The sequence below is a fragment of the Sitophilus oryzae genome, unplaced genomic scaffold (assembly GCF_002938485.1).
Source record: "Sitophilus oryzae breed Bouriz unplaced genomic scaffold, Soryzae_2.0 scaffold_1436_pilon_pilon, whole genome shotgun sequence".
Taxonomy (NCBI): Eukaryota; Metazoa; Arthropoda; class Insecta; order Coleoptera; family Curculionidae; genus Sitophilus; species Sitophilus oryzae.
In genome coordinates this window covers 4,864,443-4,927,401 of record NW_022146100.1, presented here as the reverse complement: position 1 = coordinate 4,927,401, position 62,959 = coordinate 4,864,443, and the positions used below count along the sequence as shown (strand labels likewise).

The following is a 62,959-nucleotide window of genomic DNA, read 5'->3' as shown; positions in this document are numbered from 1 at the left end:
TTACCTATCTCTTCAAGTTTCCGTAGAAAATGCATTTTCTTGTAATTTAGAACTCATTTATCAATATGTCCATGGAATACTGACATTTTAGATTATTTTTAAAGATGTACCAAATTTTTAAAGAGTACAGATACTAATGTTGTCGATATAGTTCCTTTATTTCATTAAAAAATAATAAAAAAACTGTTTAAATATTTGTTAAAAAGGACCAGTTAATATGATTCCAGTATTCAAACTACATTAATTGACTGTTTGCGTTGATTAATAATAATTGCTCCAAATACTGAAAAACTGAATTGTGTATGTGTATTAGACAGTGTGGTAAAAAGTAAGTAATACCTTAAGAATGATATTTAATTTTTTGACAAATGCTTATTTATAACAACAGAGACGTCCATTTTCATAACTTATTATTATATTGATTTCTGATTCAAATCCACATTTATTTAGAATAAGTCATTAACGAACACAATTAAGTATATAGTTAATTAGTATTTGGGCGGAAATACTGGTGGTATATTTAATTAATGGTATACTCTTTTATAAAGATTTAAATAGTTTTCTTTTTGCATACAAATGGGCTAGTAATATTATCGTTTTACTAAAAACGTACCTTACTATCCTGTACATTTTGTACATTTGTTGTTTTAAAAACAATCTAAAATGTCAATATTCCATGGATATATTGATAAATGAGGTCTAAATTATAAGAAAATGCATTTTCTAAGAAAAATGGAAGGAATAGGAAAGAAGTAGTCTAATACAATTTGATAGACAATTAAATTGTGCATCTGATTCTCATAAAATATACAGAGTGTTCTATTTAAAGTAAATAAGTTATTGCCGTTTAGGTAGTAATTATTTAAAATAAATGTTTAGACACTCTGTATAAGGTAGTATAATTTTTATTATTGCAACACAATAACTGATCAATAAATAAACTTCAGTAAATATTTAGTATTAAAAACTTTGATATCCTCGGAGAAATGAAGCCTTAAAATTTATACTGCAGTTTCGCAAAATTGAAAATATTTCAAAAACGGTAAGGTTTAAGTGTAATAAACCTTAATCATATTTACTTTTATTTTAATCGTAGAAACTAAAAATGCAATAATATACAGGGTGTTCCATTGAAAAAAGTACAACTCTGATATTTTTTATTTATTTGGGACACTCTGTATCTTGTAAAAATATTTTTAAATTGTAGCTCTAATAGTCCTTCAACGAACCCAAAACTTACAATTTGTAAAAATCTAATCGTTTAGCTACAATACTCCGTGTCGTATGTGATGAACAACCCTGTATAAACAGATTTAAAAGGCATACCTTGTATGTAATTTTATATCGAGAAACTATGGTTAGGCTCGTTGAATTTGACACTTTATGTCAGTTTAATAATATATTTTCGTACTTCTATGCTTAGGCGTAAAAGTGCTTTACTTTTATGCCTAGGCGTTAAAATGACTTTTTTATATTGTCAATCACGTCGCTAGAACTAACACTTTTGTGGCGTTTGAAAAAAAGTATTTTATACCACAAAAATACCGCCTAGTAAGATGACGTCACTAAAGCTTACCTATGAAAAATTAGGCCTTCATATTTCCGTTGGTGATGTTTTATCCAAAGCAATGACAGCCATTGTAACCCAACCAGTTGAATTATTTTCTTGTGTATACTATTGTTGTAAAGAAGTAATTACTCCTAATATTTTTCCTGACATTTCGGGAATTTATACAACTTTTCAGTGCTGCAGATTCATTTCTTGACGGTCGCGGTGTACCGAAGCCTTGCAACGTTGCCACCTATACTATCCACTTTCTGCATATTGTTAATAAGCTGACACTAATTTGAATTTTCTACACAACAAAATTGGAAGATTAATTTTATTTATATCACCGTTCATTTCTAATAATTCTAGAAAAAATGCAGACTTAAAAAAAACATTTTACTTACACTAGTACTATACGATCGAGAAAAAAACGGCGTGAAGAACGGCTGGGAATTAGAATCGATGAGAATTTTGTCGAGGTCAAGCCCTAGACGTCATTTACTTGTACCGTGCTCTTTTCTTCAATTTTTAATAGCGCTTACTGCTAGTTGGCCTTAAAGGTGCGTTCACACCGGCTGCGCCGCTCCGCGCAAAACATTTTTTAACATGTACTTTTGAAGTGTATTTTTTTAGCGCGCACAAAAATATATGTTAAAAAAATGATTTGCGCGGCGCATCGGGTGCGAACGCACCTTAAGAAGCTGTAATTTACTACTATACTGAGGAAACATAATTTTTTAATAGTGTAGTTTAAAATTCGAGAAAAAATGATTCCTGAAAATAGATTTGTGGAAACGTTCTATCCTTTTTAGTCTTTTTAGAATTAGAATTAATTTTTGACAAGTTTAATGTTAATTTTCAGTAAATGACGTCGAGAGATTGAACTCGCCAAAATTATTATCGTCATTCCCCAGACGTCTTTGACGCAGTTTTTTTTCGATCACACGGTACTTTTTTGTTATTATAAAAAATAAGGTACAGCTGGTTCCAAAAAAAAATGACTACGACTCTTTACACATTTTTTTCGAATATTTGGGCAGTGTATATTTATGTGTCAAGTATTTTGACATTTTAAGGTTATTGTGACATTGTATAAAACAACTTTGCTTTTGATAAAGTGGCAAATAAATTTTTCAGAACGTCAGCATGGCATGAGTAGAGAAATGGGGGACTGGTATGATAGAATATACTGCCCGAAATAATAAAAATATGTTTTAAATCGTATTCAATTTTATTGGAACCAGCTGTACCTGTAAAACCTCTCGAATGCTGTGAAGGTTTGAGAGTTGTTTTTAAGATAAATATACATTTTGTACATGTGGCAACACAGAAATTAGTTACTTATTTTTTAGAATAAAAAAATGTACTATTTTTTCATTTTAAAAAATAAGGAACTTAGCAATTTTCAATTTAATTTAAAAATGGCAAATAAAAAAATATTTGTCCAGATTTACCGTGCCTTCAAATACATACTTGGATTTATTCATAAGACATTCTGTATATTTTTTATATGGAATTGGAAAGTGAAAAGGTTACTTGGTGCTTTGAAAATATTGATAAAAATCTCTGAAAATATTTTTTAAACAATAATAATTTAAAAAAAAAATAGAGAAAACAGCTTATAAGAAAAACAAATCAAAAATTTAACAATAATAATTGTTTATTAATCTACAATTTCAACTCACTATAAAACGATATAATGTTTTTCAAAAATACATATACATATTTTTATTTCACTGAAAAAAATTAGGTATACAATATTATAAAGGCACTATTAAATCTACGGTATTAGATCTGTAAGTGGTTTTTCGGTTTGCTTTTAACAAGTAGTTCGTATGTACCATACAATAAAAAAACGGCGTAAGAGATGGCTTGGAAATGAAAATCGCTGTCGTTTTATATGTAAAATTATATGTGGAATGCCATCGATTGTCATTTCCAAGTCAATTTTACACCGTCTTTATTCGATCATACGGTAACGTCTTATTCAATTGTTTGTATAGGGATAGTTATTAATTCTAAACCAACCTATCACAATACAAGGCATTTCACACATTTCTTCATTAAAAGTATTATAGAATTTAATGTTTTGCCAATTTAATTTCTTAAAATCAAAGTCTATCCAAAGAGTCAGGAAAGATATAGACAGGCAACATTCAAAAAATGACAGACAATAATGTACGTGTTAATTAAGATGACATATAATAATTGTAGCCAGTTTTGCGCTGCGGGTAAATACCCAACGGGTAGATAAATAAAATCTGGGTATATACCTCGTATACTAGCCCTGGTCACCATCTGCGTGGTCAGCATTTTAATGTTATGACAAACAGAGAGAAAATAAAAAGCGGCACAGTGTTGCCGGTTTTTACGTTTGTAGGAAAATGTGTATAAAAAAATTATAAATTCAAAACTTTCACGTATATTCCTGAAATCAATATAATACATCTAAGCTAAATAACATTTAGCTATAACCTATTACAGCTGTATGTAGTAAAATGAGTAACTAATTGTGAAAAATAAAGTTCGAACATAATACATAAACGCCTACTTGTGCTGTTTGAAATTTTGATGCAAAATCCGGCAATACCGCATAGAAGAAATGTACCAACCCAACGTACATTATACTTATACAGGTTGTTAATTCGACAGTTACTTATAGGGGAACAGAATGGCAACACTGCCTATTGAGAACGCATGCATTATTGATTTTTCTGCCGGCTCGTCCCTCGTCCCGTCGCGTCGTCTATCGACGAGCGGGCCGAGGTTGCCATATTTCAACAGTAAAGCTCTTGCCGCGAGTAACAACCTGTATACTTTGATTTTCCAGTAAGCTGTTATGGAACCTCTCATTGGACAGACTTTACACTTATAGGAAATAGCATTGTATCCATGGGAAAAAGTTATCGTAAAAATATATCAAAAACTGTTGGAATTAGGTATATACAAGTCTATAAAGTTTAGTACTTCTATTTTTGACGTCGTATAAAATAAAAAGAACAAAAATGTAAATATATATTCGAAATAGACAACTTTTTATAGATTTTTGATTTTTTTAATTTAATTAAAGTAAAATCTTTTTTTAGAGACCTCAATATAACTTTGTAAAAATATTATCAATAATAAAAAATGTATAATTTCTGCGCTGCAGTTATCATTCTTGACCATAAAATTAAAATTTTTCAAAAACTTAAATATAAAACAATATACACAAAATTTGTTTAGAATTTTATGTAAAATCTAAAAAAAACGTATAATATACGGATGGTTCTATTTAAAATGTGTAAAATTTGCACCAAACAAAAAATTGCAAAAACTCCTTGCATATGCATAACCTTGTATATAAATTGTTGTATATAAATAAATTAGATCCTAAAATACTTTTAATGACGGGTCTTGTGTATAAGCGAAACATAACGAATATTCACCCTGAAGTACAGTTGTCAAGCGAATCGATTATACCTAAATATATATAAAAACTCCAGTATTGCTATAACTAATACGAATAACTCACTCGACTGGTTCTGTACTAGGAAAGATAAAACAAATTTAAATACACGTAACACCTACCGCTCTATATATAATTACTACTATATTTATATACGATATACAAAATAAACAAAATCGTTTAGTACTTAAAATGCGATGTAATAGAATGTAAAGCCTTTTTAGAACAATATATAAGTTTATACAGAGTGATCTAATCGAAAAAGTACCACTCAAGGTTTTCTGTTTGAGATTTTTCATACAAGTTTTTCTACGTCTACACTCTACACCGAGTTTTTTTCCGACTGTTGGTAGTTTTGACTCGCCCTGTATGTACTATATAGGACATAGGGTACTTTAGTAGAATTTGATAAATATACACAATGAGAAAAAAATATATAGGACTCACTATAGACTCTATACAGGGTGTCCCACTTAAGATGGATACAGGCCAATATCTTGGTTGTTTGTTGAGCGATCTTTTTCATTTTTGGCAGAAGGTTGTATGGCTATAAGACGTACATTTTGCTCAGGGTAAGAAATGCGATACCTCATAGACGTACGTTTTAAAGGGGTTTGATATTTTTCGAGTCAAGAGTAAACTACCCTTAGGACAGTATTTATTTCAAATCTGATAAATTATATTCAATCCTCCTTACCTAAGATACTTAAGCTCTAATTTTGATAGATATTGATACAGGGTGTGTCATTAAAATAAGACGTTTTTATTTTTATTATTTTTTTAAGTACTTACGACGCCACGGGATAAACAACTGGTTTATTATCAATAACCAATTATAACCATTTATCAATTAATAATCGTTTTTTTTTATTGTGGTTTGGTCGAAGATGTTGACTTTTAGTTCGTTATAGTTTTATAAATCTTTGTTTAGAGCATATTTTTCAAAGTTAATAGTGATTGTTTTAAATATCTAACTATTTGGATTTTTTAAATTATTCCTCAATAAAACGAATAAAAATCATATTTCAGATTCCATGAAAACTGGGTTTTTAAATTATTTTGTAACTGATTTTATTCATTTGTATTAGCAAACTTAAAAAACAATTTTTTAAAGTAAACAAAATAAATTGAAAAAATATAGTTTTTTTGTATAGTATCTTAATTATTATGGAAGCTATCTGAAAACTTAAATCGATTATTAATTGATAATTGGTTATTGATAATAAATCTGTTGTTTATCCAGTGGCGTCGTAAGTACTTAAAAAATAATAATAAAAATAAAAATGTCGTATTTTAATGACGCACCCTGTATCAATATTTATCAAAATTAGAACTTAAGTATCTTAGGTAAGGAGGATTCAATATAATTTATCAAATTTGAAATAAATACTGTCCTAAAAGTAGTTTACACTTGACTCGAAAAATATCAAACCCCATTAAAACGTACGTCTATGAGGTATCGCATTTCTTACCCTGGGCAAAATGTACGTCTTATAGCCATACAGCCTCCTGCCAAAAATAAAAAAGATCCCTCAACAAAAATCAAGATATTGGCTTGTATCCATCTTAAGTGGGACACCCTGTATATGATTAGCGTAACCAACACGATACAAGCTTATATTAACTCAGTAAGTAATAAAATTAATGCTATAATCGCCTGTATATTTTGTAAAAAAAGATTGAAGCAAAAATCTCCAATATCAAACCTAATATGGCACATTTTGGAACCAGTGGACCACCCTGTATATATAGATAATAAAAATATTAGCAACAGTACACATTATACAGGACTGTACAACTAAAAGGTAGCAACCATTGTTGATTTTTTTAATAAAAAGAAAATTATCAATGATGGACATTTCAGTTGGACAACACTGTATAAATGTTTTAAGTTTTAGTTAGATTGCTTTTGTAATCAGAAAAATAAACTACAACAGAGCAGTCACAAAAGCATTAGACAGTACTCATATTGCTCTTAAAGTTATAACTAGCACCAGAACTGTCTGATACAACAATATAGCTTGTAAAATAGCTAATATATTCTGTAAAAAGGTTTGTTCGTACAAGTCTTTTTATTTTCTAGTTTTACAACCACTAAAAAACTGTCTCGGTTACAAATTTTCAGTCTCCAATATTAAGACAAGATTTTTCTTAACTAAATGCACTTGGGAATGATTTTTTTTTAATAAAAATATCGAAAAATAAAAGAATAATAAAGGTTGTGAGGTGTAAAAATTAAATGTGATGAAAAAATATAGAAAAAACATTCTTTGAATATATAATACAACAGTAAGATAATAATAGATCATGGATGGTTATAATTTAAGGTGAGACATAAAACGTGTTTAAAACTTTTAATTAAAAAAAATAATAATTTGAAAGGCAAGTTTGAAGCTGGCTTAATTACTGTAGGCAAGTACAAAAATTCAACATTATCCACAATCTATTATCTCTATAGATATATAAAAAAAAACACTAGATATTTAAAGCTTCTAAAAAGTAGTTCACATAAACCGAACTTTTTTGATCTTACAAAATGCTTTAAGTACAACATATTTTACGAGGGGTAAACCGCAGAGGGAAAAGTGTACACCGTAATTCCTTTTACTCAAATAATTCCTCAGAATTCCTCGTAATTCCTTCGGAATTCCTTAGAATTCCTGGTCTTCGAGGTCAAGGTCAATCATTCAAGGTCTTCCTTGGTATTCCTTGGTACGAACTCGGTAACTCTTTCAGTCTGAACCAGCGTTGCCACCTCGGTTTCGCAGTTCCGCTATGAATTTTCTGGTGATTTTTATAAATGTCTAATGTCTCTATAAGTACTAGATCTAACAATAAAAAGTACTATTACGAGATTTACGTTTTTTTAGTTAAATTTTAGTACCAATAGGGGATCATGAGGTAAAAATACTGGAAATATGTCGGCACTTACTTATTAAAATTAATTTTTCTCGGGATTTTTTGAAAATGAGAGGTACCTAGTTATACTCGTATCTATAGGAAAGGAAATTAATAAAACTTCAGTTGCACGTCATAATACGATCACCAGTAAATTCCATAAGATTACGCATGGTATCATTGATGAAGTGCACCTAAAGTTGTATTAATTTTCCTATAGTATATACCTAGGTATTATTCCGAGGAAATGAAAAAATCAACTTTACACTTTCTGGAGTACTGAATAAAAAAATCTTATGAGGATTTCTTTAAAATGGCGAAATCAGGGAACGTTATAACTAGATCTCTCGGGGGTGGTTCGGCCGTACTATTGGAAAATATTTTAGATATATAATCGAGGGTACAATATTAAATTAAAAGAATATCTAACCTGTAGATATTTGATATTGGGAAATTTTGGAAGCGAAAAGAAAAACGGATAGTAAAAAAAGTCGCCTGCAAAACGTTTTTCTTTAAATTTAGTTACTATCTATTATAGTATTCATGGTTTGCTAATGTTCGTTAATTTTATAAAGTTGCTTTGTAATTCCTCTTAATTCCTGTGGAATTCCTCTAAATTTCTAAGGAATTCCTTGGAATTCATTGGAATTCTTACGGAAATAATTGGAATTCCTAGTAATTCCTATGGAATTCCTTGGAATTCCTCGTAATTCCTTGGAATTCCTGTAGAATTCCTTCATAGTGTACACCATAATTCCTCTGCGGTTTACCCCTCGATATTTTATAAAGCATTTCCAAAAAAAATATTGAGAAAAATAATAAAAATAATTTTAAAACGCCCTATATATTGGGCTAACTTGATTATTATATTTATTCCACTGAACTCAATATAAAAATATTTCTCTGATGTTGCAATTTTTTTTTGAATGTCAAGGTATAGTGACGAAAATTTTGCAGTAGTCCAAATGCATCACACTATTTTCAAAAACAATTTTAAATATAAAAAATAAATAAATTACATTCTTTACCAGTATAATCCAAAGACTGTCTTAGAAACTATAAAGCATGGGTCATCAGTAATAAAAATAAGATTAGGTTTTCAGTTTTTTTTTTTTTATGTATGTACAATGGCAAGTACAGCGAAATTGGATGATATTGGAAAAAAACTAACCTAATTTTAAGGTACTATGTATGTACAGTTATCTTTATAATAACGTTGATGATGTATATCTGACGTATTCGAAAAAAAACACAAAAGAATTCAAATAATTGGTCCCCCTGTATTATGTAACTATTGCACAACCAAAATGATTTTTGTATTATACATCAATCACTATTTTTTTATGCTTAACTTACATTTAATAAAAATAGATAATAAATAAGTGGTATTTCTATGAGTATTAGAAAGACTACCTAGGTCGATAAAAATAAATCTACCAAAACAGTATTAATACAAAAATCGTTTTAGAGAATGTAGTATATGTTACAGTAAAAGTTGGAAATCAGTTATTGTTAACAATTACTAGTAAAAGCTCACATTCAATGATTTGCTAGGACTACGTTAGTAAAAGTTAAACAGCTATTTTTGAAACCAACTTTTACTAGTGAATTACCGTCGTTGCCACATGTTGTAAAATATAAAGATAAATAAGGATAAGTTGAATAATAGGCAATATAAGGGTAACATTAAATTGAGCTAAACGTTGACAACGTTGACAGACATCTGGCGTAAATTCGCTTTGTTTTTTGTGGTTATGTATAATTGTTGTTTTGTTATCCTTGTAAAAAGTGATGTGCAGTATTTTCCCTATGGAGGAACTTTTCTGTGAAAAATTAAGGCAAACTAGGCACTCGCAAGAATGTAAAAGTGCTTGTTTTTTATTTTTGCAATATAATGAAGTTATAGCAAAAGTTAAGCGTACAAGAGAAAAAGATATTAAGGAACCTAGTGACTATGAATTTATTAAACGTTTTGATATGCTCGAAGTAGCGGATTTTTTTGTATACTTTATTTTGTCCACAATGAAAAACTTTATTAAAAAAAAACCTTGTACACAATAAGTAATCTTATATTTATCAATGTTTTTTTTAATTGTTTTGTAGGCTTTAAAATGTTTACTATGTTTTCCCTTTTAATATTTAGAAGGTTATTTTCTATATTTTTTAATAAATATACTAAAGAAGTAAATTGTAATTTTAAGATATGTGGACAGCTTGAATATTGGTGATCCAATATTCTTAAACATTTTATTTGTTCTAACTTCCACCAACATTTTTCCACACCACACTCGCCCTGTACAATAGAATAACTTTTACTGGCAACCTTTAGTAAATGTTACTTTCACTATAGTGAATGTTAGAAATTACTAGGAAAAGTCGACAAATCTCTTTAAAATACCACATTCACTGGTCCAATGCGTTTAAATTGTTAGCATTTCCTAGTGAATGTTAACAATCACTGACTTTCACTGTAACATATACATAATATGATATGTTTTAGTATTGCCTTGATTAATGTTTTTACCAATACCAAAATATACCGGTTGTATTGTGACAACTAACTTTTGATCCCGGTATGTAAAGTTGGGGATTTTCAGAGTTAAATGTTGGCTAACTGGACGTAGTTGGCCGGTAACATTCCCACCTGACCTGTGCGCTGCACTTGGCCTGTCATCCAACCCCTGTCAATGCTACTGACGTTGATGATCAGATCGCCGTCAATGAAGCTGACCTCGTCCTCGTCTTGTGCTTCGTAGTCGTACATAGCCCTAAGTATGACAATTATTAAATGTTAATGTTATCGTAAGATGCCAAAAAAGCTATTTGGCATTACTTGAGTATTTTAATAGATATTTACGATACAAGTGAGTTAACAGCATCATTAAGATACGCGTGTGAAAGTTGCACGAGTGCGTAGCACGAGTATAACCACACAAGTATCTTAATGGAGTTAACTCGCGTGTATTGTACAATATTTTATCTACGTCTAACTATAAAAACACACAATGAATTCAGTGGCGGCTCGTCAGGTGCAGTAGGTGAAGGGGCACTTCACCGAAAAAAATACTGAAATTAAAGAAAAAACTTTACTGGATTTAGTTTAATATATTTACATGTATCTAAATAAAAAAATGGTAATTTTTTATAATTTATTTTTTTTCTGGGCGGACCTCTGCATAATAGGTCCAGCGCTTCGTTAATTCCTGCCGAAAAAGTAGCATTATCAGCCCGCACGCGCCTACGTTTCCACGAAGCCACAAGGGAAGTAAAAATATTTCTGAGCCGAGCGGCTGCACGGTTTCCATGGTAACGTGACGTCAGCCTAGCGGCAGCATGTGAATTCCCCGCCCCGAATTTTTTTATTGGCGACCGATGTGAATATGTGAATGAGTTTTTGGGCAGTTCGCTTCGTCTTCATTTATGCTAATATTCGGCTACTTCGGCGAGTAATTAACCGTGTAAAGACTGTAAAGTTGTTGTTGATTATTTATTGTTGTTTGTTATAGGTTTTTGTTGATTTAACTTGTTAATTTTTGCTGTTTGTTTTGTTGTTGTGTTTTAAACCTGTTTTGTGTGTGTGTGTATGTGTTGAAAAATGAACCCAATCAATGACTTGGTGTGCAATTTATTGGAAACTCCCTTCAGACGGTGGACAGATGAAGATAAGAGGGATGTTTTATCCAACTGAATCTTTATCCATAAATAGCAAAAAAGAAATAAGAAAAAGTGGTAAATCTTATAATGTTACATTTAAGTTTTCCTGGTTTTCTGCTTTTAATTGGCTATGTAGCTAATATTGTTTAGTAAACATTAATGTAATAATTGAATAATAATTGAATGATTCCTCGGTTGTAACCAACAATTTTTTCAATATCGAAATTTCAGAGAAAAAACCGAGAAAAAAACGTTATACCTATGAAAATTACAACCTTATTTCACTGAATTCTCTATTTTGAAAAAAATGTCGGGTACAACGTTTTTCGGGGAAGCCCTTCAATAATTACATTATTCGCCATAAAGTTGGATCCATATGGACGGTTTTTTTGGTATTAGAGTTTAAAAAAACTTTTTGTGGCAATCAATTCTGCTTAAAAAACAACTTAAAATGCCCCAAGTCAAAGGTGAAACAAAATTTTGTTAGTCACCTTTTACACCTTTTTACAATTATTATTTTAATAATAATTTAACCAATTTTTAAAAATTTCTTTTAAATATTTTGTATTTGACAGCCTCCAGATGTTAGCTGTCAACTTTGACTTCGTGCATTTTAAGTTGTTTTCAAAGCAGAAGTGATTGCCACAAAAAGATTTTTTAAAACTCTAATATAAAAAAAAACGTCCATATGGATCCAACTTTACGGGGGACACTGTATATAATGTTTATTATATTTAATTTAAATTTAATTATATTTTCACTGGAATGCAAAATAATGTGTTTATCGAAAACTGGTTGTATCTTGTATCTCTTTTTACTTAATATTATAGGTATTAGTGTATAAATAATAAAAAAAAATGTTGACAAAATGGTGAACGCAGCAAAAATTTTTCAAATAATATTTTAAAAAATGTTGACAAAATGGTGAATGCGCCAAAAAAACTTTCGCCTGTGGCGCAATTTAAAAAATTAACTCCACCTAATTTTATACCCACGAGCCACCACTGAATGAATTATAAAAATTCTTGTATTTAAGTATATACCTATCCTAAAAATCAATTACCTTAATACCTTTGTTCAAATAACACCATGCATGGCAATGTCAATATGACAGTAAATAATATGGATGTCACTAGTTTAAAAAATTAGCGATTCGGAAAGTATTCCTTCTGACATTGAAGAAGAGGCATTCAGGGCCATTTCTGGATTGCTTCCAGCAAGATCAAAACAGAAGTATGAATATACATACTCTAAGTATGAAAAATGGTGCACCGAAAAAAAGTACACAACTATAGAAATGAAAAGGTCCTCATAACATAATTTTCCAATTTATCCGCTACTTATAAGTCTTCGTCTGTTTGGGCTTTCTATTCAATGATATGTACTATGATATCTATTAAAATGAATATATATTCTTCATCAAGCATTTACTTGAAAGATTGTTCAAACTGTATCATTAACATTTATAATAAATAAGTTTTCATGTTATTATAATTATTATCAATAGAACAGTTTATTTGTATTTAGTGCAAAATAAATGTTTTACAAAATATTTTTTCTCTTTGATAGTCATCTAAACAAGGAGTGCGGTAATGAAAATGCGTGAGTTAAGAAGCTCTTAACTCACTCAAAATGCGTGAGTTAAGAGCTTCTTAACTCACTGACGTAGATAAAGATATATAATTTCTTCTTCGTTTTATTAGATTTTTAAGTTTCTTACGTTTATAAGAGCTTCTTGCGGTATTTTACAACAAATCGTAAAACAAGAAAAGAGACAAGTAAAGTCCAGCTACTTTTGGGATTTTTTCTGTGCCAATGTGACAATTTTTGGAAAAAAATTAATGACTGTTTTAAAAAAATACATACAGGGGTCAGCTGGATATAGCCATCATTTATTGTTATTTCACAGGACACTGTGACGTAGATTTTTTATGCGACAATGCGGTAACAAAAATATAAAATTAATGTTTTAATAAAAAAATAATTTTAAATTTTTAATTTAATTAAAAATTTAATTAATGTTTATAAACAACCCAGGAATTTAATAAGACATATGTTTATGCAATTTAATAAACAAGGAAATTTTTATATATTTATATATCATTCAACTTGCAGCTGCAGGCTCTATGACCTTGAACCTTGTTATTAAAATTAATATAATCTTTGTTCCGCAAAATTCGTATATTATTTTACCAACCAAAATTCCTAATAAAATTAATAAATAGTTATTTATTCACGCAAACTTTCTAATTTTAAATATTCAATTATTTTATTACTTTATTTATTATTCACTAAACTGCTATAAAAATAATATACTATAAAAAACACGTTTTAAAAACTATAATTGAAATAAATTTCAATAAATGTCGCTGGGTAATATTTAATAATAATTTTATTTCATTAAATTATTAATTCGAATAGGAATATATTATCAAATCTGCACTAGTTTATAACGTATGATCGAAAAAAATGGCGTCCAGTTGATCTTCATTTCATAGCCATCGTTGACGCCGTTTTTTCTTCGATCATACGGTATAGGGTTTCCGGAACCGGGAACTTCGGTATCGCGCCTCTTAGGAACCGGGATTTCCCGTTTTTTTCGGTACTGGCTAATTTTTCTTCAATGGTGGTGCAGTTCATCAATCAGAAAGCAAGGGATGGTTTTTCAAAGTAAAATGGATAAAAAATTAAGATTTTTAATGAAAATAATATCAAATTATTGAGTAATCAGTCATGAAAAAATTAGCACGAACACAAGTAAAGAAAAATGTATAAGTAACTTAAATTTCACATTAAACAGCATAAACCAACTTAAATGAATTTGAGACAAAAGCCCTAATTAACTAACTAGAATTAAAAATGCAAATATCTATTAAAACATAACATAATAAATATTATAGGAACTTCAAAAGAGAAAAGAAGCAAGAACAATAAGAAATAGCATCATTACTTATTTAGGAGAGTTTGATTTTGATCGCTAGAAAGTATCAAAGAACTTTCTTACGTAACAAAAAAATAATTTTTTAATTATTGTTACCGAGACCCGGTCCTGTCATGGCCAAAAAGATCTGAACCCTAATTGGGAGTATTAATTAGAGTTTCCAGAATTCTACTAAAATATTTTCGTTCAACGATTATGGAGTTCGTTAATTAGAGCTCGAACTCACTGACGACCAGGCCGCAACGACCTGGTAGTCGGCTGGCCGGATGTATTGCGTACATAGCTGCGGCCAGATGAACGACCAGTTTCGGCAGGGATGTCAGATCTAACGATTTTTTACGTTTTACCAATAAGAAAATTTTGTTTTCGGAAATGTTAAAATATCCGAGTTAACTAAAAAGCGAAGTTCCTATTCGTGAGCTAATTAAATGTTCTTATATTAAATAAAGTAATGTATTTCTTCAAAGCCATACCGAGCGAAAATCACAAAAGAACTACGATATGCGGAGACAAAACTGAATAGAATATTTTTTAAGCAAATTGGCCCGTCTCACAGTGCTTCGTCCCATGGACAAAAATCAAAAAATAAGTTAAAATTTACTAATATCTGAATATATAATTTTATACTTATAGCAATGTTCAACCATCCTGTATATTATTTTTCATAAACAGCGTTTTTGTTAGCAAATATTTTCACTAAAAATAAATTTTGCGATCATTATCTCATCAGTGTTAAACAAGGTATGTACTTTAAATTTATTTCTAAACAAGTTCGTGATTGTTTAGTTTTTATTTATTTTTAAGATGATTCTTAAATGGGTATAAAAATTTTACGTTTTCAAACTTCAAAAGGCATTTAAAAAACATATCAAAACATATCGTATTTATTGAATATTTTTGTTGCCATATTCATATACTTTTAATTTTTGTATAGTTCACCTGCGTCTGCTTGCGACGAACTTTATTTTATAATACTTTTCAGATGGAGTAAAATTGATAAGCAATGCCGATCTGGCTAATACTTGGCTTGATCATAAGGACAAGAACTCAAAATTATTTGTATTTCAAAAAATATGTTCTTATTAGATATTGATGAACCTTCCAGTCAAATGAGACACCACTTTTGAAAACGTCGCATAAAAAGTGTCCATCTTTCAATTTATTATAAAATCTCATACCCAAGAAAAGGAAAAATAATATATGGATATGGTCTATTAAAGAGGTAACTATTAACATCCGAACCCCTCATACCGACAAAATGAACAGTAACAACGCGAAAAAGTAACATATTAGAAAATGATGTACAGAAATATCTTATATGTGAGGATACTTCATCTACCTGTGATTTGGATACTATAAATTTGGAAAATTCTGTCAGCAGTGATTCTCCTGAATCAGAGTAGTTACGATCTATGCATTTTGTTGTCCTAATGTAAATTTATAGTATCTTAATTTTTTTTTAATTAAATATAACATTAATGTTTCTTTTTAATTAAAGAAAAACATTTTTATCTTATATTAGGCTTATATTGTAGGAATCATGTTCTAATGTTATTCCAATTCTTTTTTATCATAGGAATTTATTTAATACTTACTCCGTTATCATACTATAACTTATTATTTGCTTAGATGGAACACAGCTCCAACATTATTATTATTTAGAAGATTTTTTTTTCATAAACGTGGGACTAAGAACATCATCATTTAGTACAATGAGAGTACTCATCATTTTTGTCAAATAAACCTAGTTTGAATAAATTGCTAACAATAAAAGAGAAGTTTTGGATTTTTGTCCTCTAGAGCCATATGTTCGAAGCACTGTGCGTCTGGCCGTCAAAGATTGTTGCATCAGAAATAAAAATAATAAATAAACACACATTATATCAATAGACAAAAATAGTATTGTTCCTAAGAAGTATACAGATAAAAATCGTGTCCCTAATTCGTGCTACGAAAATTGTTTTTTATGACGATGTGCAAACGAGTCAAATTTCCTGTGCGCAAAAATAAACTCGCGTAAAATAACAATAAACAGCGTAATAGAGAGATATGGCTAAACCGAATAGCCTGCATGGACGTTAATAAGGCCAGGTATTATTTCCTTTACGTGAGGTGGTATTAACTCTCTTCATTTATAGTTATCGGATCGGAAAGAATTCTGATCGCGTCGCGTCCGCTATTTAAACTTAACCTGACTTTGAATTTAAAACTTTGAAATTGTTTTGTTTACTAGGTATTTTAAAACTAAAAGGCTAAAGTGCTTATTTCCAGTGCTTTATTGTTCAACGTCTGCCAATGGGTTTAGGGCAACAAGCAACAAATTCTCTTAGAAGGGCTAAGTCGTCATCTGCTGTAAACCTAAGACTCTTTATAGTTCCTTTAGTATTGGAAGAGGTGGAATCCATATTTTGGGCCATATTTATTTAATTAAAACTAATCCCAGCTACTTAAATATCAAATTACCTAATAAAACTAAAGCAATAATTCAAAACAATTCAAACATAACCTAAAATAAAAGACCTCGCCGGCCGGCTCCGGTTGTCAAATACCCGCACATGCCCATTTAAGCAATTTTTAAACGCTATCAGAGGTTATTTAGAAAGAGCGCTTGGTGTAATTGATCCGCAAATTACGTCAGGCGGTAACGTTATTAGCGGGTGTTGCGTTAAAAATTGACTCGCGCATATCGTAACCATGATAAGGTACGCGTAAATACTGGATAACGCTATTCGGTTTTCCGATATCTCTCTAATAACTGTACCGGTCAGGCGCTGTGCACAATTTTAGAGGCCATAAATGGGCGTGCTATGTGCGCAAACTAGTAACCTAACTAGTGCCCGATTCCGAAAATTGAAACCACGAAAAACAATAAAGAAAAAACAAAGATTATAATCTGTATAATCTGTGACGTTAGTGTGCGCTATATCATTTGATTCAATGGTTTCAGAGGTAGCAGCGGCCTGGCCGGTGCGACCTGGCCGTCAGTGTGTTCGAGCTCTTAGCAAACAAGGAATGGTTCTCAAGAGTAAAACCGATAAAAAAATTCCAAATGAAAATAATATCAAATTATTAAGCCATGAGAAAGTAAACATGAAGACAAATAATGAATACAAGCGAAAAAAACACATAGGTAGCATAAAATCTCGAAACCAACTTAACTAAATTAGAAAAAAAACTTAACATTTTCAATTAAAATAACAACTCAAAATAAACTTAATTTTATTCGTTATTATCTAAAACTCACCTGTAAACTCTCCCCATACCCAGCGTACCGTAATTGTGGTTTACAGGATCCATATCGTGCACAGACCCCACCTGCCTATTTGGCGGCTGATCTATGACACTTCCCCCCACCTCGGAATTGTAAATCAACGTTTGCGAGTTCCGAGACGAGTACGGACTCTGGAACTGAGTCCCTGAAGGAGCTTGTGGGTCGTAATCAGCTATTTTTCCGATGTTGGGGTGCTGTACGGGCGCCTGGATGGTGGGTACTACGGCAGGTATCGTGTTGTTGGTGACTATGGTGGTCTTGGCCACGTTCCTCGCGACCGGTACCTCTTCGGAGTTGCCGTTCTCGTTCAACTGTCGCCTCTGTTCCATTTCCGCTTTGCGCTGGAGTTCACCGTGGTAGGCTACATTACTGAAAGGAAAAATAAAACCTTCTAGTCTAAGAGCTGGCAACGTTTTCGAGAAAGTATTGTAAGACGTCTGGCTCTTTGATATATCTTTTACTATGCTCTCTGGAACAGCATGCGGCCTGTCTGGCTGCCGATACCCGTTGCGTTCACTACTGCGCATCGGAAGAAGATCCTATATATTTTTTTTAATTTAGTCCTATAAATTCTAGTATTGAATATAAATCGAACATGTCTCCATAGCGCAGTGCGTAGAGTTTCCGACCACGAACCGATGAGTCAGAGTTCGAATCCGGGTCGGGGCAAAGACTTTTTTATTTTATTTTTGTTTATATTCTGATAGTAAAGTATTAAATAATTCTGGTGATTCAAAAAAAACAAATATTTATTATTAAATATTATATTTCTCCGAAACGAGGTATTTTAAGACAAATGTATACAAACTCTTTTACCTATTCTTATCGGTAGAATATGCTGCCAAAGTTCCTGTTCGATTTTCTGTTGGTAAAGTAATATTTGTAATAATAATAATAATAATGTCGCAGGACTCATTGGCAGGAAATAAAAATGCCATATTCAAAAACCCTTAAAAACGATTGAAGAAGAATCCAAATTTTATATATTTCCAAGTAAATATATCTTCAAATAAATGACGGAGCCGCTTTATTAATAAAGAACATAGAAAAATAAATTTATTTATGTTCATAATCAATAATAAAATATTTTTTTTAAGTAATTAGTTAAAATTGCTTTATTTACAGTTTGTTATTGTTTATTCATGATTCAAATCAAAATGTTTAATAAAAAATTTCATCTCATAATTTTCTAACACTATTGGATATTATCCCCTGGGGAGTTATATGTATAAATAAGTGTTATTTCATTGTAATTAAATACTAAATGCCTATTTTACATTATGTCACATATAAAAGCGAACTGCACGGTTCAAAGCAGACTTTTCACTCTCTGTACTTTGTCGAGAACGTTTGTAACAATAAAATCGTTTTTTTAAAAACAACTCTGTTAATTCAGTATTTCAATCTTTTTTGCAAAATAATAGCGCACAACCTAAAACTATTTTCATAGATATACAGGATGATTTAAAAATATCTTTATACTAAAGATACACTTTGTTAAACGGAATGAAATAAAATCTCCAGTCTAAAAAAAATTATGTCATGGAACATAACAATATTCATATGAAGTCAAAAATTCTGTATCATTGTAATTGAGGTGAAAATGATACTCTGAATAGAATGATATATCATATGTCAACTTTTGACATTTTCGCTTAAAGAAAAAAATCATATTTTAATTTTCAATCTAGAGTGGCATGGCTGTTTTAAAAACACTAATTTTTAACCAAGGAGCCTTGGAAAAATAGATTTCATCGTCTAATATTTTTCGAGTCTTATCCTGGCCAGTTAAAAGATACCCCAATTCGTATTTTTAATATCTCATTTTCAAATGAAACAAGGGTGGCTCTTTAGCATATTTCGAAAAAGAATTTTTTTACGAATAAGTTGGTATCACACATTTGGCATTTCAAGTCAAATTGTCGTTATGAACTGTATGTGACAATATCAAATAAACCATATGGAAAAATGTCAAAAGCTGACATATGATATGTCATTCTATTCGGAGTGTCATTTTCTATTGAATAAAGTAGAAATTTACCGAGGGTGTCATTTAAAAACCACAAGTTGTAGTCATTACCGGTGAAAAAGGAAGTGACTAAAAACAATTGAATACATCAATCAATCCTAATTTATGCCATATACTAACATACTAAATCTCCAAAGGATAGTTCGATTCCTATCTTCCTGCACTGTCAGTTTTTTTACGTTTTCTAGGGACCGAGTTGAAGTTCGCGCTAAAGATTTTAGACGGTGACAGTTATTTCTGCGTTTGACGGACGAGCGCACAGTGAGGCGGAAGATAAATCTAGCGGGACAAAACCGTTTGGTTAGAAATAAGCCAAAAAATGTGTACTGATAAGAATAAATAGTAGACATTCCAATTGATATAAAAATGCATGAATATTCTTTGTATTTCAATACATTTTTATCAATCAAATTTGGTCGTTTTCTGCTCAGCAAGGCAGAGATCATACGAAAACAAAATATTTACAAGTGCTTATACATTTTATTCCAAAGCCAAATTATGTTGAAGATTGCCAAAGGTATGTACTTTTCTACTGTACATATATTATTTGTTAAAATCCTTCGTACCTTTGTTCTGCAGATATCAAACTTTCACTTTTTTCAAATATCGATATATATTGAATGATGTAGATCTTTTGAATTACCAAAATAGTTACCAACACAGGTAGTCACAGTCACAGGAAGTTCAAGCTTACCAGGTGAATACCCAAAAGTTTAATTTCAATAGGATAGTATAAAAACAAAACAAAGACTCGTTAAAGGGTTAATTGCGAAGAGCATTCAAAAGAAAAATTGGGTTTTGCAAGTACTATGAGCTTTAGGGCTAGTGGGAGTAAGGATGCTGCTGTAATTGTTGAAACCTTAACTCCATGAAAAGGCACTAAGTTTAAAAAATTAATAGCTGCCCATACACGGAAAGGCTCGGCTATCGGACTTGGTATTGAGGCCGGGCTTTCACCCAAATTACTATAGTGGAAATATATTCGCGGACTTTGCCTTTCACGCAAACCTATGGTATTTTAGGTTAAAGGCCCGGATCCAAGGCCAAGGCTGAAGGCAGTAGGCCAGTTAATCTGGAGGTTGAGGTGGAAAAAATAATTAGTAACCAACCGATCTCAACGGGAATGTGTAGATAATGATGTCCTATTTAACCCCTCAAAAGTCCCATTCAGTCCCAGTGGGGGAAGTTAGAAAAAAACCGCCGTCATCTTGGATTTTTTCGTTTTTTTTTTCAAATATCTCCGTTTGCATAACTTTTTTCGAAAAATCTAAAGATCTGTTTTTTGTAGAGAATTAAATTTAGAATATTTTACTTTCAATCATTTTTTTCCTAAAATAAATAGTAACAGAGATAGAGTAATTTTTTACTATACGTTTCATAAATTTTCCAGTTTTTTAAACCAATCAACTATAAATTTTGCATTAAATATAATTTCGCATTAATATAGATAAAACAAGTATAAATTTATGCATTAAAACAATTAAAAATAACGTTTAAATATTATTTATTAAATAAAATTATTGTTAAAAAAAATATTATTAAAGTTTTAAATAAAATCTGCAATGACGTCATCCTGAGCGTCATTTTCCTTCTCAACTAAAATACAAAAGTTTGTGCAACTGATTCTCGTAGCACTGACCACACTTTGAAAAACATTTAAGACCCAGTTGTCTACAAGAGCAATTTTTAGAGCACTGACTCTCTTTGCAATTACAAAAAAATTAATTTTAGTAGGTTAGGAAGCGCCACATCTTCTGTTGATTGATTAGGTGTCAGATTGCCTTTTCGATCTTTCTTCCATCCATATTGTAAAGGATTTAGATTGGTAACAAGTTAGCTTGTTACCAATCTATTCTTGAATCTAAAAAATACAACTTATAACTTTTCCTATAATAGATATATCTTTACAGTTGCCTGAAAGTATGTCCTGAGTCAGGACATACTTTCAGGTAACTGTCGTGAGTAAATGTAGTTTAGCAATGTTCTCAGTTGGAGACAAATTAGCTAAATTAAAGATAGTTTTAAGGGCTTGTCTTGATGTAATCCTATTGTAGAGTGTATCTCAGATGGTTAATATGTTTAATATAGCTTGGGCAGTTTGTTTAGCTTTAAAAGATAATTTAATCTTGACTAATTAAAATATCTTTTAAAGCTATATCACTGCCCAAGCTATATTAAACATATTATCCATCTGAGATACACTCTATAGGTACCGGTCGGTGGTGTAGAGGGACAGCTCCCGTCTATCAATCTAAAGCTTGTGGATTCGAATCCTACAGCCGGTAGTTCATCAGTCGACTATTTTTAATAACATAAAAATAGTTTGGGTACCTAGGTCGACTCAACCTTAAATGAGTACTTGGGATTCACAATCCTGAGGTAATAATAGGCGGTTACAACGTAGTGCTAGCCACATTACCTTCCTTGTATACCGAACGGCTCTAGCATGGCAAGCTGTACCTTGCTACTCCCAAGGCGTTAAACGGTATATACGGGATCTATTATTATATTATTACTATTATTAGATACACTCTATACAATAGGATTACATCAAGGCAAGCCCTTAAGACTGCCTTTAATTTAGCTAATTTGCCTCCAACTAAGAACTCTGCAAAACTCCATTTACTCAGGACATACTTTCAGGTAACTAATAATATCTATGAAATATTATAAGTTGTATTTTTTAGATTTAAGAATGGGATTTGTAATAAGTTAGATCCTTTACAATATGGATGGAAGAAAGATCAAAAAGGCAATCTAACACCTATTCAATCAACAGAAGATGTGGCGCCTCCTGACCTAACTAAAATATTTTTTTTGCAATTGCAAAGAGTGTCAGTGCTCTAAAAATTCTTCTAGAAAACTGGGTCTTAAATGTTCTTCAAAGTGTGGTCAGTGCTACGGAATCAGTTGCACAAACTTTTGTATTTTAGTTGAGGACGAAAATGACGCTCAGGATGACGCCACAGCAGGTTTTATTTAACAACTTTAATTTAATAATAATTTTTTTAACGATAATTTTACTTAATAAGTAATATTTAAACGTTATTTTTAATTGTTTTAATGCTTAAATTTATACTTGGTTTATCTATATTAACACTATACTGTTAACGCAAAAATAATAGCTGATTGGTTTAAAAAAACTGGAAAATTGATAAAACGTATAGTAAAAAATTGCTCTATCTCAATTACTATTTATTTTAGAAAGAAAATGATTGAAGGTAAAATATTGTAAATTTAATTCTCTACATATCTTTAGTTTTTTCCAAAAAAGTTATGCAAACGGAGATATTTGAAAAAAACGAAAAAATCCAAGATGGCGGCTGTTTTTTCAAACTTCCCCCAATGGGACCGAATGGGACTTTTGAGGGGTTAAATAGGAGATCATTATCTACACAATCCCGTTGAGATCGGTTGGTTACTAATTTTTTCCACCTTTATATAAATACTCAGCTATGTTTACTGGCCTACAGGGTCTTACCGTGTATGGGCAGCTAATGAATGACACCAATAGTCAGTTTGGCAATTTTCCTCAAGACAAAAACATCCAAATGATATTCTAGTTAAATAAAGCATGACGATATGCAAAAGTTTTTTTTTACTTTCTGATAATTTATAATAAAACTAAATGATTATTACTAGTTTTAATAAAAGTTTAAAAAATTGTCTTAGATACTGACTATATATGAATTTACAATTACCGAGTGTTAAAATTAAAATATCTACCTTATTTATTATTTTCAAAACAAAATATACAGGGTGTCACAAGATTACAAAGTAATTAAAAAATAACTGCTAAAGAGTTTTTTGTAAGTATTTTACCTGATATCATAATTTTATGTATTTGGCAATAGTTTACAGTACGGTTTTTGTGTGTCATGTATGAATAATATCATAGTTTTATTATCTTGTATTTATTTATTTATTAATAAATAAATAAATTTACCACATGTTTGGTATATATTACACCATTTGCTACTTTCTTAGATTTTAAGTCCCAAACATCGCTCCTAAGATTTTTTCCCGCTAGAATAACCATCCGCCGCACTGTGGAGCGCTGGTACCTGCGTGACGTAAGCATCCACGGCCACTACGACAGCGACGATTTGACGCGATCGAACAGTCCTTTAGAATATATACAGTCCTTGCTAAATCTCGTTCTAATAAAAAAAGTTATAGAGGTGAGCCACTTTTGAGATGCACCCAGTATTGCAAGAAATACGATTTTTTTTTTAATTTTTAACACCCTGTAGATCAGAAAGGAAGTACTTCAAACCCCATGCTCATATAAACTTGTTTTCTTAAAAAAAACAAGGAAACACACTAATTTTTTTTATTTTTATTTAAACTCCTCATGAAACTTATATCATTTTTGGAACAATAGGTCACCCTGTATAGTAATAAAAATAAATAATATAAAAAAACAATACATAACAATTCAATAGCCAAATAATGTTTAAATAGTATTTTTTTATCTTGGTATGACAAAAATTCAAGAAAAAAATCATTTTTGAAGCTGTCTTTTATGAAAATCTTTTAGTAAAATATGAACAAGCTTTTTTAAATCACTAGGTACTTCTAGTAACTGAAACATCACATAGAATTTTGTTTAAATGTTAGAAACTAAATACTTCTTTGTGTAAAATGAAAGCATAAAATCAAACAAGGCCTATATTATATTAAAACTAATAATCTTCTAATGTTTAGCAAATACTGGAACAACACTTACCTTATAATTTTTGTGTTTTGTCTGATTCTCAAGATTTCAGGATCGTCGGCCACCTGAGTGAACTTTCCTTTAGCTTTCTCAAAGTCTGCATGATACTTAACATTAGATTGTAATTTAGTATTTTCTGCTATTCTTCTCAATTCGGGAGTTTCGGCCATTGTAGTAGCCTTCGCTTTAGGTACATGCCTACAAGAATATTTGGTGTAAAGAAAAAATATTATAAATTACAAATAAAGTAACTTACGCTTCACAATAAGGTTCTTTATTAAAACCTTTATAGTTACGCATGTTAAGTGCCATTCCACAGTCCTTGCATTTGAAGCACAGCTTGTGCCATACCTAGTTTTAAAGAATTTTATTTAAATAACAATTTTATACAGTTGACACTGTATTTATTTGTTTCTATTTGTGCCAGTCTTAAAATTAATTTGTTTAAATCCTTACTAATCCCCAATATGTTTGTAATTTAGAGTTTATGTCATAGGTAAAGAATTTAAGTAAACTATATATGCATGAACCTCTTAAATTAGTTAACAAGCCATTTCCAAAAATAACTAAACTAAAACACAAAAACCACAAATTAAGTTTGATACATATGAGTCATATAGTGGTAGCCTTACTCTAAATATTTAGCCTTGATTAATTTAACGTGAACTCACATATATGAGGGTAGAAGGAAAGTAATTAAAGACACAGCAGGAGAATGATATTCTATACGGTTATAATAAAAATAATGAACTAATAAATTTTATTAAATCGACGACTTAAAGTGTAGAAAAAATAAAAAGCTACCTTGTCCAAACATTTCTGTTCCTCCGTGGGGTACACTGTCTTTTCACACCGAGCGCAACGTTTATTCATTTCGTAGAAAGTTTGCTACACTTTAAATTTATAAAATATGTATTTTATACACTAAATATAAATGATTTTTTTTCTAGAATTAAATGAAACACGAACAGCCCAACCCGCTTGCCACTTTTTTGTCGTATGAACAAGTGTCAATATTAACTGTCACCTGTCACAACTGTCATTTAATAAAGAAGAGCGGATCATATAAAAGTTTTGGCCAAATGTCATGATGTCAAATGGCCAGTATTATATGGTATCATTACTAATTACTATACACAATATGATCATTATAAAGACAAACGTGGGTTACTAAAATAATTCAAAGCAGTGTTGTCGCAGTGGTACATTTGTACCAAATTTGATACTTTCAATTCTATTTGGTACAGTGGTACTACATTTTCAAATCCAGGATGATTCGGTACAATAATTATTTCCCACGCGCACCGAAAATGAAAAGATATTTAATAATTATCGTCGTTGATATAGCATTAAACACGCTTACCGATACCATTCGGAGACAATCCGCATTAATTAACGACGTATTATAAACGTTGTAATGTCTATAGGGTTGCCTATATTAAATAACCCGAAGAAAAAACTTAAAATTTGCTGTTTCTAACATGCTTCTATACTTGCGTTTCTTTTTAATAAAATTTAAGTTTTCCAAGTATCGTGTGTAGTATTAGAATTACTTACATTTCTTCAACCTATACATACTTATAATTGGGTTTTCTGAATATCTATTTCATGTTTTTCGTCTCGATATGTGTCGTTCTCCAGGAAGTTTTTTTATGTAGAAATTTATGAAGAAATTCACAACGACCAAACCGGTTAAAGTCATTTGCAGATGTATTTTGTTGTGCTTTAAAAAATTGTACCAAAGTGGTACATTTTTAGTTTATAATGTGGTACGCGCTAAAAGTTGGGTGCGGCAACCCTGATTCAAAGATCTGTTAAAGATTAAAAAAGGACAACATTTTAGATCTAGCAGCCTAAATCTATTTAAATACACATATATTATCTTCACCTTCTCAATTACAAGAAACTAATTATATTTTGTTTCTTTTTATTCTTATCTGATCTATTTTACAGGAGCATTCTTTAATGTTTTCGATACAAAGGATCCTTTCCCAATTATAGTTAGAGGAGTATTCTTGTAGCACGCTTCCAAATTATTGTTAGTGTGCAAATCTACAGCAACTGTCTCAAAGATTTTCTTTTTTGGGTTCATTATTGAATCAGGCTGCCTTGTATAACCTTCACAATGGACTATATCTCCTAAAATATATTGTTACATTAAATATAAAAAGCACTAAACTATAGCGAACCTGGTTGAGCATTTTGGGGTGGTATAAGCACTTCTACACCTTGCTCATTGCTAGCACACATTACCATAGCTTCAGAAGTAATTCCGCGCATCTATTAAATCATACTAATTAGTAAAATTTTAGTTAACATTGGTGAATATAAAATTCTTACTTTGACAGGTTTTAAATTACACAATAACAAAACAATTCGATTTTGTAATTCATCCATGGGCACATGTTTTACTAATCCCGAACAAACTGTACGTGGTTTTTCTTCACCGCAGTTAATTTTTAAAACATACAAAGAATCAGCATCAGGATGTCTCTGAACGTCTTCCACTTTGCCAATCCTTAAATCGAGACGTCCTATATCTACAGGCAGCTCTTTTTGAGCCTCTCTTTGAGGTTTAGATTCTTTAACCTTTTTATCTTTTTTAGTTTTTACTTCCGACTTTAATTCTTCTTGAGATTGAACAGGGTCTGTTTCTTGTGTTCTTACAGCAGATACTTTCTGTTGGCCAGCAACAGGTATGGGTATCTGTTTAATTCCATTTTGGATCTCGAGTTGTATAAGTTTCTTTTTGGCTTCTTCAACTGCAGCTGTCAATTTGGCATTCTCCTCTCGCAGCTGCCGAGCTAATATATTATTATACTCCTTACTAATTATATTTAACTAGAAATAAACAAGTTAAAATAGCCTATCTAATATTATAATGGAATCACATTACTTCAGTTTTAAGAGAGTCTATTGTATCTTTTGCAACTTGGGCATTTTCTTTAATGCGTTCTATTGATGATTTTTCTGGCATCCTGTTCAGTATACGTTTACTATTCCTAAAAATATTCAAAAATTTCTTCAATGTAAAAGAAAAATGTGTCATTTTTACTCACTTGAACAGGTATTTGTGAGGTTAACAATAAATTCTTCTTACTTTTTAAGGGGTAGCTAAATGTCCTTTTTCAGCCATAGAAGAATAACTAGTATGCTGTGCTTAATGTTGTGAAGTTATATGCGATTTAGTCATATATAAATGTCATAGACTTTTGACAGTAAATTTTTTTTTAGGGTGACGCGCAGAGCTGCTCTTAAATTGATCAGTTATTTTTAGTTTGTCCTTATTCAATTTATCTTTTCGGAAAGAGAAAACACAATACGGGGGTCAGTTCGTCAGTTCACCCAGTTCTTTTTATTGTTGATAAAACATAATTGTTCTGTATATTGCTTTTCCTTTACACGTGATTTTTGAACACAAATTTGTCGTACCGCGATATTGTTTATGAAAATAAATTGTTCGCTGTCACATATATTTGCAAAATTCCAATAACAATAGAAGTGCATTGAACGGTTTAATACATCGGCAAACAACTAAACTCCCTCCATTTCACTAAATATGAGTGACGACGATCGAGACGTAGATGTTGAAAGTGATGTAAGTACTTTGCGAAAGTGATGCGTTAATTTACTAATTTCTACTATTTGTTTAAGGATGGAGAAGACTCAGATAACAAATTACCAAGCTCAAGACAGTCATCAGGAAGCCAGTACTATTCACAAGTAGATTTGCTTTGTTTATACTTGAATATTTTTGTGTTTAATGACTTCATTATAGGCCGAGAAGAGGGCACATCACAATGCTTTAGAGCGCAAGCGAAGAGACCACATTAAAGATAGTTTTAGTTCGTTAAGGGACTCTGTGCCAGCTTTGAACGGTGAAAAAGTACAGGAAAGAATTTATTGATACCTGATCGTGAACATTTAAGTATTTTTTGTATTTTAGGCTAGCAGAGCTCAAATCCTCAAGAAAGCCGCCGAGTACATTATGTTTATGAGGAAAAAGAACCAGTCCCATCAGCAGGATATCGAGGATCTGAAAAGACAAAATAGTCTGTTAGAAGCACAAAGTAATAACAATACTTGAGCTAGCTAAATTGATATATAAAGGTTTACCAATATCATTTCTATAGAGATTTTTTACTTGATGCTTGCAAATAAGAAACCTAACATAGTATTTTCAGATCACTTGGCCATCCTGTATATATCTAATAATTATTTACTGCTCATTTCAAATATTGTCTTTTTTGTAGTTCGGACATTGGAGAAGGCAAAATCCACTGGAATTTTTGACAGTGACCTTGTCATGAAAGACGCGTTGTATAATGACTCCGAGTCGGATAGTTCTGATGTGGAAGTACAGCAAAAACGGCCGAAGAAGTTGAAATCCTTCCATTAAATGAATTAATTAAGTGTTTATGGAGCTGTTCTACAAATAACATTAAAATATTTTCAGTTGAATTTCAGAAATATATTCAGATAAAGAATGGTTAATAGGCAGATTAGTGTCTATAGAGCTGTAAAATATATTTTTTTTAAATATGATTTGACAAACTTCCGTGAGATATATATGCAGCATGTATTGTAAATATTTTTAATTTTGTTATTAAGCCTCTCAACATTTTATTTTCCGTTTTGTTAGGTAAACTTATGTTTTAAGTTAAATTCCCCCAAGGAAGGCTTAAATATAGTCTTTATATAATTTTTACCTATTAGGTTTTAGAGCTTAATATAGTTATCTTTTTTAATAAATACATGTTTAAAAATATTTTTTGTTTTTTTTGTATTAAGCCTTTAATTGTATACAGAGGAGCTTTGTGATTTTAAAAAACTTCATATCAGATATTCTATGAGATTTTACTCTCATATTTTCGGGAAAATACCTTCATAGATATATATGGCGATTGAAATGATTTTTACAATGAATATCTGGTCTTACTGAATGGGATTTAAATTATAAACATTTTTAGTTAAATTTTTTACATTTAAAGGTCTCAATTAAACGTGCTAAAATACGACGTTAATTTCCTTGGTATATACAGGGCCAGTCAAAACTTGATGTCGTTTTTCTCCACTACTAGCCCAGTAAGTTTTTGTACTTTTAATTTTTGTAAATAAAACACATCATTTGTCTTTTTTTAGCCTGTATATACCATGTAATATAACTAGTTCTGAAATCAACAGTCAATTCAGTCTCAAAATTGTCATATTTCAAAAACATAGTATTTTTGGAAAGGAAATTATAAAAATAGTATTAACAAAAAATGTCTTAAATACAATTGAGATTCAAGTGTGTAATTAAAAAGATAAAGGTATTTTCCAACTAAATGAAAAGCAAAAACTCCGCTTGCTTTATTTTTAGAATTATAATGAATATAGTTACCTCAAATGTTAATCCAATGGTTATTTTGTATAAAAGTGTCCTACTTACAAATATTAACAAACAAGAACTTAAAATTTTCAACTTTTTCATTAACCAACTCAGTATTGTTCACATATTCTACTACAAAAAAAAGAATATCAAATAAAAAACCTGATATGGAACTTTTTTAAAACACTGAATCACCTTGTATAAGCAAAACTTACAACTGTACGATATATAAAATACTGTTATTAAAATTAACAAAACAGTAAATAAACCTTAAAACAGATTTAACATATAAAATACTTAAAAAAATTTCTGTGCAGAAATTTTAAACATATTTCAGTTCAATCTTGGTTTCTTTTCTGGCGGTGGTTTTACTTTAGCTTCTTGTTTAACCTCCACTTTCTCTTTATTCTCCTGTACCCCATTTTCTGCTTCTGTCTTTACCGGAGCAGGATTTGTAGGTTTCACTTGAGAAGGAATAGCAGGCAAGGGAAACTTCTTAATCAGTTCACCCAGCAACATATCAACCCTTTGCCTTTGAAAAAGTGAGCTGGATTCCTCTTTAGGTTTTTCTTTCTCTACAGTCTTAATTTTTTCTGCTCCTTTTTGAGATTTGAAGTCCCAATAATACCCTTTGCTTGGATGATAACGTGAAAAATTAAAAGCTTCCTCGAAAGATGACTGAATATGATACACTGCTGAAAGCAGTCTTGAATTAAGAACACTAGCAAGATCTGGGGCTTGATATACAATTCCTGCGATTATATAATATTCTGCGAGAGGGGTTACTTGTTGTGGGCTATGCCTATGCTGTTTCCTTATAACATACAAAATCGGTTCTTGGACATGTAACAAAGCATACTCTAAGCCGCTCATATTTCTAAAATAAAGAAATATTTAAGCAAATAACGTATAGATTTATTCCATACTTACAGTAACTGATCAGGATTAAGCCTTTGCATTTTGACAATTTCATTATTGCAAGTTCTATCGAAGAAAGGATTGGAAGCTTGTGAGAAATATTCCATTACATTCGTGGTATTCAGAATTGGAATCCATGTAGAATCATGCCATGATAAACCTAAAGTATTATCAGCTACTCCACTTGGAGCAGTAATGCCTAGCCTGTTCATCTCTTTTGCTTACCAATATTATTAAGCTGATTAAAATACTGTAATTTAATGTATTATTAATCTACTTTTTTATATTTAATCAATAAATATTGTCTTGAAATTATCAAATCTATTGTTATTTTAAATATTTTAGGAGTACAAAGTACAAAATTTGAAAATTTTTGAGATTTGGTTGTGAATTTTGGTGATAACCTAACTCTTTTCTTTTTTTTTCCTTCTGTTTAACGGCCTTTAGCTGCCTGGACTATACGGCCCGAACCTAACTCTTTTCTTTTCTTTAGATTTTCTTCTTTCTTGATTGGTTTTACGGCCTAAGCTTCCAAGACCATACGGCCAATTTTCTTTCGACTCTATGGCCACTTGTTATTAAGCATGTTGCTACAGAATCATATATATATAATTCTGTCATATATAAATTTTTAATTTAAAAACGGAAATGAAATTTAAACTAGCCAGTTGTAGCCTGTGGTTGTAGCGGTTGTAGCCAATAAAATGTTAATTTCAAATTTGTAACTTACAAACTTTACATTCAAAAGTTAAAAGTATCATGAGTAGTCACAATATTCTCTATGCAATATTCTATAATATTATCAAATTCATTAGACAGGCATGTAATTTTACAGTATATTTTCATACTTTTTATGGCAGGGATCATGTTACATTTACAGGTATTTTTCAAGACTATTTTCGTCAACATTTATGTGTGCTAAACCCAAGTGCTAAACCATGATTAGACATTAAAATTAAAGGGGCAATATTAGACAAGGGGGCAATGCTGTAAAATGGATTTTTCAGTTGTACTTTTACACAGAAATCCGCAATATCTTCAGAAGTGCTGTGACTTGATAAATAGTGAATGGAAACGCAGTGATACGGCCAGATTTAGAAGTTTAGAATCCTCTTGCGATCAATTACCAACGTCTCTGATACTTTTAAGAGGAAACAAAGTACTGGGCCATGTTAAACTCTCAGTTATACCAAGTATACCAAATAGTTGTTTTATTGAATCTGTAGTTATTGCCCATAATGAAAGAGGGAAAGGTCTAGGAACACTTTTAATGCAAAAAGCTGAGGACTATTGCCGCACTGTTTTGCATTTGGATGTAGTTTATTTATCAACTAAAGGACAGGAAGAATTTTATAGAAAATTAGGCTATATAGAATGTATGCCAATATCAATTTATGGTAGCTTTACACCAACAGTTCAAAATAGTTTTAAGAATAATATAAATGTAGAAAGAATTAGTACGAATGATATCAAAAATATCCCTGCTCCACCACCAATGCCAGTGAAGAACAATATTATTTCAACTACAAAAACATTTATGAAGAAAGATTTAACTAATTGCTAACATACAGATACAGAAAGTAAATATTTTGTATGAAATATATTTAATTCTTTAAAAGAATACAATAAAGTTTGAAAAGTAATATAAATTTTGTTTTGATTCTTACTATACATAATTTAAATTAACATTTACACTGATACAATTCCACACACATGACAGTAATGTTCTGGTTGTTCTAAGGAATCAACTAAAAATCGGCCAAGGTCATATTTAGACACCGCTCTACCTTGATACTGATCATGTCCCACTTTGTATGAAGATTCAGGTGAACCTATACAAATCAGTTTGGATAATTGTAATAAAGAAATAGAAGCAATCGAATTATACTAATATATTACCTGCAATGTGTGGAGGAAATACTGCAATATACTTCAGATTTGACTCTTTTAAAGCTTCGTACATTCTGCGATGATCTTCAGTAAGATCTCTAAAAATTTGAGGTGTTTTATCACCGGAATACTCTGGGAACAAAAATGCTGATAGACAGACTGATATAATTTCAACATTTGTCTCTTGCATAGCTTTTAAAATGTTTTTTAAGCTATTACTCAAGTCGGTGGTAGGTTGAAGGTTTGTTCCAGTCCCCAAAGTGCACACTACTGCTTTGATATCTTTTACAGCCTTCAAAACATCGTCATAATTTAGTGTATTGCCTTGGAACACCTCTACTTGTTGTCGTATATGATCAGGGAGCCTTGTGGGGTCTCTCACTAGTACTCTAACCTGAATTCCTATTAAAATAAAGCCCTTTATATTTTACTTCTTTAAACTGTATTATAAATGCGCTTACCTTTTTTAAGCGCTGACTCCACCACACATAAACCAGTCATGCCGGTAGAACCAAAAACAACAATTTTATCCATTTTTAACTGTGGAACAGGAAAAACAACCCAAAGAATAAGAGCTTGGTCACGGTAATGGTAAAAGGTAAAGGTAATAAATTAAAAGGTTTGTAAATTAATCAAATTATACAGCATATTATTCAAGTTTGAATTCGTATTCGTATCATAATTTTTATTTAATTAACCTGAATTAGATTTGGACAGTTATCGTTGGTTTCATTTCTTTCTAATATTAAATATTAAAAAAAGATAACTACTAGAAAGGCAGGGCTTTCTATAACATATTGTTTAGACGATCAAAAGTTGTTGATTTAATAATAAAATTGATTATAATAGGATACCAATTATTGAAATAAATGATTTTAAATTTGAGGATTAATGTTAGTTAGTCTTTATAAAATTGAATACAAATGATTTAAATTTTAATTTTTTTTAAACATTTTATTTTAAACTCCTATAGTGGCGACATCTTATAAAGAGGGGTAAAGACTAATACATTTTCAAATATGAAATCGATAATAAATTTTAGTTAATCTCGCGTTAATCTTGTTTGAATTTGAATTTAAAAATTGGCGGGGAAAGGGCCTAAAGCCCGTAACCATGACAGTCGCAGGGCAGGATATTATTCAAATGTTTTCGGTGACATATTTCAAAATATTCGACATCGTCTAACTTATTTTTAAAAATCACGGCCGGCCGTCGGAAAATGAGCTACACTGTCGTGATCCTGATGCACAAAATCGTCGACGACCGGATCGTATCTACGGTCAGAGACGAAAAAAACTCTAGACTCGCCCTGGATATGGTGATGCGAACGTACCTCAACCCCGACAGAATTAGACTGAATATATCGAATTATAGTGAGGAGAAGGTAAGTTTAAATATCGACGATCACTTGCATATCCAGGATTCATTGGTGATAGAGGCGCTCAATGAGAACGAGATGATAATGTACGAGCGAATGAATTTGAATTTTCCTACGTTGACCAAGTGCCAGAATTGCGAAACGAATTTTCCGACGAAATATCAGTATCAGCGGCATCAGTGCGATTTTGACGTCAACAAGGTGGTTTTCAAAACCTGCCCTGACGATGAAATTGCAGAAAATATAACAGAAAATAAGAAAAAAACAGAGTGCGAAATATGCGGCAAGTTTTTCGCGAGCAAAATTAACCTGGAAAAACACCAAGAGACCCATTCCGCTCACGATAATATCTGCGAGTTTTGTGCGAAGCGGTTTGTCAGCGAAAACCGGCTGAGAATTCATAAGGAAAATCATTGCAAGAAGGCGGGTGACGTTGCCAAGTTTTATCGCAGCGATGTTACAGTGTGGAAGTGTAGAAAATGCCACGAAGTGTTTTCTTCCGCTGAAATTGCGGTGCATCACGTAGAAATTTGTCAGGAATCTGGAGATAATAACGAAAACAAGGAAAACTTTATCGAGAAAATTTCTACCGAGATTCTGCTGCAGTGCGAGTTCTGTAACAGAACTTATTCTGATAAAAATCTGTTATTGATGCACCAAAGAAAGCACACTACCGCAAAAAACTACGAATGCGTTAACTGTTTGAGGACTTTTGACTCTTTTTGTACGGCTTCGTCTCACTGGCTGAAAAAATGCACGGAATTTTCAAATTTATTTTACTTACCTCGATTGTCTTACTGCGAGTACTGTGATCGCACGTTCAAGTCTCACGATATCCTCTACAATCACAAAACAAAGAAGAAGCACTATACCCCGAAACTACATTCGCGTGCGGATGGCCCGCAAAAGCTTGACGAAGATGGAGAAGTAAAACCGTTGATTGAGAATAAGGATATTGTGAACAAACTTATAGAGGATGTGCTAAAAACTCTAGAGGTACCTGTGAATGACTTGGATGATGGAGGTGAGGTCCAAATGCAAGAGATCAAGGTGAAAATTGAACCCGGAGTGGAAGATCTTTCAAGGTGAGTTTAGAATCATTTTAGAATGTCGTTTCATTGCGTAAACATAGCGTTCTGCAACAGTGCGCCGCGCTGGCGCGGCGCCGGGCCTCTGTGGTCTGTGGGTCCTATAAAAAAGAACTTAGGAATTTTGTTTAAGTGCATACAAAGAATATTTTAATACCCTATTCAAAAATTATAATATTCTTTGGTGCATACCTAAATTATGTGCTAGGGCCTAGGAAAATATTTTAACTTCTACGGGGTTGCTTAAAAAAGTGAGTGGATCGGGATTTTTTTAAACGGAACACCTTGTATACTGTTGCATTTTTGCGCCCTTTCTGATCATAAGATATATTTAAATATGTCTTGATAGTTTCAGAGATATTAATAAATAAGTAAAAAAAATTACAAACACAACAAAAAATGTCCTGAAATCAAAGTTATATTAGTTATTTCCTTTAGATGGTTCTTCCTCGCAATCTTAAATCATGCAGGGTGTTCAAAATCCTACGCCAAACCACCGCCAAACTTTCTAAAATATAAAATAATTTTTTTTCTTTTTTTTTAATGGAACACCCTGTATATTATTTTTTTAGTAGATGGATAATTAAAAAATGACCATTTTTTATATTTAAAGTATTTTAAAATTTTTAATGGTTTTGCAGATCTACGTAGTATTATTTCATATGGCTCTTTCACCGGTAAAATACCATAGAAAAATCATTGTGGGTGACTGATTTAAATTTACTGTGGAAAATGCCATATGAAATATAAAGCCGTTAGTATCTGCAAAACCGTTAAAAATTTTGAAATACTCTAAATACAAAAAATGTTCAATTTTTAATTCATCTATTAAAAAATAATATACACCATATGCCCCATTAAAAATAACAAAGAAAATTTATTTTATATTTTAGAAAGTTTGGCGTAGAATTTTGAACACCCTGTATGACTTAAAATTACAATATTTATAGCAAAGTAAGTATAGACCATCTAAAGTAAATACCTAATTTAGTTTTGATTTCAGAACAGTTTTTGTATTTAAAAAAATAAGAAAGGCTGAAAAATATATATTTTTTATTTATTTATTAATATCTCTGAAACTATCTATGAAAATATATTTACTCATATCTTAGGTTTATATAAAGTGTATCTTAGGTTTATATAAAAGAAAATCATCCCAATCCACTCACATTTTTTTGGGTCACACTATAAATTACATGTTGTATCGTACAGTTCTAGGTTGGAGCAGGAAATTATAGAAGAACAGATAAAACCACCTAAAAAACGTAAATTACAATCACGTAATTCTTCTACTAAGCCCAAAAAGCACGCTTCAGCCACCGATGAAGGTTTCAAGTACCAATGCGAGCGGTGCATCAAGGTTTTCAGTTCTGTAAACGCTTTGGAAAATCACAGAAATAATGAACACGCCGCATCGTTTTGCTGTGAAGAATGTAACCAGGTGATAAACAATCCGGAGTTTAACCATAGTTTTTTTATTACAAATAATTAATCTTCATACACAATCTATTAATTACCTTACAATCTTTATGACACCCGTATTGTGTTACTTTACTTCAATTTCATCCCATTTTTTTAAAAGAATTAATCAATATTAACAATTTCAAATTTACACTTTTGCAATCTCTGACGTCACCTATCAAAAGTGTCACGGTTTGCCACCAGAGATAAAAACCATTTTTCTAAATGTTTTTTAAAGTACTTAGATATAAAATTAATTGTAAAATAAAACTTAAGGAACTTACGTTAAAATGATATTCACAGCAAAATATCGTACTTTTGCTGACATATTGTTGTCTTGCCGCTTCAAACCAGGGGTGCAACTTTGTTCATGTTTCAAAGCGATAGCAAAGTAATTTGTAGCTTGTGGCACTATGTTCAGTAGCAACATCGATTCGTAGCGATATTCTGATTTCCCGCTTTGTGGCGAGGCGACAGTCTAGACCGTGTCGCACACGTGTGCAAGAGTGTGATAGTGATACCATATTTCGCAGCATTTAAGCGACAAAAGTTTTGCAATGAACATAGTATGGATCTGGGGTGCGACTTTGTTCAAGTTAGCAACCGATCGTTTAGAAGCGATGTCGAAACCAGATCGATACTATGTTCATTGCAAAACTAGTGACGCTCAAATGCTGCGAAATATGGTATCACTATCATACTCTTGCACACGTGTCTAGACTGTCGCCTCGCCACAAAGCGAGAAATCAGAATATCGCTACAAATCGATGTTGCTACTGAACATAGTGCCACAAGCTACAAATTACTTTGCTATCGCTTTGAAACATGAACAAAGTTGCACCCCTGGTTTCGACATCGCTTCTAAACGATCGGTTGCTAACTTGAACAAAGTTGCACCCCAGGCTCTTCGACGGCTCTCATACAAAGGAACAGTTATATAAAAAGTTTTTCTGGAGAGCCTTCAAAGTTATTTAGACAGTCCTTCACAAAACAAACTTTAACACCCTTTATTACAAAAATAATAAAGATGGTACAATAAAACAAAATTGAAAACTCAAAGTATTTAACGCCAAACGCAAAATCCGCAAAATACAAATCTAACCTCGAACCCTCGAACGCCTCGAACATCCGAACAACTTTGGTAGTGTTTAGTGTTTCGATAAAAATGGCAGTAACCTGTTAATTATAAAAATTTAAGTTTTAATTTCTAGTAGTAAAACATATAAAAGTAAATTTAGTATTGGGGTAATAAAAAATAATCCCACATAAAAACGTATTTTTTAACGATTTTAATAAAAATAGAAAAATCTAACGTGATTTTAAGATATATGGAGTAAATACGGTAGCAGAGAACTAGACACGCCATAATATTATTTTTCAGAGGCTCGCGCCCTCTTTTGGTAGGCTGTTTCCCTGCATCCTGCATACATGATCAGCCCATCTTAAAGGTGCGTCTAGACTTGAGCATTTTAGCCTGAACGAACAATGAACCGAAATGTAATGAACCGAACGCACAGAGCAGAATTCGTTAAGTCTGGACGCACCTTTAAGGTGAATTCTCACTATACCTTCCGTTTCCATTCCATATCCGTTCCGTATTTTTGATTGTATTCACGCTATATGTAATGCTTCTGTTCTGTATCAGTTCCATACTTTTTATTGCACAATTTATATTATTACGAAAGTTTTATTTTAAAAAATTGTATCTTTTGAAAAAGGTAATAGATTTAATTAAGAGGTGAAAGAATAGATACATATCAGATATACTGAGATCATCAGAGATACTTTCAAATTTCAAACAAGTGAGTGTCCTGCTTTTTGAGGACTAAAATCTGGCAACCCTATAACTTCACATGCTAGTTATTTAAAGGAAAATATTTTTATTTGTTTCAGACTTTGCCTTCGGCCAAAGCGTTGCTGATCCATTGCAGGGCTCACAAAAGTTTAAAACCGTACGTTTGCGATACTTGCGGGCGCAGTTACTCGCAAACTTCCCATCTGTGGCAGCACATGAGATTCCATCAAGGTAAGAAAAATAATAATTTCGTATCATATAATTTAAGGAATTTCTGTACGGTTCGACAACGCCGCGTGATGTTTGAGAGCGCCAACACGCCACTTAAAATATCAAAGCCACAATTCTTACGATTTAAAGAGACGAAAATGTTGCTCCTTGCTTCTGAATATTAAAATTTAAAAAACAGTGTTTTGATGTGTTGTTTGTGTTTTTTTGACATTCTCTAGAAATAAAGAACAATTTTTAAATTTCAATAAAAGCTACCTAAATTGGAATTTACCCGGTATAGCTTAATATATAGTTAAATTGACTATTGTTCTTCAAATCAAATTAAAATTTGATCCAAAAGGTCATACAGGGTGAGACAAAATTAATATTGAACATTAGTCCCCTATAAAAGCATGTTACTCTTTTATTTTAAATGGAACACCTAGTATATTATTCCGATATTCAGTGGAGAACTAATGTTTCTGCAAAATACTATTAAGGTTACCTACCCCTCAAACAAATATTTTCCTAGATATTTTCATTTACATGATTTGATCTGAGTAGATCTTTATTATTTGATGAAATATAGGTGGCTGTGATATGTCTGACGTTACTTCAACATAGCTGTCTAATTAGTCTAACTTTAACAACTAGTTGTCATTTTGTGTCAGTTAAAACTGACAACTAAAACTAAAAAAAAGTCTCGGAAATTTGCCGAAAATGCAAACTTATCCTACATCAGAAAGAATTGGTATAATTTTATTAGTTTGTGGATGCAGTGTGCATTCACCAATTAATAGAATATTTAAATGCTCCTGATTTTATCTAGTCTGTTTTTTTATGGGGATATGTTAAGGACAGTGTTTACAAAACTTGACCAACTATTGTCGGCAATTAACATGAGAGAAATAATAATTATTGTAGCTGCTTTTCGAGGTAGAACTCCACATAATGCCTTTTAAAATGAAACGATCCTTTTGAAACTAGAATTATTTTATGCAGTTAACAGGAAAGAAAGTATTTTGAGCATTTGATTTCATCTAGATAATTTTTGTCACATAATTATAGGCTTATATCTAGTTTTAATTCTGTAATAATTAAAATATGTTTTAAACGTGTATCCTTTTATTACCGTTGAGTATTTTACTCTACAATTTTTATTTTTTTAAACAAAAGGTATTTCACACAGCCGCCTAGATTTTTTCAAATAATAAAGATCTACTGACGCAAAATCATAAAAATTAAAATATCTATTAAAATATTTGTCTAAGGGGTAGGCAACCTTAGTAATATTTTGAAGATATATAAATTCTCCATTGAACACCGAAAAAATACACTGGGTGTTCCATTTAAAATAAAGGAGTAATTTGCTTTTAAAAGTGACTAATGTTCCATATTAATTTTGTCTCACCCTGTGTAACTTTTCGAGTCAAATTTCAATTTGGTTTAACATACAATGGATACTGTAATTAAATATCAGGTTATACAAGGTGAACTAAAATTTAGGTAGCTGTTTTCGAAATTTAAAATTTACTCTTCATTTTCACAAAATGTGAAATATGTATGTCAAAATCCTTAGATTTTAGGTATATGCTTCTTCAATAAAACTCACCTTTATTTTTTTTCTAGAATCCGAAAATCAATTAATATATAGGGTGTTCCATTAGAAAAACACAACTTTGAGGTGTAACTTTTTTGGGGACACCCTGTATAGTTCTATATATTTTTATAAAATGCTTTCAATTAACCCTTCCGCGGCGGACTATGGGGTATTTTACCTCAAAATCTGGCCAATAATATTTTTATTTTTTTTTGCATTCTTCCGCCTTTTAAAACGTGAGAAAATAAAGAAATTGCTTCAAATTTTAATACATACCTAGCGTTTTTTTATTGACAAGATTAAGTCGAGACTCCCTCGAGTATTGACAATAACATGTCAATACTCGAGGGAGTGATTCCTCAGGTAATTTTATGGAGAAAAGTTTCCATAAACATAGGTCCAGAAATGCATTATTTCTAAGATACAGGGTGTTGAAAGTGAAAAACACTACATTTTTATTCGATTAAAAAAATTTTAACTGCGAAACTCGCAAAAATTAGCAAAATTTCTTATCATGGTCTTCTAAAGGAATACTTAAGCTACAAAACTAGCCAGATTGATATACTTGATAAAGTTCGATTACATACTGAAAGTCGCTGAAAGTTTACATAAACATTCTGTTATAAATGAAATAATATGTCTATTATTGAACTAGCAGATTAATATTCTTCTAACTACAAATAACAGTTATACTAAAGAGTAATACTCCCATATTATACTCCAAACTAATATAAGATCAATAAAAGATCGCGATTAGTAAGAAAAACTAAGATAATTATTGTTAAGTAAATTTTGTAAAAGCACAGCGATACACAGCTCGTCTATTCGAAGAACAATTTGTGATTGGCGCGGATTGTAACACGGAGGGACATTGACCCCTACCACCCACCTTCAATACATTCATGTTTATACAAATATTTCCTGGTATCGGTTGGTTGATATCTTGAATTTATATTTTTGAATATTGGCCAACTTTTTATTAGTATGAAAGGCGCCACCCTGTATTACTTTAGAGACTTTACCCAGAGACGCTAGGAAAGGGATGTCCTTTTTTATGACGCGAGATCTCTCTAGACATTTATATACCGAGTGTCCTGGACGAACAACAGTATTTTTCTTTTCTATAGGTATCAAACCGTTTGCCTGTCCACACGAAGGTTGTGAAGCCAGGTACACAATCCGTCCAGATTTGAAAGATCACATTCGCAAGGTTCACACTAGAGAAAGACCTTTCAAGTGCAACGTCTGCAACAAGTGCTTTTTGACAGGTTCCGTCTACTACCAACACCGTCTCATACATACCAACGACCGAAGATACGGCTGTGAGGTTGGTTCATCTGGGATTTTAGAGCTCTTTGGATTCAACTAGGTTATAAGAAACGCCATTTTGACATTTAGTATTATGTCAGTATGTTTTGCTTCTATTTCACGGCTTAGAATTTGATAAACAGCGGGGCATCGGTAAGGGGAACGCAGATCTCATGCGTTTATGCGCAAAAGTATGGTTTGTTTCATTCGTTCAGGAATTCCTATATTTCCAGTACATTTTTTAATGTAGGTATTTTTAACTTTAAACGTATGTAAAAAATGTCTAACCTATGTGGCGGATTCATCTATCCAAAAAAATCCTTTATGGGTATTGCGCCACTGCACTGCAAGAGAAATCTACAAAATAAAATAATTATTTTTTGTAAACACTTCTGCGTTAAACCTAAACGGAGGCTGCTTGTCAGAAGTTGTGTTTACAGTTATAAAAATTTGCCTAACAAAGAAAAAAATGCTTAACGTTTCGGAAAGTTAAGTTTTTTAGTTATCTAAGATTTGTCAGCATTCATGGGACACAGGGCACAGAATAAATTTTAATAACGCCAAAATTATAATGAAAGAAGCGATAGCCTCTAAAAGAAAAATAAAAGAGGCTTTTTTAATTCAATCTAATAAAAATAATAGTATTGCTCATGCATCTGTAGATATTAGTAATGTATGGCAATCGCTTCTTTGATTTTAAAGAACATAACATAAATAAACATAACATACGTAAAATTTAAAAATAATCATACAGAAAGTTTGGGCTTTTTGGTTTTACCTTATTAAGTAATTGTTATCAGGTAGTAATTGTAATTTTGAAGTTTAACTTAATATAATGTCATTTTAACAGAACGTCAACGATTTCTTGTAGACGTATCTGTTTTAAAAAGTAAAGTGTTCTCGAATAGTTCAATTTAAATATTTTAAATAGTTTTTTTCTTGATTCTTTATATTTTTTTTGCCTCCGACGACGGAAAGAGAAAACTTTCCGAAACGTTAAGCATTTTTTTCTTTGTTAGGCAAATTTTTATAACTGTAAACACAACTTCTGACAAGCAGCGCCCGTTTAGGTTTAACGCAGAAGTGTTTATAAAAAATAACTATTTTATTTTGTAGATTTTTCTTGCAGTGCAGTGGCGAAATACCCATAAAGGATTTTTTTGGATAAATTTAAACGTATGGTAATCGCAAAACAATTTCCGATGCACGTGATCAACTTTGAGTGACAAGCGATGGCGACAGCGCTGCCAGATTGTGATGGATTTATGACATGAATCTTAATTTAAAATTGACAAACAATACCGGGTGCGTCTCAAAAGTGGCTCACCCCCTATAACTTTTTTATTTTTTCAGATGAAAAAACGAGATTTGGTATGTTAGTATACGACATAAATTGGGATTGATTGACGTATTCAATTGTTTTCGGTCACTTCCGGTTTCACCGGAAATGACTACAACTTTTGATTTTTAAATGGTACCCTCGGTATTTTTTTACTTTATTCGATAGAAAATGACACTCTGAATCGAATGACATATCATATGTCAACGTTTGACATTTTGGCATATGGTTTATTTGAAATTGTAACATGCGGTTCATAACGACAATTTGACTCAAAATACCAAGTGTGTGGTATCAAATTATTCGTAAAAAAATGCTTTTTCCAAATATGCTAATGAGCCACCCTCGTTCCATTTGAAAAAATTGAGATATGATTCAAAATACGATTTGAGCATCTTTTAACCGACCAGGACAAGACACTAAAAACATTAGACGATCAAATCTATTTTTCCAAGGCTCCTTGATTCAAAATTAGTGTTTTTAACACACCCATGGCACTCTAGATTGAAACTTAAAATAGAATTTGTTTTTGAGTGACTATGTCAAAAATTGACATATGATATGTCATTCGATTCAGAATGTCATTTTCTATCAAATAGAGTAAAACAATATCGAGGGTGCCATTTAAAAATCTAAAGTTGTAGTCATTTCCGGTGAAACCGGAAGTTACCGAAAACAATTGAATACGCCAATCAATCCCAATTTATGTCATATACTAACATACCAAATCTCGTTTTATCTGAAAAAATAAAAAAGTTATAGGGGGTGAGCCACTTTTGAGACGCACCCGGTATATTTATTATATCATTTTTTAAAGATTTTTACGTTTTATTTTTAAATTAATAACTAATATTTTAGTAATTAATTTATTTATTTGTTTTATATATTATTTTACTTATTACATATTAGGCAAAAACTAGTCCATTATGAAGATTATTCTAAGCGTTATTATGGATTATTTATTTATTTATTGATGTACAATCTTACAACACCATAAGTGGTAATAACAAGTAAAAGGGTGCTATTTAATGCACAAACTAATAATCATAGAATTTAATAAAAACTAACGTAGAAATAACTTTGAAAGTGGTGTAATGTGCTTATCAATCAAACTTACTTCTCTGACTGCAGTCAAGGGTAAAAAAGGACCTTTATTTTCACGTTCTCGTTCAAAATAGTTTATCAGGAAAGCTACAAGCTCTTTGCTTCGACTGTTTAAATGCTTCGGCATATTTTCAACACACAATTTCAAGAGATGCAATACAAAAACTCGAAAATTTAGTTCTTAAAAGAACTGTTTGTGCTTTTAAAGTACAATTTTTAAAAAAAGACTATGAAAATAAGCAAAAAACTATATAGAATTACTCACAAAGATTAAACAACAACACGATATTATGCAAAATAATGACTCACAAAAGGATAATTGTCAAATCATAAACGACAACCTTGTTGAAAACGGCGCAATGTGACCAACATAGCGATAATAAAATTCGGTTTAAACTAATTTTTGCAGCTTTAGTCTAAATAAAATATCTGTTACAATCATTTGCTCTATAAAGCAGGGTTGGAAAAAATTATGATTTAAAAAAAAAAATCAAAAAATCAGATTTATTTGATTTAAATCAGATTTTTTTTTATTTAAATCAGATTTTTTTTATTTTAATTCTAAACAATATTTAAATCGAATTTCCAAATGACTAGGACTTTCCAATTAAAGTCCTATCCTAAATGGCTAAATATAACTCTGGCCGATATTGATAACATTAACAATTGTATGGTGCATTTTGTCATTTTTCCACATCGGTCTCCAATATATTTCGCAAAAAAGTCGCTCGCTTCAGATCAAAAGGATTTTTTTTCAAACGTCTCAAAAGTATTAATTTTTCTAATTTTAACGCCTAGGCATAAAAGTAAAGCACTGTTACGCCTAAGCACAAAAGTACAAAAATATATTATTAAACTGACATGAAGTGTCAAATTCAAGTAGTGTACAAATTGTTGCTCGATTACTGTTTATATTATTTGCAATGTTTGAAATTGATTAAAAAATTATTTGTAATGTTTAAAAAAAATAGTATGTTCTATTCGGAGTAAAAATATATAATTTTTACTCCTAATAGAATAATACACTATTGCACGGAAATAGTCTTAAGTCGAGAATGAAATTAGTATTATTTGGTATTATCTAATGTCAAAGTGTAAAATACTTACTGCAGATAAAAATGTCGGTAAGAATTTGGAAAAATACAACCGTTTCAAAAAAAAAATATAAAACAACATATTTCCTGACAACGATTATAGATTCTCGGGAATGAAGATATATTCTCTATATCAGAAGAACCTATAGTCTGTCCAACGAGAAGATCCTTGAGAGTGATAGATGTGTCTGTCATTTTAATTTCAAAGTAGTTTATTTTATTTTACAAAGAAATAAGTTGGTAGAACTGGAACGCATAGCAGGAAATATTTAAAATTTGATTGACAAGTGATTACTTCAAAATATTGTGAAAAAAAACTGTATAAAACTGAAAAAATGTAATCGAGTTATTTTATTTAATAAAAACGGTATGCGTTAATACAAAACAAACAAGAACAAGACACCACATACCAAAAAAATATAAAAAAGAACTATTTTTTACTTTCAAGCTTTATGAAACTACCCGCATTTATGATTATATTTATCAATATAACTTATGTACAAATACAAATTTGTAATATTCTACAGGAATAAATAAAACAACATAGGTAAATAAAACAAACTATTTTATTAATAATAACACTTACCAAATTGTACCTTAAAGGTTGGTTAATTAACTTTAATCTTAATTTTTTTAAACCAGTACCTTTTGACATTATTTCTCTGCAGTACTAAAATCCATTATTTACCTATCGTGTGATGTCGATATTTTACAGCTACTCCAGTTTTTAGTATGTGTTTAGTATGGTCCTACCATATTCGAGATGCACTTATCTACGACGAGATGGTATACGAACTTTATTGATGGTAACTTGTAAATTTAATGGTGTATAAGACTTTCTGCCTGGGCAGCGAGTGTTAACTATAAACTGTGCTCTGGGGCTACAGTTAATTTTCACTCGATTTTTCCTCCACTTGACTTCAAAAGACACAAAACACAGGTAATAACACGAATCATAATGCATCATCTTCCAAAACGCAGGATATTTGACAAAAATTGACACATTGGTTGACACAAAATTATATCCTATAATTTGGCAAGACTTTGACAAGCGTCAAAAATCTAAAGGCGAGTTCATACGCATCGGCGTCCGTTTGTCGTTCATCGTTCCGTCAAACCAATAAAATTGAAATACGATCTGTCAACCAAACCAAACCAATAAAATCCAAAGTTAACTTAAAGATTATTAGAAACTTTTTGTAAAATCTTTGAATAAGAAGACTAAGGAAGGAGCATAATGCTATCCATGTATTCATGCATGGTGGGCGGAAAAGCTCTCTAGGGTGGGGATCCTTGACAGTTCTGTTTGACGATTCATTTGACACATTTGAATTTAATTTGAAATTTTGTGGATTTGTCAGTCTTTACGGGGTAGATCTCGGCAAAAATTGAGTGAAATAATGGAACAACTTTTCGCTAGTAAGTGACTATATAATATACATACGTGTGGTAAACCGATCATTTATGAAATTCACTTAAATTAACTAAATTATATATTTTTCTTGCATTTTAGCTTTTATTCACTACTTGTCAAAGATCAGATGTCAAAGAATTTTGATACGTTAATTTGACTTACCTGCTTCAGTAGCGTATCGGATGTTTGTGTTAATAAATACTTATTATAACTTATCTATTTTTATTAGAATTATATATTTTTATAACAATTTTAATAACTACCAACATTTATTCACAACGTAAAATAAAATAACAAATTATTGAGTCTACCTCACGTCTACCCTACATCATAGTTTTACATTTTTTAAATAAAATTAGAACAGCACTGATAAACCGGAATTTAAGTCGGCCATATTTGAGGCCCATCGCGGTGTACCTAAGATTTTTGATATGCTCCTTCCTTAGTCTTCTTATTCAAAGAGTAAAATAAATAGATTGGTATGGGACGTCATCTGCATTTTTTCTGTCATCGTCTGTCGAAATCTTACCTGAGAAAAAAAACAGAGTTATAGTTCTGCACTAGACTGCGAATGATATGTATTCGAACAGCGAATTTTTGTCACTTGTACATAAACTTTAAAATAAATCCCTGCGTTTAGCGGTCTAATGGATTCACCCGAAATTACTTTAAAAATCGGTCCAACATTTAAATTGATGAATATATATTTTTATATAGTTTTATAATATTAACAATTATTTTTCGATTTATTATCTGACGACCACGACCGACGATCTTTTATAGAAATATTTTTTATAGTTTTCTAGGACACATTTTTATAACTTTTACAGTTATTTATTGATTTATAATAAAGTTTCAATAAAACATTTTTTTTTTTATTTAAATCACATGATTAAAATTAAAAAAATCACTTGATTTAAATCATGATTTAAATCATTTGATTTAAATCATGCCAACCCTGCTATAAAGTCAACTGAAAAGCTGCTCGGTATCTTAAATTATACAACAAATTTAAACATTTATGCCAAAATTTTATTTAGCCAGGTTTATAGAGTTTAATGTCAATGTCGATATGACTGATAACGTACATCGGAAAATGTTTTGCGATACAATATCTAAATTTTTTTCAGTGATTTTCTAAATATAGCTATATTTGTTAGAAAGCGTGTACTAACTATCAAAATCTGCTTTTTTAAAGTTCAAGGGATATAATACAATACAGTAACACCGCTATTGGATATTTTATTATAAGTCAATATTTCCGCTATATCCATGAAGGAGCTTAAAATTGGGTGTAGCATTGACCAATGGGAATAAATTATGCGCATGCGAAACACGAAAGAATCTCTATTAATTATTTTTTAATAAATTATTTGATTTTCCTTAATTTAATTTTCTATGATGAGTTATAATACAAGAAAGGGGGACACGATATACAATCTACAATCTACAATTTAATCCACAATATTTTCTAGTCCATGTGGCAACACAGGGCGCCGAAAGAAAAATCTAAGCATTATTTTTTAAAATTTTAAAGTTAATATTAACTCGGTTGTTTTTAGTTTATGTTAAAAACGGCAAATAGAAAATATGATTCTTTTATCCAGATCTACTACAACCTCTTAAAATACTTGCATTTATTTAAAAGACACCCTGTATATCATTAGTGATATTTTTTGTATTATTTGCTCTTCATTATTCTCTGAAATCTCAATAATAATAAAAAATTCTGGCCTGGATTCTGCATAGTAGGCCCGAATCTGACCAAACAACGTTGCCAGCTCGGTCCAAAAATCCCAAAACTCACTTTTTATCCTTTCTAGAGGAATATCGAGTAATATTTTCGAAACTTTATGACTAATTTTCTTGCTATTTCCCTCGTCATAGATTTGCCACAAGAGATTTTTCAGGGCTGATGCATTGAATAACCACAAAAGAATCCACACAGATGAACGGCCTTATCCTTGCTCAGTATGTGGCAGGGAATTTCGACAGAAAGGTGATAGAAACAAGCATGTGAAAACTCAGCATCCCGAATACTCATTAAATAGGATTTAGAATCAAATATATTTGTCGTTTTATCGTTTGAAAAATTGTGTTTATTAAATTTTATTGTTAATTTTAATTGTAGTAGGTTGGATGTTTCTTAAAAAATTGTTTCTGTATAATTTTAAATGTTTGTTCGGTTTGAAATAAATTTGAGAAAGTTTTTTAATATACGGCTTTTGTTTTTTATTCATTCAGTATACAGTTTTGGCTTCCTTTAAAATTACTGAGTAAATAGATTTCGATAATTTCAGAGATATTAATAATTAAATAAAATATATATATTTTTCAGCCTTTCTTAAAAAAATATTAAAAATGCAAGAACTGTTCTGAAATCAAAACTATATTAGGTATTTACTATAGATGGTCTGCACTTAGTTTGCTATAAACATGGTAATCGTAAATAATACAGGATGCTCAAAATTCTACGCCAAACTTTCTAAAATATAATAAATTTTATCTTCGTTTTTTCAAATGTAACACCCTGTATATTATTTCTTCAATAGATGAAGAATTAAAAAATGAAATTTTTTTTGCATTTAGAGTATATCAAAATTTTTAACGGTTTCGAAGATATTCGCGGTTTTATATTTCATATGGCATTTTCCACAATTTTTGTCAAAGCCACCCAATGATTTTTCTCTCGTATTTTATCATTGAAATCGCCATATAAAATGACACTGCGTGTATCTGCAGAACTATTAAACGTTTTGAAATACTTTTAAATACAAAAAATGTTCATTTTTTAATTCTACATCTAATAAAAAAATAATATACAGGGGGCCCCATTTGAAAAAACAAAGTAAAATTATTTAATATTTTAGAAAGTTTGGCCTAGAATTTTGAACATCCTGTATGATTTAATTTTTTTCCAAATTTTTTATTCTAAGAGTTACAGATGCCCGACGCACTATTGCCGGACCCTCTATATATTTTTATATCTATATTATTAGTCTATATACATCCATAGTTTCTAATGCCGGGTCCAGACCAAGCAGACAAAACAACGACAAGACAGAAACATTCATTTTTTACGACAAAATTGCGACAAATCCAATAAATTTCTGTGACATTTTTGTATCATTTTTGTTTTGTTTCAAAACTCGGAGACTTTTTTCAATGGTAAAATCAAAGTGTCTATGTTTTGTTCGTATATTTTACGACAAGTTGTCGGCGCAGTGTGGCTGTCAACATATGGCGTATGCTGTCTACAGTAGGACAATCACAACCAGTGAAATCACACATGATTAATAAAACCAATGACTAAAGAATATAAGGACATGTAACGCCCCTATACGGGCTGCAGCAGAATTTGTGACCTTAGAGACCTTTCTTTTGGTGGCAAACAATGAGTCATCACTTGGTCACCAGCGACAATTTTAGCGATTTTTAATAGTTTGTGTATAGTAAACTTTGTATAAACTTTATTACAATGGTGATTAGTTGTTCAGCTTTCAAGTGTAAAAGCAGCAGCGATAAGAAAGAGCCAGGAGTTACGTTTCATAGGTAAATAAACAGTCCACTCCAACTTTTTAGCGTTTTCTTATTGAATTCGATAATTATTCTTCAATTTCAATTAACATCTATATGTACTTGATATGTGCTATACGTCGATACTAGTTTTGTACCTTTTGTTAACATTTTAATACGATTTTTTCGTAATTAATTAGGATGATACACCATAGGCGTAGTTAAAACAATTATCAAAAAATATAAATATTGCTTTAAACAGTTAGGTTAAGACAAATATGTGCTACGGCACTGTTTGGTGACATCGTCACAATTTGCTCTTGGGTGTTATTTGTCCTTGGATTCTTTAGTCATTGAATAAAACTCATTTGCAACAATTAAACTTTTGACTTTGTTGTACTTTGTACTTTTGTCCTTGCGGTGCGGAAAATTTGTCTCAAGTTTATCTTGTTTTTGTCTCAAAATCGTGTTTACTTTTTGTCACTTTGGTCTGGACCCGGCATAAGTTGGTAAGTTGACTGTTTTCATTAGACATCTTTTTCTTGCATTTTTTTTTATTTTGTATCTAATGGCAATTTTTTTCCTGGTCTGGTTAGCCGCAAAATTCCAGTAAGGTTCTTCTAGAGAAGAAGAGACGCAAAAGTATCTTTCATACATAAGTTCTGTTTTGTGACTTTATATTAACCTTTATAATAAATATTATATTATTAATATTTACTAACGATTTGTGAATTTACAAAAGTAATTGTAATAGACTATTACAAATGGGTAGTTTGTATATAAATTCACTATAATCAAATGTTTTTATTTGTTGTTACCTACTATTATAGTAAAAGTACAGGAAGTTAACGATTTTAAAAGATAAACTTACAACGAATAAGTAAATTTACTATGAGATACACATTTTTTAAATAAATTCATAAAGAATAATGGTGAATATAAAGATATATTATAATATATTAATACAGGGGGGTGGCGCACAGTGTTTTGTCTAATGGACAAAAATAAAAAAATTACGTATCAATGTTGATAATATTCTTATTTATTATGATAACTTATTGAGTCATCAGAAGGAAATGCAAACGTAAAACTTCAGCAACAGAATATTTTAGTTATAAGTAGGCTGTAAAAACAAGTGATATTCGGATCGGATTCTGATCGCCATATCAGCTCTGTCATTTCTATATTTTGACGTTGTTTTGTGACAGGTAAATTTGTGAATATAATCGTGTAAATAATTATTAGTAAATAATTATGATAATATTATCCAAGGTATGTACTTTATGGTTTTAATATTTTCATATGAAAATTATGTTCTATACATATATATTTATGTATCTAAAATTTTGCTTGTTAAAATGCGAAAACAATATATATTTTTACATTTCATTACGGCTTTTCAAAAATACCCCCCACCCCCCCCGCCCAGGATTTTTGGCTGATAATAATCTTTAAACTATGTAGTTTTCGAAACCACAATACAAATTTGCCCCAACTTGCCCCAAACTTTTTTCTTAATTTTTTTTTAGGAAGGGAGATTCATATAAAAAATCGGTCTTATTTGAGGAATGGTTTGTGTTGCCGAAAAATTGTGAAGCCTTTTAATACCCAATGGTTAAGACACGAATTTAAACAAACTCATTCAGCAGACAAGTAAATATTTTTGTTTAAAAAAGGAAAGCAACTCGCTCGCGTTTTGTGGAAAATAATAAAACTTGGCTGAACACCAGGATAATGTTACCTAATGTTAGCCGAAATGATATTAATATGTGATACCTAATAATTAATATTGATTATTGTGATCATTAATGATATTATTCATGTGATTGATACTGGTGAGGGAACAGATTTATCCCTGCCTCTTGATTTGTCTAATTTAGTGGAAAATGAATCAGAAAGTGAAGACTCCGACTAATTGGTTATTTCTACATTTTTGTTATATTGATCTCTGTTATAAGCCTATTCAGTGTTAAGTATACATACATATAGATAGATATTAAGTCGATTTCAGTCCAGTAAAGAAAAAAGTAAGAAAACACTATTTATTAAACATTAATATAATCACTGCTAATTGATTCCAGAACAGAGTCCTTCGACTAATTTGTTATTTCTACATTTTTTATATTGATCTCTGTTATGAACCTATTTAGTGTTAAGTATACATAGATGTAATATATTAAGTTGATTTCAGTTCAGTGAATAAAAAGTAAGAAACCACTATTTATAAAACATTAATACAATCAATTATGGCGCGGGCAGAATTCTGTTATTAATTGACTCATAGAAAACTTCATTAATTATGAGTTAAATTTTTGCTAATAATATTGTATTTTTTAAATATGAATTATATGTATAGATACCCTTGAATATGATTGACAAATATAGAGTAATTGCATTTTTATACCGGCTGTATAGCCAAATAAATTATTTTTGTCCCCTAGTCCCTATATCATAAAACACTGTGATGGCGCACCTCATTCGCCCCGGTGGATTATACGAAAACGGAAAGATGGAGAAACCACATTTTTTATAGGTATATGTAGAGAGGTAATGTGCATAATTTAAAATTATTTTCAAATGTACGGGGTGTGTCAGAACTAAGATCTATACCAAAGTTATATTTTTTCTTAAGGAACACCCGGTATTTTATATCATTTTAGGATTCTTAGGCAAAAAATAAGGCATTTATTATAAGGGTTTAATATGTTTAAATGCTTTGGTTTTTGAGATATTTAAAGATATTTAAATATACATGCTATGATAAAAAAGTTTGTCAACACCCTTTACAATGATTTTCAGAGTTAATTCTTGTGCTGATTTTGAAGCCAGAGAAATAAACTTTACTAAAATGTTTTTTTGCTGCCTTAAATGTATACAGGGGTATCAAAAATTGCTGGTCTATTTTAAATATTTATTTTACATAAAAACTTCATTATTTCAAATACAACAATATGTATTTTTTTAAATAAGTCGAAGAACATTTAAATGCTCTTTCAAACTATATTAAGGGTTCCTATATCTATCTTGCTCAGATTTTGAATAAAAAGCGATTTTTCAATAAAATGACAATCAAGATGGCTGGTGTCGCCATGGCAATATGATAGTGACAGTTAGTAGCTATTTTCAAAATCGACATTAGTTCATGGACTTTATTTAAATTTATAACAGTTTAATTTTATTTAATTTACCTAAAATAGTTTAATAAGTAAGTATAAGTAAGCATTTATCATTTTATCAAGAAAAATAAAGAAGTGATTTATATTAAGATGACTTATAGATATAATGGATTCTCTATAAAAGAACCAATTAAGGCAAATTCATTTTCTTCACTTCCAACGACAGGTTTTTGTCTAATAGTTTTGCCATTACTTCCGCCAGGAGATACTACTTCATTTTTCTTGATAAAATAATAAATACTGACTTATTAACTTTATTGTAGGTAAATTAAATAAAAATAACCTGTTATAAATTTAAATAAAGTCAATAAATTAATTTCGATTTTGAAAATAGCTACTAAGACTACTACTGTCATTAGAAAATGTCCATGGCAACACTAGCCATCTTGATTACAATTTTATTGAAAAATCACTTTTTATTCAAAATCTGAGCCAGATAGGTATAGGAAACTCTAATATAGTTTGAAAAAGCACTTAAATCTGCTTCGACTTGTTTAAAAAAATACATAGTGTTGCGTTTGAAATAACGAAGTTTTTATGTAAAATAAATATTTAAAATAGACCAGCATTTTTTCATACCCCTGTATATATTTAAGGAAGCAATTAAATTTTTTAGTAAAGTTTATTTCTCTGGCTTGAAAGTCAGCACAAGAAATAATTCTGAAAAGTAATGTACAAGGTGTTGAGAAACTTTTTTATTATAGCATGCATATTTAAATATCTTTAAATATCTCAAAAACCAAAGCTTTTAAACATATTAAACCCTTATAATAGATGCCTTATTTTATGTCCAAGAATCCAAAAATGAAATAAAATACAGGGTGTTCCATAAGAAAAAATATAACTTTGGTGTGGATCTTAGTTCTGACATACCCTGTACATTTCAAAATAATCTTAAATTATGCACATTGCCTTCACACATATACCCATAAAATATTTTGTTTCTACATCTTTCCGTTTTCGTATAATCAACCGAGGCGAATGAGGTGCGCCACCCTGTATACATGCCAGAACTTTGAAGAAAAGAACGGATGGTAAATTTACTACAATAAACTATGGCAAGAAATAACCCTCAAAATTGTTATTATTCATAAATTAACTTTTTCACTGTAGAGTAGAGACGTAGTGGTGGACACATAGGTGGAGCCCATGGGGCCTAGGCCCCCCCTAATATCTATAAATTGTGTTAAATATTTGGCTTTTGTGTTAAAAAAGGCGCCATAAAAAGCCTATTCTACATTATTTTTTAATTTGGATCCCCCTAAAATGAATTCCTGATTCCCCCCCTGTAGAAACGAAACAAGTTGCTTACTCCTTCTATTTAGTGGTTTTGGTATTTTATTGCTAAGAAAATTGCAGAAATCAAACAAAAATCAGATTTAATTTTAATATATATTTTATTATACAAATAAAACCAAATTGCTCCACAATATACCTTCTAACTATACTAACTGTTAACAAACCACAAATGTTATGGCTTAAACTTAAATGCAAACCTTATTTTTAGACAGATAACCATCGTATTTCTGTTTGTTTTATGAGATTTACAAGGAAACGCATTATTTTGAAGCATGTTCAATTTGTTTACTACGTGTAGTAAACATATTTTACCTTAATCATTGTGGGTGTGCCAAAAGATGTGATCATCGAGTATTTGTAATAGACAATTCAAAGAAACTAGATTTTAAAATGTTCAGAAGTTATAGACTGTTTACTGCTATTTAACGACGTCTTTTGTCGACGACGAATAAACGTTTTATTTTAAATTTCTTAATTCAATTTTATATTAATTATGTCATTTGGGAACATTATTAAGAAAAAAACAAAAGAAAAATGACAAAGCGTCAGTGAAACGAGATAACCTGCTAACTCCATTTTTTACGTTAATAAGTTTTTTTATACCATTAGAAAAAATACTCTATACTAAGTAGGGAAAGCAAATACATTTTTTTCCATTAAAGAAAATTTGCTTTTTTAACTCAATAATATCTGCTAACTCCCAGTGATCTGAAATAGCCACCGAAATGCTGCTATCTCCGTAATTTCCGTTCACGCTAAAGCAAACACACGGATTCTGTATGTTTCTTTAGTACAGTACGTCGATCCATGGTCGCACTAGGCCAAAGGGGCCCGGGTGGCAATGTAAGGAGGGGCCCGTGTGGATTTTTTGCGTATTTTTCGTCTTATGTTTTGGTCAATTTTTCCCTATTATATACAGGGTGAGTCTTAAATAAGTGCAAATATTTTTAGGTGTAGTATATTTCGACCCAAGAAACACGATTATGAGGTTTTTTGAGATTTTTTTTAATTTGGAATTAAAAAAAAATTAGTTTAAAAACATACTTTGTAATATGGCAACATAGGTAGTAGATTAAATTTACAAGAAAGCAAATCCAATGATTCTCAGAATTATAGCAAAAAATTTAAAATTTTAAAAGTAAAATAACTTGGTTGTTTTGGATTTATTTGAAAAAAACGGTAAAGAGAAAATATTATGTTTCTTTTATCGAGATTTACCAGCCCTGAAAATATTTGCACTTATTTAAGACTCACCCTGTATAGAAATCGGGGAACTACCCTAATGCAAGGTAAACCAATGCAATGCAAATGCCATAATGCAATGCAAAAGCAAATATTGTTAAGAATAAGTAATGAACTATTAAGGGGGGCCGCGAAGGCTGGGCCTCTCCCTAATTGTTATATATATGTTATATATATATATATATATATATATATATATATATATATATATATATATATATATATATATATATATATATGTATATATATATATATAATATGGCCAGTCCGACCCTGCGTCGATCCGTTCTGTAAATACGAGGTATCCGTAAAGGGTAAGGGGAAAATGAAATTCTCTATATACGAGCAATTCATCGGCGTGCTATAAATAGTTTAAATAACATTACTTACGTGTAAAAGAATTCCCATAATACCTAATACGTTTTTCCAAGTAAATAATACATAATTTTTATAAAAATTAAAAAAATAAGAAAAGTAATAAAAATTTAATAAAGTAACGCACTGTTTTCCAAGCTCGGTCTACTACCGTTGTACAAAAATTAGGATAAGCATGGAAGGATTCTACCATATCTTCTAAGAATTATAAGTTTAATTTTTAAATTATTTTCATAATCATTAAGTCCAAAATGTTGCTACTTCAGTTCTTTAAAAATGCATTAAAAATTTATTCGTTTTCGGACTTGTATTATTTGCTTCTAGACCAGTAGTTCCCAAACTTATTTTTCTCGTGGGCCACTTTCAAAATTTTACTGGTTTCGGTGGACCCCCTGCTGCTACATTTCTACCACATTCTTAAAGTCGCCAAAAAATAAAAATTGTGTCACTTCTGAGTTCTGTCCCTATATTCCGATATGTAAAATAAAAACGAAAAATGGTACATTTTATATCACTTTATTTATTAAAAGAATAGAATTACAAGAAAAAATATTAAGGTAATATAGGTTCAGGTCATAATTTTAATTAATGGGAAGGATGTATCTGATGGAGTGTCAGCAAACGATCAATGTTTGGCTTTATTTTTGTGAGCAATAACCGCAAATCCCCCCGCTCTGTGATGTTTAATTTGCTCCTTTTTTTTGTTAAGAGGTTTGTAACGGCACTAAAACTCCTTTCGACAAGGTATTTGGTAAAGCTATTAAAAATTTCCTTGCGATTTCCCACAGTCCAGGATATTTTTCGGGTATTTCTGCTTGCAGCCAAAATGTTGGGTAGCCTTTTCTAAATTTCACCTTCAGCTCCTCATTAGTGCTTAGCTCGAGCAGCTCCTCTTGTAATACAACATTGGCCACTTCCGTTTCATCAAATGGATTTATGATCCATGGTGGTATATCCATCGTCAGTATATCTTCAAACCTGGTTTTGAAGTCATCATGCAGAGCACTTAAATGTTGACTGTAGGTATGGATATCCTCATCAATACATTCTACCTGCGACAAGTTTGGAAATTCAGGCTGTCCCCTTGTAACTGCAAGTTAATATCATTAAATTTTTTAAACAAATCTGTCAAATACGCAATGTCTGCTTTGAATTTGATCAAGTTTTCTTTTAAATCTGGATCTCTACTTTCTAAGAACTCTAATATGGAATCGAAAACAGAGTAAAATCTCGTTAAGCATGCACCTTTCGACAACCAGCGTACTTCAGTATGTAAGAGCAGTCGTTGGAAGTCTTCATCATTTTCGTCGCACAATTGAGCAAATAAACGCGTATTCAATGCATTGCTTCTGATTTTGTTGACAGCTTTTATTACAAAATGAAGAGATTGGTTCAACCTGTCACTTAAATGTTTTGCCACAAGATGTTGTCGGTGGATTACGCAATGAATAGCTGTAAGTCCTGGTATAATTCTTTTGAGATGACTTATAAACCCACGATATCGCCCGACCATTGCAGGAGCTCCGTCTGTTGCCACTGAAATAATGTTTGTAAATGGGATCGATTTTTCCGTAAAAAATTACTCAGGACATTAAATATTGATTCGCCTTTAGTGTCAGTCTCCAAAGTTCTGGCAAATAGCAATTCTTCGTGAATTTCTTCCTCAACAATAAATCGGACATATGCCAATAGTAATGCTTCATTACTGGGTAACGTTGACTCGTCCAGTTGTATAGAAAAATGAGTTTTTGCAGATGATTGCACAAAAAGCTTTCGATATCAGAGCTCATTTCATCAATGCGTCTTTGTACAGTATTGTTACTTAATGGAATTCTTTTTAGTACGTCAAATGGAGATTTGTGCAAAACAGTTTTAAAACCTCTTCAACAGCGGGTAAAATTAATTGTTCTCCGATAGTGTGCGGTTTTCCAGATTTTGCTATAAGTAATGAGATATTGTAAGATGCCCGCAAGCCATCATCGTTACTTTGAGATGTTGAAGCGAACATACTGTGCATGGTGGGTCTCTTTCCATATTTTTCTTTCAATGTTTGAAAATATTTTAAATCTTTACCTATTTTATCAGTATGACACCTTTTTAGATGATCTTCGAGCTTTGATGGTTTCATAGAGTCATTGCTCAAAACTTTGTTGCATAATAGGCACATGGGCAATTGTTTGTCTGCCTCTGATGGAACAAAACCATATTTCAAATAATCGATACTATATTGTCGACATTTTTCTTTGCTGTAGCCATGTTTCGTGTCAGTTACCTTACCTGTAAAAAAAAATGTTTTAGTAACCAAGTTTTTTTCTGAATATAGGTATCACACCGCAGCCTTTGTCAGCACGCGGAAATAGAATTACGGCTTGTAAAGGGACCAACTAATAAACCGCTGAGACAAATACAGACGTTTTCACAAAACGGTATCAATTTTAAAGTACATAATTTACCACTAATTTTTAATAGTATAAATAAAAATTGGTGTACTCAGTATCGAATACTGATCATATTTGTGTAGGAAAAATAAAAGTCGAAATCCCAAAATTGTCCATAAAAACGATAACTAACATTTTATTAAATCAATGAGTTCACGCGCTCCGTGTATTTGCGTATTTTTTGTCTGCGGCTTCATTGTTAAAACGTGACAAACTGGCATCGAAGTCCAAGCCCCGCCCTTTTCCCGTCGCCCGCGCACCGCTCGCTCTTTCCGAAAAGGAATAGTTTTGATAAAATAGTTACTTCAAAACCAATTTAAAATGATTATGAAATTACTGTTTTATAAAATTAGTAGTTATTTGCAAGAAAAATTACAAAATTAATTGCTCTGCAATATTGCTTATTCGGCCTTTTAGAGAGGCAGTGTTTCTCTTGTGAAAAACAATTGAATAAAACGTGCTGTGTTTGTCTTCAAATCGAAAGAGGACAATTAAAATATCTGTAAGTTACTAAGTTACCTATCTATACAGGCCGTTGTGATCAACCGACTAGTACACGTAAACAAAATACTTAAGTACTATAACAAAAAAAGGTAGGTTACTTACTTTTCTCCGGCACTAGCAAACACAGATATAAATTTTCTCACAACTTTTTTTCCAAATTCCGCCTTTTTTCGAAATTCCGGAAACAAATGAATGCGTTTGCCTTTGGCATCAAGTATTTATAGTGGTGATCAAGTTCATGTCTGAACAAGCATTAAGCATTGTCGGGCGGATAGCGCTTTGCAAGTCTGTACACGAAATTTTACGTAATATCGAATACGCAAGTTTGGACAAGTAACAGTCGCTTGCCTTATTAAAATATTATCTGCTTAGATAGGTACTTAAAACAATGTAGGTAGGCCCTTATAAAAACTATGCTTACATTTTTGCTCTTTACTATCAAAAGCAGATAAATTTTCGTGGACCCCCATTAACATCTTATGGACCCCCATTTTTTGTTCACGCCTACGTAGACACCCAGCAAGTCTCCCGTGGACCCCTGGGGGTCCACCTGGACCACTTTGGGAATCACTGTTCTAGACCGAGGATATTTTAAATAAGTATATGGGTACGAATATCATATTTTTTAAATTTAATTGATTATATCTAAATCTGTTTGGGTAATATTCAATTCCATTTTCAAAATTTCAAACAATAAAGGTTGCTATCTCCAGAAGTGTATATTTATTTCTTATTTCTGCAAGACGAATATCTGCCATCTCCAAATTGTGTGTGAAAAAATGATGTAACACGAAATATTGAGTTTTATTGTTCCCCAGTAAATAAAATTCTTATCTCTTTATCCTATTAACGCATGAAAATACTGCCTACATGTGTACATATTTTTTTGTACCGTTTTTTTGCTCTCCTGTAAAATTAGGAATAATGGAGTTAGCAGTTTATCACATTTCACCGACGAAATAATAAAATATCAACTGATCTAATAATTTTTTCAAATAAAACTTTAACTAGTTATATTAATAAAAAAAAAGTAAAAAAATTAGGTAAGTAAAATAAGTAAGAAAAAATGGACAAATGTATAGTTTTCAGATTTTTCTCTATATTTGAAGTATAGGACGATATTACTTGCTAAATTTCATAGTTCTAGGTCAATGGAAAATACCCTATAAATTTTGATTCCCTTGAGAGTGTCGAAATATATAGTTAATATCAAATAAACTTGAATTAAAACTCACGTGATTAAGCTTGACCGGCACAGCGTTGCCCCCTTTTAGATATTTTCTTTTAATCAAATTAATTTAGAAAACAAACATAAATTAATTAAAAATATATAAACCACGGGGGTGTCACTTGTATGGGAAAACAGGCAACAGTCAAATTTAAACGTGCCAGGACCAACGACAAAGAAAGCAACATCTGCCAGGCATTGGCTTTCTTTGTCACTCACATTGCTTAAATCATGATACCGCGGCCATTTTGCCAACAAAGAAGCTGGTCGGGCTGTCCTGGCAAGTGATTTAAAACAATTTTGCTTTTTACAATATTAAATTACCATTTGGATGTATTTAATGCGATTATTCAGTTAACTGGTAAGTCAGAAATTACACACAAATACTTTATTCGTAAATACAACTAAGATGTAAACGTATTTTTGTATTTTTAGATTTCAACTCTTGCAAAGACCCGCCGATAGAACTTGCCTGGCAGCGTACCTGTTTAACTAAACGTATTATTTCCTGATAATAATATCAAAACACGTAAGTACCTCTATAATTTATGATGAAAAATAATTTTGATTATGTTTTATATTATTTAAATACTTTCTAACCTCAAATAATAGTAAGATCCTTGTTTATATCGCACAGCCAGTTCAAAACTGTATTGTCTTCAAAAAATGTTTACAAAACACACAATTATTAAAAAAACAATGTCCTTTTAATCTGATTTATACCTCAGAAGGATGCTAGTAAAATTTTATTAAATCAACATTATATTATTTGGCTGTTAATATGTAAAAAGGAGCATATTGCCTTAACTTAAATTTTCTTTTACTTCTCCTGACAATGTTCTCTATATTCTCTATTTTGAGTTAGTAAACTTTTGAACGGGATGTGCGATATATAAAATACATAATATATCCAAGGGTATGATCTGATAAAAGTATTTTTTGATGCATTTTTTGGTTATTTATGCACGTTGGCTTGGTTTATGTTTTATTCAGCTTATATTTATTTGGTATAACAGTTTTTTTTTGCCTTTGGAATGGCATGCATTGAGACTAGATAGTGTTTCATTAAATCATTAAAGGAATTTAAATTAGCATATATTTTTGTCATATTAGTGTGTTATCATGATACAGGTAGTTGTATCATAGTGCCTTATGCATGTTATTTACCTATTATATACTTATGTAATGTATTATCAGTAAATAGATGATAACATACTACTATAAAATGTCTTTTTAATAGTATGTTTATCTTTCGAATTCACTAGTTATTTGTAAAATGTATTTTGAACTAATTTAAGTAATTAATTGATCATCTTTCTTTTTCAGGTTCCGGGATATTCTTTTTCATTGTTAAAAAAATATATATATTTCAATATTATTGTAATATAAATCGCAGCTCTAAAAAATAAATGATATTGTTTACTAATGTGTAATTTATTTACTATGAATTTTCTCTGAAAATAATAAGTCTTTAATAATATCATTGATGTGCTGTGTAAAGTTAATAGACATATTTTTTAATACATTAAATTATATTAAAGTAATAAAAAATATGTTTATTAACTTTAAACAGTAAATCAGTGATACTTATAAAAATATTTTTTTTAAATTTCCCCTCTTTTAAGTCCCGCCCCTCCAATTCCCCTCAATTTAGCTAGTACTGCCAGGCGACACCAGGTGGCGTCTGTTTCCATTTTTTAACATGAAGTTAGCATTTCTTTAATGTACCTATTCTCTGATATAAACAGATATTATTTACATCAACCAAACTCACCTCCTGAACAGCACTTAAGTGACATAAAGAGCCATTACTACCGCTTTCTCCTTCAAAATATTCTAACACAAAACATTAAAACACGCACTAAAAGAGGTTCTAAAAACAACATTGTTCGACTGCAAGGTCTGCTAGTAAAAAAAATTAAGCTTAAAGTATCACATTACAATTCATTTAAACCAAAAACTCGTCATACAAAACTAAAGTGTCAAAACAAATGACAATCTCAGGAAATAAATAAACAAATGTGGCAACTTGACAATTTCTACAGCAGGGCTACCACCTGAATCCCTAGCGGGAAATTTAATTTCCAGTTAGTCAGCCCGGTACCGAATATCTCCATGGTTGGCAACAATGAATTTAAAATCGCGTCCTCGATTACGTAACTAAAAGTTTAATTGGTATTGAATATACGTTTTTGTGCGGCATAAATGGCCGTATCTTTTTATTTATGTTAACTTAGAAGTTTGGATTTTTTCACGGATTCCACTACTGTGGACAGGAGTATAAGGGCCGTAATTATATAATTATAAACCACGCCTTGACTTTCCTTTTAAGGTACGGAACTCTGATAAATAATAATTGTTAGGTGTAAAACAAAAATGCTTCAATTATCTTCTCGATAAGAAAATTTCTAGATGACTAGCATTTAATTTCAGATACATGTATACATATTAATTGAAGTTTTTTTTATTTAGCCTACTTAAGTTTTTTTTATCAGAGAATAATAAACTTTCACTTTCCCATCATAAATTACTCAGCAGAAATCTATGAAATAGGTCTCTTTTAACTTTTAATCTAAAAAATCGAATAGGACTATGTTTCTTCTTCATAAAACAGGTTTTAATAGAAAAGTTTGTTCAATATTTGTTATACTAAACAATTTTACACTTGGTTTATACCAGTTTGCACTTGATAACGGTTGATGAC

General features: G+C 31.0%; 7 protein-coding genes across 9 annotated transcripts; 3 read left to right on the top strand and 4 right to left on the bottom strand.

Annotated features, from left to right (window-relative positions):
* Positions 1 to 8,820: 8,820 nt before the first annotated feature.
* Positions 8,821 to 25,541, bottom strand: LOC115876517 (LIM and SH3 domain protein F42H10.3). Its single transcript, XM_030892327.1, has 5 exons — positions 25,312 to 25,541; positions 24,764 to 24,858; positions 24,520 to 24,705; positions 17,735 to 18,130; positions 8,821 to 10,663 (listed from the first exon to the last, which is right to left on the bottom strand). Exons 1-5 carry the CDS (start codon positions 25,378 to 25,380, stop codon positions 10,495 to 10,497), a joined length of 915 nt encoding a protein of 304 aa, XP_030748187.1. The 5' UTR covers positions 25,381 to 25,541; the 3' UTR covers positions 8,821 to 10,494.
* Positions 25,542 to 26,367: 826 nt separating this feature from the next.
* LOC115876518 (aminoacyl tRNA synthase complex-interacting multifunctional protein 1) lies at positions 26,368 to 27,665 on the bottom strand. The gene is made up of 5 exons (XM_030892328.1): positions 27,567 to 27,665; positions 27,404 to 27,509; positions 26,848 to 27,348; positions 26,697 to 26,787; positions 26,368 to 26,646 (listed from the first exon to the last, which is right to left on the bottom strand). Exons 2-5 carry the CDS (start codon positions 27,482 to 27,484, stop codon positions 26,450 to 26,452), a joined length of 870 nt encoding a protein of 289 aa, XP_030748188.1. The 5' UTR covers positions 27,485 to 27,509; positions 27,567 to 27,665; the 3' UTR covers positions 26,368 to 26,449.
* Positions 27,666 to 27,855: 190 nt separating this feature from the next.
* Positions 27,856 to 29,275, top strand: LOC115876523 (protein max). 2 transcript variants are annotated; one of them, XM_030892333.1, is made up of 5 exons: positions 27,856 to 28,105; positions 28,162 to 28,230; positions 28,286 to 28,393; positions 28,454 to 28,577; positions 28,761 to 29,275. In XM_030892333.1, exons 1-5 carry the CDS (start codon positions 28,067 to 28,069, stop codon positions 28,904 to 28,906), a joined length of 486 nt encoding a protein of 161 aa, XP_030748193.1. In that variant the 5' UTR covers positions 27,856 to 28,066; the 3' UTR covers positions 28,907 to 29,275. The 2 variants fall into 2 exon arrangements, with proteins under 2 accessions (XP_030748193.1, XP_030748192.1); XM_030892332.1 differs by having other exon boundaries at positions 28,286 to 28,399.
* Positions 29,037 to 31,208, bottom strand: LOC115876519 (mediator of RNA polymerase II transcription subunit 6). Its single transcript, XM_030892329.1, has 2 exons — positions 30,809 to 31,208; positions 29,037 to 30,755 (listed from the first exon to the last, which is right to left on the bottom strand). Exons 1-2 carry the CDS (start codon positions 31,006 to 31,008, stop codon positions 30,212 to 30,214), a joined length of 744 nt encoding a protein of 247 aa, XP_030748189.1. The 5' UTR covers positions 31,009 to 31,208; the 3' UTR covers positions 29,037 to 30,211.
* A 247-nt stretch (positions 31,209 to 31,455) lies between these two features.
* On the top strand, positions 31,456 to 32,441 carry LOC115876522 (N-alpha-acetyltransferase 80). Its single transcript, XM_030892331.1, has 2 exons — positions 31,456 to 31,615; positions 31,677 to 32,441. The coding sequence occupies exon 2, from the start codon at positions 31,791 to 31,793 to the stop codon at positions 32,358 to 32,360; it is 570 nt and encodes a 189-aa protein (XP_030748191.1). The 5' UTR covers positions 31,456 to 31,615; positions 31,677 to 31,790; the 3' UTR covers positions 32,361 to 32,441.
* On the bottom strand, positions 32,382 to 33,401 carry LOC115876520 (flavin reductase (NADPH)). The gene is made up of 3 exons (XM_030892330.1): positions 33,148 to 33,401; positions 32,696 to 33,088; positions 32,382 to 32,628 (listed from the first exon to the last, which is right to left on the bottom strand). Exons 1-3 carry the CDS (start codon positions 33,218 to 33,220, stop codon positions 32,486 to 32,488), a joined length of 609 nt encoding a protein of 202 aa, XP_030748190.1. The 5' UTR covers positions 33,221 to 33,401; the 3' UTR covers positions 32,382 to 32,485.
* Positions 33,402 to 33,508: 107 nt separating this feature from the next.
* On the top strand, positions 33,509 to 48,652 carry LOC115876513 (zinc finger protein 62). Of its 2 annotated transcripts, none has more exons than XM_030892319.1 (5): positions 33,509 to 35,149; positions 36,365 to 36,593; positions 38,507 to 38,639; positions 41,346 to 41,545; positions 48,365 to 48,652. In XM_030892319.1, the coding sequence occupies exons 1-5, from the start codon at positions 33,906 to 33,908 to the stop codon at positions 48,533 to 48,535; spliced, it is 1,977 nt and encodes a 658-aa protein (XP_030748179.1). In that variant the 5' UTR covers positions 33,509 to 33,905; the 3' UTR covers positions 48,536 to 48,652. The 2 variants fall into 2 exon arrangements, with proteins under 2 accessions (XP_030748179.1, XP_030748180.1); XM_030892320.1 differs by having other exon boundaries at positions 48,388 to 48,503.
* The last annotated feature ends 14,307 nt before the right edge of the window (positions 48,653 to 62,959 follow it).

Excerpts from the sequence above, each read along its gene's own strand:
- LOC115876522 (XM_030892331.1), top strand. The coding sequence starts at position 31,791 with ATGGATTTTTCAGTTGTACTTTTACACAGAAATCCGCAATATCTTCAG.
- LOC115876517 (XM_030892327.1), bottom strand. The coding sequence starts at position 25,380 with ATGAATAAACGTTGCGCTCGGTGTGAAAAGACAGTGTACCCCACGGAG. Across the intron at positions 24,706-24,763 it reads AAAGAACCTTATTGTGAAGC|GCATGTACCTAAAGCGAAGG; the intron begins GTAAGTTACTTT and ends ATATTCTTGTAG. Across the intron at positions 18,131-24,519 it reads CAAAACACAAAAATTATAAG|TAATGTAGCCTACCACGGTG; the intron begins GTAAGTGTTGTT and ends TTTTCCTTTCAG.
- LOC115876519 (XM_030892329.1), bottom strand. The coding sequence starts at position 31,008 with ATGAACAGGCTAGGCATTACTGCTCCAAGTGGAGTAGCTGATAATACT. Across the intron at positions 30,756-30,808 it reads CTTAATCCTGATCAGTTACT|AAATATGAGCGGCTTAGAGT; the intron begins GTAAGTATGGAA and ends TCTTTATTTTAG.
- LOC115876513 (XM_030892319.1), top strand. The coding sequence starts at position 33,906 with ATGAGCTACACTGTCGTGATCCTGATGCACAAAATCGTCGACGACCGG. Across the intron at positions 35,150-36,364 it reads GGAGTGGAAGATCTTTCAAG|TTCTAGGTTGGAGCAGGAAA; the intron begins GTGAGTTTAGAA and ends TGTATCGTACAG. Across the intron at positions 38,640-41,345 it reads GCACATGAGATTCCATCAAG|GTATCAAACCGTTTGCCTGT; the intron begins GTAAGAAAAATA and ends TCTTTTCTATAG.
- LOC115876523 (XM_030892332.1), top strand. The coding sequence starts at position 28,067 with ATGAGTGACGACGATCGAGACGTAGATGTTGAAAGTGAT. Across the intron at positions 28,106-28,161 it reads ACGTAGATGTTGAAAGTGAT|GATGGAGAAGACTCAGATAA; the intron begins GTAAGTACTTTG and ends TATTTGTTTAAG. Across the intron at positions 28,400-28,453 it reads TGAACGGTGAAAAAGTACAG|GCTAGCAGAGCTCAAATCCT; the intron begins GAAAGAATTTAT and ends TTTGTATTTTAG.
- LOC115876520 (XM_030892330.1), bottom strand. The coding sequence starts at position 33,220 with ATGGATAAAATTGTTGTTTTTGGTTCTACCGGCATGACTGGTTTATGT. Across the intron at positions 33,089-33,147 it reads GGAGTCAGCGCTTAAAAAAG|GAATTCAGGTTAGAGTACTA; the intron begins GTAAGCGCATTT and ends TTATTTTAATAG. Across the intron at positions 32,629-32,695 it reads ATTTCCTCCACACATTGCAG|GTTCACCTGAATCTTCATAC; the intron begins GTAATATATTAG and ends TGATTTGTATAG.
- LOC115876518 (XM_030892328.1), bottom strand. The coding sequence starts at position 27,484 with ATGCCAGAAAAATCATCAATAGAACGCATTAAAGAAAATGCCCAAGTT. Across the intron at positions 26,788-26,847 it reads GTAATTTAAAACCTGTCAAA|ATGCGCGGAATTACTTCTGA; the intron begins GTAAGAATTTTA and ends ATGATTTAATAG. Across the intron at positions 26,647-26,696 it reads ACCCCAAAATGCTCAACCAG|GAGATATAGTCCATTGTGAA; the intron begins GTTCGCTATAGT and ends AATATATTTTAG.